The sequence below is a fragment of the Acipenser ruthenus genome, chromosome 20 (assembly GCF_902713425.1).
Source record: "Acipenser ruthenus chromosome 20, fAciRut3.2 maternal haplotype, whole genome shotgun sequence".
NCBI lineage: Eukaryota > Metazoa > Chordata > Actinopteri > Acipenseriformes > Acipenseridae > Acipenser > Acipenser ruthenus.
Window position 1 is genome coordinate 30,413,396 of NC_081208.1, and position 72,089 is coordinate 30,485,484.

Genomic DNA, 72,089 nt, shown 5'->3' on the forward strand with positions numbered 1-72,089 from the left:
CAGGGAACAAGCAATAACCTCACATTGGTATATGGGTGAAAAATGACATGAGGTGAAGTGATAAGAAAAACAGACTCACAAAGTTTGAACTCATGAGTTATTCAAAAGTGTGTTTTCTTCAGTCTTGCTTGATGGATTAAGGGAAGCTTTGTATGCATGCCACTGACAGCAGTCTGGAACAGTTAAATAAATACAAAACCAAGCTCATTGGGTATAGTCTCCATGTTCATGAAGAGGAATGGGCTAAAAACAAATACCAGAAAGACCAACACACGTGTTGAGATGACTTAAGCGAACTTGAAACACAGAACTGAGCTGTATGCTTCTAGTTTTGTAAAATTAAAACGTGTTTTCATCTCTTTCAAAAAATAAGAGTTCATTAAATACTGGAGTAAACACTTTGAAAATATATGACTACGTCTCTTGCAGTAACAACCACTGTAGACAATACTGGATACAAGCTGATTCATTGTTTATTTATTATTTAGTTGAATGATTTGGATTCGGTTATACAGGAAGGCACATTGAGATTAGAGATTGCATTCACTAAAACAACCTGTAAGCAATTCTCCAGGGTAAAGTGGTCTGTTCTTTTAATATGTATTAAAAGAACAGCGCTTTTCCTCCAGGTATCGTGGGTTTCCTAGTTGATAGGTGAAGTGTCATGTTGGCTCCAGGGATCAGCCTATTTGCTGCCTCCCTGGCACATCAGCATCATTGAAGCAGGTATCCCTATTAAATATTAACAAAGCACAGTCCCTGTGAATGTGCTGCACCAGTGAATTGAGGGGGGCTGTTTTGGGTTGAGAACTCCACATCCATCATACCTGTAGGCATCCAATCATAGATACACACTATAGTTGTTGGTGCTAAAAAAACACATCATTTTTTCTACTTCGCTATTGGAGTAATATTTACATTTGTGCAATAACGACAACACCTTGACCTCTAATGATCCAACTCATGTATTTGTTGTTGTTAGTCAATGGCCAAACTTTTTGAATGTGAGAAAATACATGTTTCTGTTTGAATAAAAAAACAAAATCATGCATTTAGCAGAGTGAAATGTTTTCAATTCGACCTTTTCCAGCTTCCTGCAAGCACAAAGAAATACACCACGTAAGGTATAACATCAGACTCCAAAAGAGGAAAATACATGCACTGGAAATCGAAAAAAAACAGCTGTAGCTTTGCTGTAGGTAAGCGATCTGTAGTTAAACCATTAACACTAAAATCTCAGTTTTAATGAAGGAGATATTTTTACTACCAAACAGCCTCTCAGTTTATTTCAATCAATAGTTCCCTGAGTGAGATCAGATATTTCATTCATTTCATGTGGACCCATGTATATCAGCTGGTATCTAAAACATGTTGCATATTGAAGGGCTCTCAGGAGACGGATCCAAGTTAAAGGACGACTTGCAGATGATGGACTGTCTGGCCATATTTTGATGATGACGATGCAAACTAATGGAAACACGTCTGCAGCAGCTTCTGCTCTGCCTACATTGCTACATTGGGTGCTCTCCACAGTAAATGGGCACATTTTATTCTTCAGCTTCCAAAATCCTTTTAACATGAGATGGTTTTCCATTAGCACTCAGCAGTCAATATTGTAGGAACATCAAATGGAATTGATTCTCATATATATATATATATATAGTGCAGTCATTTTAACATTTGACCTTTGCAGATTATGCTGAGATGTCTGCTTCCAGTTCCCTTTGCATCTGGACCATTGGTTACAATTAAGAGATTAGCTTTCAGGCAGCAGGAGCAACGTTTCCATCTCGTGCATGTCTTATAAAAGTGTCTGTCACAGAGGAATGTGAACACTGGCTTATGGTAACAGCACAGTATTATGTTTGCAGGTGATTTATGGTCAAGGTTTGACTGTATTGGAGAGAGGCCTGCTGCTCATGAAGTTTTCTTAACATGGGTTTAGATTGTTAATACATCTGGTGATGTAGAAAGAAAGCCGGTGTGAGCAGTCAGAATCTGCTCCGTGTTTGCACATGGTAATGTTACAGCAGGTTTTATAGTACATTTAACAAGCCACTGGAGTGTCCTGCCCTGCCTTGTTTACTCTGTCATGTCTTAGAATCTAGACAAGCTGTAATCTAACTAGCTGAGAAATACCTCCAGTTAGCAGCGAACTGTAAAAACTTCTTTGGAGATTCACACCCGTTGGGAGCTTATTCATTTTACACTCAGTGCTGTATTGCATTTCTTTTTTAGCCTTCAGCTTCTCAGGTTTCTTCAGCTCGGTTCTTCTTCTGGAAGCACAGGTGGGTGTGATGCATATGGAAGCACCAGCAGTTCTGTGGCTCACAGATGGATACAGGATGCACGGTTAGAGATGAAGAAAGGTGGGTGGTGGGGTGGAGTTTCTTCATTAACAATGTACAACAGGACCATCTGGCAAATTGAGTAATAACTTGGAGGAGGGATGTAGTGCAGTCAGGAACATAGGATTAAGTGGTTGACAGTAGAGTAATTCTAGCCTGCAGTACTTTTTCAACACAGCAGATTGGTAAGGTCCATTGTATCGAGCACCACTGTTCCTTAAAGTTTACACTGGCCCCGGCGACTTGCAATGCTGCATCTTTCTATTCTGCTTGTTGACAGGCGTTTCAAAGGTCATCAATAATGAATGAAAAAGAGAATGTGCTCGGGAACTATTTGTATATGATGAATAGCAATCAATGAAATCCGGTGTAAGATATTGATTTGACACTGATGCAGGCACAGTTGTCATGATCCGTGTTTACTTATCCCCCCTCCATCCAATAATATATGCCTGTAGCATCCAAATACTCTGTTCTTGTTGGCAGGTTAATTAGAAATACATATTGAGCATCTGTGCTTGTTGTCAGACTTGTGATGCTCTTCCAGCGTTCTCAATATGAGCCAGAGCTGCAGTAAGTCAGGCTGTGTTCACGGTGCTGGCTTCTTCATGCTCTGAATGCCATTAGCACAGTTATTATTTAGAGCTTCTCAATAAAGCTTTTCCATGAGAATGAGAATACATCATCCCTTCTATAAACACATCGAATGCAGGCCCTGTATCTTGAGTGGGGGGAACTTTTCTAAAAGGTCCTTATAAAAAAAAAAAAAGGCACTTTATCAAGACCGAATTAGTGCTGTCATGATTTTTTTAAACCCAATGTGGTCCGAAAGGGAAGCCAGAGCATGTTAGCATTACACTGACCCTTTTATGATACAATTGTGTACTTATTACATATAGGCCTATCGTGCAAACAGATGTACACGTTAAGTACATTGTAAATATGCATAATAGCATTGTAATGATGTGTTTACACTTGCTCCACATCTTACCAAAGTGTCAGCTAGAAAGTAATAGCATGGGCAAAAATCAAGCTAAAGCAGAAGGAAAAATGAAAAAGTGTGCTTTATTGAAAAATTCCACTCTTTAAAAAGCACGTGCAGTACAAGCAAACGCACGCACGCAAACACACACACACACACACACATAAAAAAATGAACAATTAAACCATTAATAAAAAATACAGAATGTGATAAAACAGAAATTTAAAAAAGAGATTAAAACTGTGGTAAGAGTTTTTAGAAATGGAATAATTAAAAGAGCCTAAAACAGATTTGTTAAAAAATTGGAATTGCAAAAAAAAAGTGCGGGAACACACGTGTACTTTTGTTGTAATGCCTCTGCAATAAAGTGGACATTGGACAACAGAAAACATAACAGAAAGGTCACCAGTGTGGAGTAGCGGTCAGGGCTCTGGACTCTTGACCGGAGGGTCGTAGGTTCAATCCCGGGTGGGGGCACTGCTGCTGTACCCTTAAGCAAGGTACTTTACCTAGATTGCTCCAGTAAAAACCCAACTGTATGAATGGGTAATTGTATGTAAAAAATAATGCGATATCTGTATAATGTGATATCTTGTAACAATTGTAAGTCGCCCTGGATAAGGGCGTCTGCTAAGAAATAAATAATAATACAGAGGGATGCATATTAAAATGTAACACCCTCTTTAATTAATATGTATCAATTGCGATATTAAAGTACAGTATACACCTGTACATGACTTATCAGCTGTAAATGTTTCTTTACTGTTTACTTTATATCAAAGACCATATGAACAGATAATTAAGTCATATTTTATCAGGGTGTAAATTAACTTGTCAAGGGCTGTCCGTATGACTTTTCAGTTTTCTCAGCCTGATATTGTACCAGCTACACTTACAAACTCAAAGTACGTTCTCAACAGTTATGTCAACTAATAAAACGCTAATATATTGGGCAGCAACAGTGGGTCAGTAAATCAGCTAATAAGCTCTTAAAATGGTTGTAAACATCCCTAACTGCATATGAGGTCCTTTTCACAACTTTATTCTGACGTTCTGTCTGGCCTCCTCCAGGTTATTATACCAATAGGTGCTCCCTATTCCTATCATTCCTGAGCAGCCAAGCTCATTATAGGTGTATGGATATGACCCCAATTTGACACAAAGGCACTGCACTGCATTGCTGATCAGCCAAGCTCATTATAGGTGTATGGATATGACCCCAATTTGACACAAAGGCACTGCACTGCATTGCTGATCAGCCAAGCTCATTATAGGTGTATGGATATGACCCCAATTTGACACAAAGGCACTGCACTGCATTGCTGATCAGCCAAGCTCATTATAGGTGTATGGATATGACCCCAATTTGACACAAAGGCACTGCACTGCATTGCTGACCAGCCAAGCTAATTATAGGTGTATGGATATGACCCCAATTTGACACAAAGGCACTGCACTGCATTGCTGATCAGCCAAGCTCATTATAGGTGTATGGATATGACCCCAATTTGACACAAAGGCACTGCACTGCATTGCTGACCAGCCAAGCTCATTATAGGTGTATGGATAGGACCCCACGTTGACACAAAGGCACTGCACTGCATTGTTGTTTAATCTGGTCTGGACGCACCCTGTCAGATTAACGTAGCGGGCGGTCTGGAGGCTTTTAAAAAAGATCCATTAGATGCCCTGCTATAGAAGCGCTGTGTGTAGGTGGTGTTTGACATGTTTTCCAACCACATGATGCTCTCATTTTAGCACCAGAGATGGAACAAAATGATTAAAGTGCTTCTTGTGTTTTTTGTTTTTTAATACCCCATTACAAAGAACATTGTTGAACTACTAATGCATTTCTTTTGAAAAAGATTCCTAATAAGCCATAAAAAACTGAACTCAGGTATCTCAAAATAACTGAATAAAATCCAGCATGCGTTCTAATATTTCATCTTTGTCTTTCACTTCAAAATAATGTTTTATCATTTTTATCTTCAGCTGTTGTGCCAGTACACTATTTCCATTACCTGTACTGCACCCGTGTGCATAGACCATGCTTTATAGCTGAGATACGTCCTACCCTCTCACCACAAGACCATCAGACATTTCTGAGCAAACAGATTTAGAGAAAGACCAGTCATACTGGGTTTGAACAATAATAATCATAATCATCATAATAATAACTGTAATAAAGGTTACATTTGTTACTTTGAATTTTAATTAAGTAATGCAATTCTATATTCCTTTTTACATCTGCCATAAAATAATCCCTCTGATGTGGAGCAGCATGGCGTGCTCTTCTTTAGTTATAGTATGAATGTTCACTTCCTTGCATAGTATTTCAGCAATCAGAGTTAATGTGCTCGAATCAAGGACTTATAAGTAGAAATGGAGAGGTTGTAGAAATGTAATCTGACCTTGATTAAATCATGGACTGATCATTCTGTCGTGCTTTTCACTGCGGAGGACTGATTCTTTGAGCTGTCTGAATGAAGAAAATAAATGTGACAAAGTCTGGAATATGAAACTGCTACCTGGTGAATTCTATAGTCATGTGGTGGTTCATCCATGACTACATTCGAACTGCAACATTGACAATAATAATACTTACATTTAATACATTAATAAATTCATTGCACGTTCAGTGAGAACTGGCTGAATCATTTTCTTGCACTACTGTTGCAAGGTCTTTGTTTATTTATAATTGTCTAATCCCTATTTAATTGGTGTGGAATTATGGGCGATAGATAGATAGATAGATAGATAGATAGATAGATAGATAGATAGATAGATAGATAGATATTCCTGTTGACGGTGGTGTAGAAGACCAGCCCTCCATGACCAGAGTTGCCAATCCTCTCTGCTTCTAGGTAAACTTCAGTTTAATTTACCGGGAAAAATACTGTCTAGAGTAGCCCAGCATAAAAGTCAATAGCCTCTAATTTGAACTCAAGGCAAAGGAACATTTTCAGAGGCAAAACATCATTTTAACGAAATAAAAACAGATAGAAACTACCCAGAACAAGGTAACAAGGTACATGACGTGTCTTTAACTCTACTGTAAACACACAGTAATTGCATTACATAGTAATGTGTAAATATGGTGGAATTACAAAAGACGCTAGCAACTACCAACATGTTGACTATATGTGTATTTACTGTGTCATTACAGTGTGATTAGAGACCAGTGTAGTTACCCAGCACAGTAATGGAACTGCTCCTTTCTGGGACTGCAGTAACTTGCTAGTTTTATGCAGTTACAGGGATTTTATTTAGCTGTGGGTATAGGACCCTCAGAGGTTTGAACATTAGACAGACCCTTTTAAAAATCCCCTGGCTGCAGTATCTCATGAGGTTTACATTATCTCAGACAAGCCTGCTGTAAACATGTGGAAGCTGTGAAGTGTACATAATGTATCTACACAGCAACACTGCTTGAGAATATTTTCATTAAAATGTTTGCGCAGTACTGAACTGCAAAATAAACCCAAACGAGACAACTGAAGCACCACTATAAACTAACTGAGACAGCCAGAGCCATAAAACCAAAACATGTCCTTATAGAAATATCCAGACAGCGTTGTTTTAGACAGGCTCTATTATTCACAAAGATCCTGCTCTGTGAACGTCTTCAACAATCAGTGAAGAGGAAATCAGTACAAACCTGTGGAAGTCAATATTAACCTCCAAAAGAAGTGGAGAAAAATCAGAATTGAAACTGAAGTCAGCACTGACCCCGACAGCGTGGAGGTGCATTTGTTATTCTCAGTGTTTCAATGCTGTCAGGTGGGCACATGCTTCAAGGATTTAAAAGGGAAAGTCCAAGCAGGATTTTCTGCACATGTCTGCTCTAAGAAAAGGATTAAAAGCTCCATGGGCTGTATTCATAAAGCAGTAGTGGGTCAGTTAATGCAGAGTGACTGCAGTGCCATTATTGGTGTGTCAGTGCATTATGAACGTGTCTGTTCTGCTCTGAGCCCATAGCCTGAGAGACACAGTAACACTCCTTTCCTGCAGACTGGAGATAAAGAGCACTCTACTCTGAGTTTCGTGGCGCAATCAGTCTTGCCAATTTTAATTAATTAGCCGCTCTTGAGTCCCCTGTGTCAGCCTGTTCATAAACTCGTGCAGACGCCTCTGCTCTGTGCAGGGAATTAGCAATGCAATCTTAGCAGGCATAATTAAGAGTTACTTTCAATGGGGGTTTAGTGTGCCCGTTCGGACCGGCCTCTTCACTGTGTTCAGAATTTGAAGATGCGTCAGTCAACTGCAGCAGTGAGATACTTGATGAACAAGAAGGAGAGCCCCCAGTAGACAATAGTCATGAATAGGTGATTCTGTATAGAGTGTGTTCTTGTAGATATAAGCATTTCTTTGAAGCAAAGAATTCCTGATGCCCAGACAGATGATGTCACAAGGCAGGTGAGGCATCTACCTGTGTGTCGGAGTCAGCTGAGTGGATAGTAGCTTGCCATTCCTGCCATAGCAAACACGACACAATTCATAAGTTATTGGAAATGTCCATCTTCATCATTACCTTGATACTGGAGAACTGAATTAATAACAGCTTCATCTTCCAGGCGATCACAAGAACATTATACCATTACCAATTATAAAAGATGTGATCCTACAAAAAAACAACCACAATAGAACCAAAGAAGTGTGCATGTTATTTTTGTTGTTTAAAAAGAAAGAAAGAAAGAAAGAAAGAAAGAAAGAAAGAAAGAAAGAAAGAAAGAAAGAAAGAAAGTTACCGTGAGTTTGATTGCCATCAATTTTCTGCAGAGTAGGTTTCTGTGGATGATTTCCATTGAATGAATTCAAACAAAAAAGGATAAAGAAAAATGTATTAACTGACAATCCCAAGAGACGGAGCTGAGTGCTCTGTTTGCCACAAGATGGAGTATTAGCAGTAAATAAATGGTCTTGAAAATGGCTATGCTGACTTGAATTGGTTTTCTCTTCCACTGGTTCCTCATCCTCCATTGCCTCTCCCTAATACATTACTTGATTCATTTCCACTTCCTCCATGAAAAGATCGATATGAGGTCTTGAAAGCAGGTACTGTGTGTGTATCTGTTCTACCCTATTCACATCGCAGGCGTGATCAACACAATGAAAAGGTGACCGGGAATGACGTGAGTTACAATTACGTTTTCAACACCTAATGATCCTGTATTATTTAGGTAGTGTCAATGGAGAAGCAGTCTAATCAGCTTTTGAACATCTTAATTGCTACAGAATGACAATGCTTTTCACACCTAATTCAGATGGTCAGCCCTAATACTAGAGCTGCATGTATAATTGCACGGGTACCGTGTTGAGTTTCCTATCCTTGCTACCCGTTATAATGCATACTGTATATGCAGGACAGCTTCTCATGCTCCATGGAGTTAGCATACACTGCTTCTGCATTTTACATCTCTAGAGCTCTCCGCAGAGTTACAGTGGCATGGCTTTCATAAAATGCTGTTAAATCTATTCAATAAATCCCATCATTTTGACCATTTATTCACTTGACGAAAACAATCAAACTCAACAACTCGAAATGTACTTTGTTGTTTTTTTAATAACATTGCAGTACCTTGGATTTAGTTGAAATGCTAAAATAGCACAGTGTGTTAAACAGTGTTGAGAGCAGGCCCCACAGGACTAAACAGTGTGGGCAGCAGTGTGGAGTAGTGGTTAGGGCTCTGGACTCTTGACCGGAGGGTCGTGGGTTCAATCCCTGGTAGGGGACACTGCTGCTGTACCCTTGAGCAAGGTACTTTACCTAGATTGCTCCAGTAAAAACCCAACTGTATAAATGGGTAATTGTATGTAAAAGATAATGCGATATAAGCCTGTCTTGTAACAATTGTAAGTCGCCCTGGATAAGGGCGTCTGCTAAGAAATAAATAATAATAATAATAATAATAATAATAATAATAATAATAATAATAATAATAAACAGGTTGACCAGGGGAAGGGATCTAATGCTGCACTGTCTGAGAGAGGCCATGGCACTTGTGTTCAATTGGACCCGGGAAAGAGTGGTGGCTCCTATGCTATTAGTGACCACATTCGATTAATTAGCGAGAGATGAAAGGAAATTAAACCTGTGCCATGTTTGTCAAGAATGGATTCTCTGGGGCGTCTTGCTGCTAATTATATTGCAGGACTGGGGTTTGAGTTGCAATTTGTATTTATTACAGTAGGCAAAATAAGAACTGGAGAATGAATAGTTTGCTCATTAGAGGGTTTTTTTAAAAACACTTTTAGAACATTTTGAGACAAAGCTATCTCTTTTCAAAAAGTCCCAAATGACAGCAAGGAAGGGCTCTTTAAATCAACATGTGGAATAGACATAGCATACAAACTAATGCCAATTACGCTGAGAGAGATAAGTATTTACAGAAAAACAGTATTCCATGTGCAAGGCTTTCCTAGAATCCAGCTATCCGGTAACTTATTCACTGCTGGTTTTCATAGAAATCAATAACTCTTTTGGTGTTCCAATTTGTATTATTGTAACTTCAGATGAACCAGACTGTGTTTTTTCCCTGTGTTAATTTAAACTGCCAGCACGACCTTCCGATGTCTCCTTTCTTTTTGTTATTTCTGTCAGTCTTGTTAGTGTCCTGTTTGTGTCCCAGTCTCACAGACATGCAGCTGCTGTCTTTCTACAGCACAAATACAAGCAGAGGTTCATCTGAGGACAAGGGTTATTAGAAATGCATTCCTGCTTTTCAAAACTCTTCATACATGAAGGCAAGATTTTCAGACATGGCGGTCCAGGTATATACCTTTGTGAATGTTGTTTACTAATGAACTCTATATTGACAGTGTCTTCCATTTTAAAATTCACATAGAACATTTTTATCTGAAAATGTGAAACTCTCTCCCTACCCTTCACAAAGCGAATGGGGGGATATATACCCAAACCGGTCTGTAATTGGTGATATTACCCAATGTGGAGTTAACTATTCCATACTGTTAGACAATAAAGAGGCAGCTTTAATCAGACACACTTTGTAGAAATCCTGTTGTGTCTTTTGCAGCAGCTCGTTTTAAAACACAAGGCATGCATGCACTTTCAGGATAAATGCTAGCAGCATACATGACAACAGCAACCTATTTTTAAAATGAAGCAGTGCTGCTCTTGATAAACTGCAAATGATCAAAGTTCAGGAAAGAAAGAAAATAAAAAGGTTACTGTTGGAAATGCAATATTCAGACCTCTTATAATTTAATTAATTAATTAATTTATAATGTATTGTGAAATAGACGGGAGAGCTGTGAGGTGCATACCTACTGTACTGCTGACAGTGATCACCTAGCAACAAGGACAGGCTCAAAAGCGACTCCCATGCACACACTGTTCACAAAGCACACAGAGCCAGTTTAAATCAGCATTAGTATTAGAAGAGGCAGCTCTCATAGTGCTAGGTTTTGTTATGCTTTTCTCAATTTGTGTTACTGTGAATTTCCATGCATGTCAGTGGCTACAGTCAGCTGCAGTGCTGACTGGCTAATGAGACTTTCTCTACAATTAATCTGCTAGAGCAGGAGGATATTAGGTGTGTCTTCAGAGCTTCAATCAGGTACTTTTTAAAAAAAATTTGCATTGTGTCTGCCATGGCCAACACAATTCCATCTCAATAGTGAAAGAGACATGGTTGGAAAACACACAAACAAGAACAGATGAAGAAAGCTAGTTGACACATATGGCTCAGGTTACTGGGTACTAATAATCTATGGCAATCCACCAATAGCACCTTTTCATTTTATTATTAATTTGACATACTGTATGTGTGTCTGTGGCCTGTGTGTGTGAGTATTCAGCTATAAAATGAACAGTCTTTGAAATCACTCGATATTGGGTCCAGTCTGGCTGTGAAAGAATATCAACTTTTATCATTAAACTTCTTTAAGATGATTATGGAAAACTTACTGTTTCACTAATTGACAGAAGCAGTCATTTTCTTTGCCAGTCACACTCTGTTAAATAAACACATCAACTCTAAAATCAGCTGTTTTCATGCTGCTTCATATTATACAGTTCCCTCCTTTTAAACTCAGCAAGTTTTAAATGTGGAATACAAGTGAACAGTGCATACTGTGCATGAGCAGAATGACATAGCAAAGTGCCTGCTGGAAGACATGTGTTGCAGCTTAGCAACTCTGCAAACAAAACGCCATGGAGTGTAAAAGAGTAATAAAGAATGATAAGAAATCACGGTCACTTTTCTTAGGGTATAACTGTCCTGTTTTCTTCAAAAAGCTCTTCTTTACCTGTACAGCCACCTGCTCTGCTGTTTCTTTTGGATTCGAATCTATTGTTCTAAAAGATAATTCTTTGGGATATTTCTTAAGTCAGTGATTTTAAGGCACTGTATTTGAATCACCAAATCCCAGTCAAAACTGCAGCCGCATGCTTACCCAGAATGCTTTCCAGTACAGGGTCATTTCAAATTGAGTAAACGCAGTGAGCACACTTCTGTAGGGCACAGATTATTAGATTTTGTGTGCAACATGATCTCGAACGAAAGCAATTCAGTTGATATTAATAATAAGTCAAATGGCTTAAGAGCAATTTGATTTTTTGGCATCTTTTTGTAATAGTTGTTTCAGACCAGTATATGCATATTTTTTTTTTAACCCTTTCAGTCTAGAATTAGTTTTGTTGAAATTAACTTACATACATTTCTACACTACCTCAGACTGGGATCTAGGAGTCCCAAGTGGTTCCCAAGTGATTTCTGATGGCATATGATAACATACAGCGTTAAGATAAGGTGGGTCCTCGAGGTCCTGCCAGAACTGAATGGGTTAAACAATGGGACATCAGTGCTGAAGAAGTTTTATTTGCCTGAATAATTAAATCATTTCTTACCTATAGGATCTGATCTTGGGCCAAAGAATATTCTTAGACCAGTGGTATGTCATTTTAATGAATTGCTTTAGACATTGCACTAAGATGCCCTTGTTCTTTTGGAGTGCTTGTGGTCAGGGTTTCACCATTGTGGACGCTTCTTGAATCTCTTTGTGATTTGACAGCGCTATGGACCTATTCCTAATTGGTGGTGTTATCTTGAAGGTGTGTTTCGGCTCTCGCTGTGTGTGAATGTGGAGAGCTTTTTCTTTCCTCAATTGTTAAACCTCAGGAGAGAGTGTCCCTGTTATATAACCCCCCCCCCCCACACACACACACACACACACCTTGTGTCAGCATCTCCATCAGCTGTCTAATGAGGCTGGCTCTCAGAGCTGCCTACTGCAGTCTCTGATCTACTCCACCTATTTTATGAAAGGAGATAAATGACTGTTAATGTTCTAAAATGGTCTGCAAACAAACAAAGAGTTCTTAAGAGACAGTAATTTAAACCATTCAGCTCCATAGTGCTGCTGTGTTTTTGTCTCCTTATTTCGAAATGAAGTAAAAACACTGTTATCAGACTGAAGTATACAAAGATATTCATCTGTAATATCGGACTAAGCCGTTTTGCATTAGTAGTGGCTACAGCAGCAGTATAGGTAGTCATAATAGTTGTATTACAGTAGCTGTCATAGTTACAATATTTAAGACTGTAATTTTGTTTTTCCCAAATCCTTAGATGAAACCCTGCTATGAAGGCAGTCAAGGGACCAACACAAATGTAGCCTTAATAGTGGGGTGTTCTTAATAGTGAAGGTCTGTTACCACTGAAGCTAATGGAATTAGCACAGTATAAATGGGCCTAATTGCAGGGTGACCTTTACACTGAGCTTAAGCAGGGTTTCCCTGTACAAGTTTCCAGGGTGCAGTATTGTTACACTGAAAGCCATTTTACAGAAATGTAAAGCAGTTTCAGCTACTAGCACATGATAACACATGTGATAACAAGGTGCTCCACTGCTCATCTCGGTAGAGATGGTGAAGGGGCTGGTGCAACGGGCAGTGATGTGTGATGCACTGCTCATCTCGGTAGAGATGGTGAAGGGGCTGGTGTAACGGGCAGTGTTGTGTGATGCACTGCCGAGGGATTCGGTCCCCTGCCGATGAGACAAGGTCAAGTTAAAAGCTCTATAACCACATAGGCAGATGAGCCTGGCTCTTTTGCACAGAGGTTAAGATGCTTGCTCGTGGTGCGCGGGGTCGCTGGTTTGCTAACGATTGAAAGCCTGTTTTGAACCATATTGAGAATGTCTTTAATTACTACCACTGTGTTTTTAATTACATATCTTAATATGTTAATGGCTTCTGCCAGAGATAAAACTGAGATTGTTCAAATAAACTACAGAACTGATAGTATTGATACAAAGACCAGTAAACTGAAAATGAACTGCAGCCTTAAAAACAAGTTAAAAACAACTTGACTACTTTCAATAATTTCCTCCAAGGGAGCGAGGCTTTCTTTTAATTTCCCTGCAGCTCGGCTTGCTAATTTCCAGTGGAGTAATCGATCCATTACTCCCACAGCAACAAGATACTCCCCCTTGCTGTATAATAATGAAACAATTAGCCTCCAGCAGACTCTGAGAAAAAGAGATGAGACCAATTGCTTTGATGTATCTTTGCTATTAAATAATTGAGATAATTAAAGGCAATAGGATGACTAACAGAGAGCCTGGGGGGTTTATTGGGATCCTTTATCCATGTTGCATTGATGCAATTTTCTAATTTGTCGTTGCTGTGCGTCTCGCTGCCCCAAAGGGAACTGAATTCATTCATTTCATTCACCGGTGTTCCGGACACCTCTGTTGTCAATATTTACAATGACATCATTATCAGTGCCCCCTCCCTCCACTGAAACCCCACTCTTAATAAGACCAGTCAAAGTACTAGACTGGGTTTTATTGTTCCCTTATCCACATTCTTCAAGCTCTCTATTATTGTATTTTCCACTTTCACATGTTTGCAATCGCAAAATAACATGTTGTAGTCGCCTCTTTTAACGGTTATCCAAAGATCCCTCTCTAAATTAGCTGTAATGTTCTGTCTGTCGGAGTGGTTCCGCCCCCCGGTTATCTGTTTATTTGAATGGGTCGTGACACCTTACCATGACACTTTGGAGATTCACGAGACAGTCACACAACTCTAGAATGTTACTTAACCTCTATATTCTTTCTGTTTTGTTTTCTTTTATTCTAAATTCAAATACACTTGTACCTTTGTTGATGGATCTAAGCCGGTAGTGCAGGTTTAGGGGGAAAGCTTTGTGATGATAATCTACTCTGCCTGTTTTGCTCCCTCACCGTTATGAAGCCGCATACCAATTTTCACATAGATCCAACAAGGCATGTCATAGAAACAAATATTCAAACAAGAAAGCGTATAAAGACAGAGTGAGCCACATTTTCAAAGAGATTACTCCAGTCTTTGATGAACTCCTGAAAGGAGAAAACCTTTACACAACTCGCATCAAACATCTAAGTCATGTGAGTGATGGTCTCTTTAGCGTTCTCGAGCTTGTTTCTCAGTTCTGTACATTACTGTTTCATTTTCATCTTTCAAAAGGTAGAATTTTGAAAGTAGAAAAGCTTTGAAAATATGGCCCTGTGTCCGCAGTGTATACACTGACACACACACATGCACCTGCGCTGGTATCTCAGCAAGCTTTGAAAGGGCATGGATTGAGTTTCCTGACACTACCCCCTCTCACCTCAGCCCAGGAAAGAGAAGCCACTGTGATTGGGTTGATCACACTGGCTCCACGTTGTATCTGTATTTAGTTACGTGTAGTTAGTTAATTTAACAGTGCCCCAGCTGCCTGTCTGTTCCACTATCCTTCACAGCGTTGAATATTTTCAATTTTAGCACAGACAAGGCTACATAATGAAATTTGGATGTCGTCGCTAATTCCACCTTCACCACTGCATGATCCAATGTAGATGCCACCCAAGGGAGACATACAATTAGGTGAGCAATGGCTAACCGAGCCTAATCGCTAACATCATTAGATGTCTGACCTTTATTCTGCATGAGACGAATTGCAGTAAAGTAAATGCTCCATGGGGTTTACAGACAGAAGTCTAGCTTTTGAGAAATGCTCTAAATGAATGACTTGATACAGCATGTTTTATCTGTATTCCAGGACAAACAGTTTGAGAGGCTTTATCCCATTCCATTAGTATCCCAGCAGCAACACACACATCATTTACAGCCCAGGCATTAATCAGCATTGGTGCTAATGGACACATCATCACGCTGCATACTGTATCAGATACTGTAGTGAATCAGTCTTGTGATTAAATAAGAAGGACAAACAAAAATGATGGAAAAAAAGAAATGCAATTAGTGATTTTAATTTGGAAAATCCAGATAGATGTGGGGTGGGGGGGGGGGGGGGTGGGGGGGGGGGGAAGAGGGATGAACAGCACAAAGCAGAATGCATGGAGAAGGAGGTTTTTTACTAGTTGCTAACACATGATTAGCATAATGGTTGACATTTGACCTGTCTGGTCTAATCTTTTCCTTAACGTTTGTTAACAGGCTCGTGGGAGTAACCTGCCTGTCAAGTCTGATTGTATTCATTGAGATGTACTGTATTGAGTGATCGCCCTGCATTCTGTTCATTAGTATCAGTACATACTGTAGGTAGATTTCTATCAGACTTGTTGTGCAAATGTCTACCAATCCCTCTATGCTATACCTCAGCTTTTATGTGAATTCTGGTGGATTCCTTTAGGATCAAAACAGATTATTTTACAAGCATTTGTTGAGCAGAATAATTTTCATTCATTTTTTTCTTCTTTCTCGGTAAGCCATAACAGAATTACTAGTTTGCATTATAACAGCTGCACAGTATTCATTTTGAATCTAGTGAAAATGCTTTTTGAATCAAAAGAAAGTATTTGGTGTGATAAATATTGAGGTGCAGGGATTGAATAAACTTGCAACGACTGTGACTTCAAATCACAGTGTATTGTATAAAACATCTAACAATAAACTAGTACAGGCTGCAGTTGTTGAATAATTTCACCCCTTTGCTGTCTGCTGCATCGTGTGCAGTTTTCATGTTAATTTTACACACAACAAGACAAAGGCGCATAACTCTAATGTCAAAGTGACTTATCTCTTCCCTGAGGAGTTTATTTTGTAATTGATAGAGTAATAAAAAAACAAAGCATTTTTACAAGTGGATCATTAGTTTTGTTTACATGTTCAGAATTTTTTTTTTTTTGTTCCCTTATTAAATCGCCAACCATCTTATTCAGAAAGAACAAACTTAACAAGGACCTTCTGGTTCTCCTTGGTTATCCGTTACTGTATCGTTGCCACAGGGATCCATTGACATACCCTAGCAACCTCATTATTCAGGTAATAGCGAGCAGAACACCCTTTACTCATTATGAAAACCGCTGCTTCCAGAGTGTGTTCCAGCTCCAGCTTGTTCTCATCAATGCAGACTCTCAGAGCTTATCACATCACTGCATCTCTGCCCATTGCTGACCTCCTTATTCCTCAATCCCTCGCTGGCTGGTTCAGCTCCTCTTGCAGATTTGGGTTATTTTCTTCGCTCAGCTGTTTCTTTCTCTTGTATTGTTTATATTTTAGTGTCTTCCTTTAAGGAAGTACACTCCGTTCTCTGGGGTCGGGCTGGTGGCTAATAAAACAAAATAAAAAGTAACCCACTGCTCTGAGTCCTTCATAGAAACCTTTTTTTTAATACTGTCTTTTCCTTGCATTTTAATTCAAGTATACAGGAAATACTATAGTGCAGTCCTCTTTCAACTCAATAGAAGCCTATTTCAGGTGGATTTTATTGCTGTAAATAGTATGGAAGTGTTAATGCACTGTTGGCCACATTGTTTTATGTTTTTATCCCTTTGTAACGTGGTATTTACTATTCTAAAAATGAAAAAAATATGGGTTGTAAAAACTGAGATTTAATATGGGTCGGGAAGATTGGGGTTATTGAAACATCTTTCCAGGAAAGAATCAAATTCCCATTACCGTGGAGACTGGTGACAGATTGTCATTGTGATCCATTTGGGATTTCTCCTGCTCTTAAACACCTTGTTGTCTTGTCAACAGAACCGATAAATGTCATCTTCCTTTCACTCTCACGGCTTTGAAACACTTTCAGAAAAACAATTAAATCTTTTCCCTTTCTAAATCCTGAAAAATATAAACATAAATGCGGTATAGGGTGGTATAGTGCATGAAGGCTCTAGCCTGTCTTGTTTGGTCTAGTCTCCAATTATTGTAAAATGGTCAACAATTGGCAAGCTGTGTTGATGGGCATGGAGATTGGACTGCTCCCTCCCTCACTAACACAAAGGTGCTCCTTTCATTCCAGGTCAGGGCAGGCTTGAGGCATGGAGACTGAACTGCTCCCTCACCCCCTATGAGAAAGGGTTATCCCTCCAGTTCAGGGCAGGCTTGAGGCGAGGAGACTGAACTGCTCCCTCACCCCCTCAGAAAGGGTTATCCCTCCGGTTCAGGGCAGGCTTGAGGCATGGTGACTGAACTGCTCCCTCACTCCCTAAGAAGAAGGTGTGAAACATGGTAGCAAGGGGATTTAAGGGAGCTCACATTGCCACTGCATGTGCTTTGCCTACACTGCGGAGGACAAATACAGATAAATCCAGTTCCCTATACTGTCAAACCAGCACCTGTTATAAACACTAAAATGCAGGGCTGGTCAGATGGACCTACATTTAACACACTTAGTGTAAAAAAGGCAGATCTGTTCAATGCTGTACATAGAAACAGATTATACTGGAACACTGTTGGGTCTACCTCTGCATTTTCACAATACTGTACAATATACAAATGTGAGTGGCCTCTGTTCATACCAATGTCAAGTTATTGAAGCTCAAAACGTTCTGGCTGCTCTTTGCAGTCGGGTAGGCAAGGTAGGATGGATAAATAGCTGATATTTCTGTTATGAACAGTTTATGATGATCCAGGAGTGAATGGTGTATTGTGTTTGACAAAATGTTATGCAAAAGAAGCAAAACAGAATATAGCACCTTATTTCATAATGTGTAAAAGTCCCCGTGCGTTGTGTCTGAGGTGCTGTGTTATTGCTTCAGGTAACGGTACTGCCCCTTTAAGGCAAACAGATTATTAAGCTGTGAAAGGCTCCGTTGTTGGCTGACGCTCAGTGCTCAGCGCGCACTTGCCTCTCCAACTTAGAACAGACCTGATGCACAATTCTCAGAGCTAGCCAGGTAGAAGCGCAGGGGACACAAGCCCTGCAATGGAACACAGATTGACCTGTTGCTTCGGGAAGCGCACCCACGTGGAATGTCTCCCTGCTTTCTGGTAAGCTTTCTCTGGTGTCCCCACATTCCAACAGCAGCAATGGACGAAGGCAGGGTATTTTTCAGAAATGACAGCTACGTCTGTAATGACAGTACAGGGGTGGACCTGGGAAACGAAAAGGAAGGGGGCCCCGAGGTGATCATTGTGCCCGTGATTTTTGGATTCATATTTCTGCTGGGCATCATTGGGAACACTTTGGTCATGATAGTCATTGGAAGAATCAAGTCCAGGAGGTCGAGGAGCATAACCAACATTTTTATCGTCAATTTGAGTATAGCGGACTTGTCCTTTCTGCTCTTCTGCGTCCCGTTCCAAGCCACGATTTATTCCTTGCCGGAGTGGGTATTTGGGGCTTTCTTCTGCAAGTTCGTGCATTACTTTGTGATGGTGAGCATGCTGGTGAGCATCTTCACCCTGGTCGCCATGTCCATTGACAGGTACATCGCTGTGGTGCATTCCAAGAGGTCCCCCTGCATCCGCAACAAGAAGAACGCCTTTATTGGGGTCACCACTATCTGGGTGCTGTCGTTTGTATTCGCCATCCCAGTCGCCCAACACCAGACTCTTACTAGCCACCGAGAAGCCCCCAACAGCTCGTTCTGCTGGGAGGAATGGGCTGACACGACAACCAAACAAGCCTACAAAGTGACCATCTTGATAATCGGATACCTGCTGCCTTTGGTGTTAATAACGTGGTGCTATGCCAAGGTAAGATGTTCCTTTGTGAAGACACGAACAAACAGACTATTCCATGGCTAATAATGCAGTACTCCTGTCATTTATATTATTTATTTTTAAAATTCAATTTGTGGAAAGGCTTACAAGATGAGGTAACATGAAAAAGATTATTTTAGAATAAGAGCATAACTGTATTTGATAGTGTATTTTTGATTAGTACAGTACCTACTAACTGTAAAATAACCTTACCCTATATATATATATATATATATATATATATATATATATACACATATCCTCAATAGGATGGCAAACAACAATACAATTAAAAACAAGAAAATAATAATAATAATAATAATAATAATAATAATAATAATAATAATTAAAGTATCTAAGCATTTTGTATTCAATTTCAAAACATATTCCTGCTATCCCAGGCTGAAAGCATGTAGAAATAAACTCGTTCTGGAGGAGAGAAAAATGAAATAAGGCATTAATGCAAAAACGCTAGTTATTTTATTTATTTATTTATTCATTTTTGCTTTCAATGTTCCTTGTGAAGGTGCAAGAGCAGTTAAAGCGCAAAGCGCATACAGGTGGCGACGTTTCAGTCACAACCGTGGCTATCATCAGTGAACCATCCATCACAATTTCAATAAATATTCAAGGCAATTAATGCACATGTAGCGTCTCACCTAAACATTGTTATAATTTTTAATTAGTCATTTAGCTGACGATTTGATCCAAAGCGACTACGGTGAACTGTGCAGCACACCTGCTGTTGCAGAGTCACTTACAATAGTACCTCGGCTTTACGTCTCATCTGAAGTGATTAGGTTCAGACAATTTAATGCTCCTGAAATAAGATCACATAATTAATACATGAATTAACTTATATTTAAAGTATTTAAGACACTGAAAATACTGGAATAGTCAGAACTGACAGGGGAAGGGTATATACAGACAGTGTATTCAAGTAATGCTAAACAAAACGTAAAGCACCGTTATCAATGTCTCAGTGTGGAAATGATGTCACTGCTTTAGCCAGGTCAAAAACTGTACTTAAGTCCCTTGTGGGATGCTGGAGATTAGGCAACATTTGCTCTGTCTGCTGCAGTACTGAAGCTTGTGCTGTGAAGCACCAGGGCACTACTGCTCTGCTTTTACTGCCCCAGAAAATGGATGCGGATATACCCTCTGAACAAACAAGTGCTATTAGTGCTGTTATAAATGGCTGTCTGAGGAAATGTGTCTTTTATTTTAATCAAATATTTACAGCAGGGATATCTGCACTTAATAACCCAAGGGAACTTTTTTATATTACAAAGCAAAACTGCGGACTGGAGTTTGACACTCTGCCTGAAATGCACAGTTTAAATACATTATTTATTTATTTATTTATTTATTTATTTATGTGTTTATTTGTTAAATTACATTTAAGGCTCTTAAATCTAAAATCCTGTTTGCAGTTCCGCTCTTCTTTTTGAAGGATCAGTGTCCAGGAAATATGTTTGTGCATTGCTTTCTATCTACTTTCCTTCATAACATGACTTTAACTCAGGGGTGGCCAAAGTTCCAGTCCTGGTCTTTGTTCCAACCCTGTTCTAAATTGTTTAATTGATCCAATTAAACCTCCATCCAGACACTAAAGTAGTTAATTATATAATTTTATCTGCTAAACCTGAAGTGGAATGGCCCTCCAAGACCGTGATTGAACACCCCTGCTTTAACGGATTTGATGCATGTTTCAGCGCTGGAGCAGTCGTACTGAGCTGGAAAGATAAGCGAATGACGTTCATACAGTAGGGAGCTGACGGCTGGAGACTCATATCAAATGCAGCGGCCATTAATATCAAGGCTGAGAAGGAGGCAGGTGCACCCCATCACCTGACAAAAAGTTAACGTATGCTTTCTTTGAATCATACACCCGTTTTCTAATGATTTAACCCTTATACAACAGATACAACTTGCACCTCTGTAGCCTAGACACCATTGCAATTGGGCCCTTTGGGTAACAAGGCTTAGGAAAAGAATTCAAGGTGCTTGTGAGATGTATTTGTGCTCCTCAGCAGGGCAGGTAGCTGTTCTGTGTAGGGTTTGGCAAATCTGACATGTCCCAGATGCAAAAGACCTTTACGATGCTGGCAGTGGAAAACGAAACACATTTTATAAAAGCTGCCTGTTGCTGTGACATTAACTTTCATTGGTTGACTTGTGCATGCTTATGCAAGCATTTTCTGATGTTGGTTAAGTCGAACAGTAAATAACTGAAATACCACCAGTCATGTGCTTTAATTTGTGTTTTTTTTTTCTTGTAGGTTTTGTATCACCTTCATAAAAAAGTGAAAAATATGTCCAGGAAATCAAAGAGATCTAAGAGAAAGGTAAGTTTTCAATGTCACCAGATGAAACGGGCACTCGTTTTCTTCAATGTCACCAGATGAAACGGGCACTTGTTTTCTTCAATGTCACCAGATGAAACGGGCACTCGTTTTCTTCAATGTCACCAGATGAAACGGGCACTTGTTTTTTCAATGTCACCAGATGAAACGGGCACTCGTTTTCTTCAATGTCACCAGATGAAACGGGCACTCGTTTTGTTCGAGACTTTCCTGTGACCGCCGATCCTCTGTGTACTCAGCACAGACGATGCCATCTTTTTAAAAACCAAAAATTGAAATCAGTATATTCTGTGATGCCAATGAGCATTATTGTATTGTAAGAAGGTGCTGTCTCACAATAGAACTAGTTTAAAAAAGCCTTTGTATTGCAGGGTAATTAATTTTGAATGGCATTTCACTCATTTTTTCACATTTCCTTGCCTTTTTTGAAGTTAACAATCACTCTTGAGCTGTTTGAATCATCTTTCTCTGTATCGGAACCCACCCGGCACTATCTGTGCCTGTAGAATCCTAGTTGTCGGCTCCTTTTAGTGCTTCCTGATCCCAAAGAAATTAACAGGATACAGTGGCTAGCAACTGTAGTCAAAATTACTCTTACGAAGGTACAGGAAAGGTGAATAAAATAAATAATGGTACTTGAAGCTGTGAACCCTTTAAACACTGCGATTAGTGAAGTATGAAGGTCTGGTGCTTGTCTGGTATTGATGGAAAAAAAAACACTCACTCTCCCTTAACAGGATGTCACTCAAGGGATAAGATTCTTTCCATGCTAATGCAGGTTTGCATTATAATGAAAGCAAGCCCTGTGTACTGTCCCCTAACACCTGGTGCATGTCTGAACTCTGTACAGGAGTGCTCTCCAACAGGGGAGGAAGGTACTTGATCCCAAAAAGTGTTAGGCTTTGAAGCAAATCAATTGAATTACTCCATTCCACTGTACAGTACTTGAAGATATGCACTCTAATATGGAATTGTAATTAATGTATGCAAAAGAATAACACTGCACCAATCCTGTGCATACTTTGTACAGCAGTTGAGGTTCATTGGGGTTGAGATTCTTAAGATCTTTTATCAGTCCAAATACAGCAGGCCTGCATTGCACTTGTAGGCATTGGATGAAAGGTCAATTACTGCAGTGCGCTACTTGGAGCGTTGAGCCAGCACCTGTAAAGCTGTGCAGAGTTTTAGGCAGGCAACTCTAAATACGCTTGCAGATGTTATCATTTGATTGACAGGAAAATCCTTGTAACCATCACCAAAAGCCAAGCAACCGTCAATCAGTGGCACCTACCAATAGTATTGAAGCCTGATACATTGAACCCTCCCTCGAGATGTGTCATGCAATACAGAAACGTGTGCTCTGATTGGCTGAAAGATCCTGAGCAGTCTATAATAATTGAAACATGAACTAATAGATCTCAAGCTGTAGATTTTGAGATCTCTTTAATTGATCACCAAAGTCCTGCATATTGCATGCAAAACCATTATATTCTATGAACCTGCTGCAATAAAAGCACTGTCTACCACAGAACCCTTGACTGAAGAGGTGTAATTGTGAACCTAAACAGCCCATAGACAGTCAACACACACTTGACCAGGCCGTTTACAGTTTCATCGACCATCGTCTGAAAATATATTTCAATAGAAAATCAATATCTGCTGTCCAGTTCGCCATCGTAGACATTTTAAATTCTCTAAAACACCCTTTTCAGGTGAAGCTGCTCCTTCATTCAAAATTGATTTGCATTAAAGGGTATCGTTAACCTTTCCCTCTTTGATTGTATTTTTTTTAAAAAGATCTCATTCAGTAGAAGTGAAGGGTCGGATAATCAGTGCTAACCTGTGATTAGGGTTAGAGGAGAGATGCCTGATGTGGGCATATCCTTTACTAAACCTCTTTGTGTAGGAGAACAATACACTTTTATGTAAAGCAGCCTATTCAAGTAATTAACAGTACTTGCTAAATAACAGTTCATTACCAAATTCAATTCAGTTCTTTTTCAGGTTATATGAAAATGATAAATCTATTGATTAACTGCAGATATATTGTCAGCAGTGGCATATTTCAAATCTCCATGTGATGTTGTTTTTAAGGACCTCGTCCACAAAATGGGGACTTTTATGGGCTGGACGTATCTTGATTTTGCACCAATCATCACCAAAAAATTCTTATACACCCCTAGCCTCCTGTATCAATCAACAGATCAAAACCTTTATTCATACACGAGTCAATTGAGAGCCGATTTGTATTACCATGACGACCTGGAGGCTCTCAATACCACAGCAAACAACAAAAACCACAAAATCAAGTCTAGGACTAGATTTGTTTTTATTACAGGGCATTCAGTTGCAATTGACCTTGAAGCAGGATACATACAATTGCAAGGCGGTAGGCTGAATGAATACACAGTGGTACTGTGCTCTTGAAAGTTAAAGCAAGGGAGCAAGTACATGAAAGAATTGGAAATGTATTTTTGAAAGGAGTTATTTCTCTAGTCAGTGTTAAAAGTTGTTGGAGCCAGATACTTTGTTTCAATCTCTTTTTTCTCTCCAAACAATATCTTAAGAATCAGAATTGCAATAGACCCAAGGTCATTATAGAAAAGTATAGACATAATTGCTCCATCTTCTTTTTCTTTTCTTTAGTTATTTTAAAATAGTTTTTGAAGTGACATAATCATTTGTAGTTTTTGAAGGTTGGGTGAAAGGTTAATTAAGTCATTATTCGTATGACACTCAGCATTCATATCTCTGACTGTTCCTCCAGAGCCACATTCATGTTTGAAGCCATTAAAATGCTTTTCATGTGCTTGTTTTGTAATTAAGATGGCGTTTTTAGTATTATGGCTTGTAGATATTGAAAGATGTAGTTTTAGCATTCATATTTTTTAACGCACAAAAACACAAAACAAAAACAATGGTTTTCGTTGAGAATTTGTTGTTTTTGTTTTAATATTTGGAAATATGTGTTTTAAAAGAGGTGACATTTGGAAATAAATTGCAATTCATCTGTGCACGTTCTCCTGCCTTAAACCTACATGAAAAGTGTCATATAATAGGCAGTGACACAATATGAATCCGTTCAAAGCTCGTGCCACTTGTTCAAAGGTGACAAGATGTCTATTTTCTTTTCTTTAAAGGTCAAGTCTCTTCTCTAAATGAACCCTTTGTATTATTTTTCCCCTGGAGGTAAGGATGTAGAAAGATGTCTGATGCAGTTCATAGGTTAATCATTTCAATACAGTGTTAGAAAACAGTTCTGTGTATAAAAACAATGTGTTCTGTTTCACAGAACTTCAACATCAGAGGGAATGGTATGGGTTGTTGATGAGAGATCGATGTAGGTAAAATGAAGTGTCTTTCCAGATTAAACGGCTTGAATCAGATGACTAGAGCTGAAAGGTAGTGTTGTTTCAGGCATTACAAACTATTCTCCTGGGTGCATAATGTATTGAAGGCCCACGTAATGTATTATATTGCGATGGTAGAAGCATGCTACCAAGTGGAACAGTCTTCATTTTAATGAGATTTCTGAAGCACTGTATTATTTTTTTTCTAACACCAACGCCAACACAGCGTATGGTGATGCCAAGTGAGAGAATGCATCACAGAGTGGGCACAGCGTGGGAAGAGCAGTAATGGCTACTGTGAAGCTCAAAAGCACTCGGGGAGCTGAAACGGCATACTGCAGTTAGCAATATGCTTACAAAAGGTCTTCTACAGCAAATATCCAAAAATCATAACACAGAGGCGTTCCTAATGGCAGATTATCCAACCAAAAAATGAAGTATGCATCATTGTGATTTTATTTAGCCTGGTTAATTTCGTGACTGGGCTGTCTTGCAAGATTATGGACTAACATTTAATAGTGCACCCCATCCCAATGCTTTACACAGAGAGCCAAACAGTACAGCAACTGACAGACTAGCATGTTTTGTAGATTGGTGAAAGCTACTTTGCAAAAAGCCCCTCTGGTTATCTAGAAGCTCTTTGGCAAAAAGAGGATGTTAAAAAGATTAAGTATCCTGAACTAACATAATATAAGAAATGATACAGACACGATATTGCATTGGCCGCTGCCATTTTGCATTTTTCACGATGTTTACATTCAAATGTAAATTTACTTTTGAGAGCCTGTGGAACAGTAAAAGCAGAAAAAAAGGTTTTACAAAAAATGGAAATGAGACTGAACGGATTGTCTCTCATCAAAACATTATCATGAAAACGTATTCATCAGTTGCTAAAGAGTTAGTCGAGTGGTATAATTTAATATGTATTTATTGTGTTCTGATCTGATTACAAGGCTTTGTAATGCAAATGGACTGGCCTCCATCCATGTCCTTCCTCCCTAACTATAGTAGTATAGTATCTGCACACGTTCTCCTACCATACTACACTAACCCTTTGAAAACACATTGTCCCCCTAAAATAGACAATGAAACATGCCTTCACTTTGCAGACCTCCTGAACACCACGTAAAGAACACCTTAATATACAGATCTCATAGATGAGAGGTTGGTACTGTAAAAGCAGATGTGTACAAGAAAGGGAATATCAGGACTAAAGCCTGTAAAGAAAGATAAAGAAAAAGCTGCAATGATTGCTGGCAGTGCTTCAATGCAGTAGTTTGCACACATGGTCTCAAAGGAATTGTCCGGTGGGATTTGTACAGAATGTGCTCTGAATGTTCTGAGTGGAGTGGATCTGGATTTCAAGGGAAGGATCTGGATGAGGGGATTCCCATCGGAAGACCTCAGTATGACGATGATGACAACAACCATGGGAATTGCCAGTTCAGATCGCAGATTCAGTACAAAAGTTAAAGTGAAAAGACAGATTGGTTTGGCACAGGAGACCTCCAGAAGGTCAGCTTGTTATTTTGCAGATGTGCCCACTGTTTCTGCAAAGTATCAGTCATGCCAGCCTCTGCAGACATCTTCATTGTCAAGGGCTTCCAGCGTCAGACACCAGGAGCCTGGCTCTTTTGCATTGTGGTTTAGATGCTCGCTTGTGCTGCGCAGGGTCACCGGTTTACACCCAGCCCCAGCCCCTGTTATACCCGCAATATTTCTGTGAGTTTCAGGAGCATTGTTATTCTGCAAAGGTAGAAACTTGGTGATCCCATTTTAATCTCAGTGCTCTGCTCTGAAAAGCTTTCAGGCTTGCCATATTATTCCTGTCACTGATTGCCAAGCCTGTATTGTATGCAGTGTGCAGTCTCTCAGGTGCAGTTACATATGCACTCTGTCAGTCAGCATGCCTGCTGAGAACTATCACTCAGGAAGGGCAGTGCAGTATTAAGCCACAGATGCGTGTAAGTCATTTACAGCTGCAGCTTCGGAGGATCGACTTGTTTAGTGGTAACACTGCATAGTAATTGGACATTTCACAATCACTGGGTAATGGGGTTGAGCGATAAATCAATACCGAGCACACAATAGTTGGCATTGCATTTTGTTTTGTCTTCAGGCAACAGTTCTTTATTGCGCTTGTCTCGTTCAGTGTCTTTTGGACAGACAAAAAAAAAGGTAATTACATGCTCTTTAGTCAGAATTGTTTAGGTCAGGGTTTTGTTTCTATGGCTTATTCAGAAAATGTGCCATAGGACTTTGAAGTTCTTCATGTTTAGTGTACATACTGAACCTCTGTAGTGCCTCTGAAGGATTTAGGGAGCGATTCAGTCTTCATGCTCATCAAATCTGTAGAGACTAAAGCAAAGGTGGCCAGTGCCCAAGTTTAAGGTAATTTATGATGCAGAATGCTGTCCACTATGGGCTAAGAGGAGAACACTAAGCTGCTTGAATATTCTAAGTACTTTAGTGCATGGACAGATAAGGATCTTCCTCAATAATGAAGCAATGCCTTAAGGCTCCTTCAACAAAAAGAGCATAGCACAATTATTTTTTAGCAGTGTGGAGCAGCAGTGTGGAGTAGTGGTTAGGGCTCTGGACTCTTGACTGGAGGGTTGTGGGTTCAATCCCAGGTGGAGGACATTGCTGCTGTACCCTTGAGCAAGGTTGCTCCAGTAAAAACCCAACTATATAAATGGGTAATTGTATGTACAAATAACGTGATATCTTATAAGTCACCCTGGATAAGGGCGTCTGCTAAGAAATAAAATAATAATAAATGAAGGACTGTCATGTTTTACCCTGAGGCTTCCAATCCTGAATACAAGCTGCTCACACTTGATAAACAGAAATCGCTTGCTGGCTCACATCTGTGTTTGGGATGTGTAAGTCTCTGGATAGCTGTGATCAATAACTCATCTGAGAAAAAAAAAATAAAACTATACAGATCTCACTGCACTGCTAACACCGTATTAAGCACGACTTTATCGACATCCCAGGGTTCACAAACTGAAACCAATGAAAGATGAAAAACAGCGAGTAAAACACACGTCAACTTGAAATGCATCGACTCCTTACCCAAGCACATCCAAGCTGTTTAAATGCTTCAAATAACAGGAGACGCATTAAAGAGCGCCCAACTTCACATGTCATTTTAATCGCTTCTCCCTTCCTATTTAATGGTTCTGCTTACTCTTTACTTTAGTAGATTAAGGCTACAGTTTAAATGTACTATAGAGAATTCAATGAAACAGCTTACTGCCTTGTACAGTGTGAGTGACAATGGTGGCCCTGGGAATAGACTAAGAGCAGCAGAACATGTCATTGTGTGTGTGGTAACAGAAGATAAAAATAGAGCCTGAAACACTGAGAGGCTGAGCGTGTTTCTCTTATTCCCCGTTTATCTAAGAACAACGTAAGCAAACAAGCAAAGGGAAAAACAGACCAGCTTGTTTCAACAGCACATCAATGGGATTCTGTTGAAATACATGCGGTTTTTGTCTAAAAAAAAAAAAACTAAAAAAAACCCACAAAAAGAACCTTGCCTATTATGCTATACTTTGTTTTACTGGGTCCCTCTTGAAAACAAAGGGTTAATAGATTAAAGCCACAGGGTCCATTCAATTGATATAAAGATCGATGGTTTTAAACACCAATTTTGTTTCAGTCATTGAATAGGACTACTAAAGAGGTTTGTGTCCTGCACTCTAAGGTGCTTGATTTGCATAACCTTGGCCCAAAAATTGCATTATTTCCTCCACCGTTGTTTAAATCAATTGAAAAGACAACTCTGTCATGAACTAATAAAACCAAAGCAGCTTGGGTCTGCCCAGCAGGCACACCACACTGTACACAGAGCTTGCACATGCCTTGCTTGGATTAATGTTGTACTCTGTGTACAATCCAATTCTCATTACAGTGCCAAGGGCAATATGAGTAATACATGTAGTCTTTGAATCACAGAAATGGCAGAATTCACATTTTTTTAATTTAAAAACAAATGGCTGCTCTAACGTCTATCTAACGGGTTGCTAGTTGGTTCCACTTCAGTTCACAGACGTGACATTTCAAATGTCATTTTCTTACTCCATAAACCCCCTCTCAGTCTTTTAGAAGACCCATTGCAGCGGCAGAACTGTGCTGCTGGCCACACAGGAGTGAAGGAGTGGTATATAAAAAGCAAGGGGATCGGCGCTTTCTGGTTTACCTTCAGACACCTCAGAACATGTAAGCAGGTTAAGTGACTGCATTGTAGTGTAGTGAATGTGTCTGTATTTGAAATCTGGTTGGCTAAAATTCATGGAGATTTTTTTGAGCAAAGAAAAGCGGCGGGTCCATTCATTTTCCTCATTTACATTAAATTATGTAAGCAAAAACTCCTTTGATGAGATATACCACCTGGAGCAATTGTATTGACATGCATAACAATTAGTAAACAGAACAAAAAAGACATTGAAATGTCTTATTAATTGAAATCCTTGCCAGAAATCACATAAGGTTGAGCCCTTTTTGCCAGTTTTATTTACCAGAAATAATTTAGCAAAAGCTAAAAAAAAAAAGTTGCCTATACAAAGGCTTCTAAACAAAAAAAAACCTGAACTCTTCATAGCAGAACCTTCAAACTCTTTGAGCATTGAGCAGCCTTCGCTGGCAGCTGTGCTCTCCTGCAGCTGTATCCAGCCTGTACGTGTGGCCAGGTTAAAGTGGCAATCAGTTAATCAATTTAACCTGACCACATTCCACACCTGGATTTCTTAAGAGATGGGATTATTACGATTATTAATATGCAGGTTCTTCCCCGTCACAGCAGCCTGTGTGTTGTACTCAGCGTGTGTTCTGTTTCTTTTCCTCCAGACCGCACAGACGGTGCTGCTGGTGGTGGCCGTGTTCCTGATCTGCTGGATGCCACACCACATCATCGCCATGTGGGCCGAGTTCGGGGCGTTCCCCCTCAACGACGCCTCCTTCGCTTTCCGCATCATCTCCCACTGCCTGGCCTACGGCAACTCCTGCATCAACCCTATCCTCTACGCCTTCCTCTCGGAGAACTTCCGCAAGGCCTGTCAGCAGGTCTTCACCTGCAAGTTCCTCTTTCCCCCACCGCCCGAGGAGAAAGTGGTGAGGATCCGAATGGAGAACTTCTCCGCCACGCACTCCACAACCAATGTTTAAACCAAAATACAAAACAAAACCAGCAGACTGTAAATAGACTCAACGAAAGTCCTTGAAAGTGAACTTTTCTTACGAATGTATTTATTAAGGAGAGCACGGATAGCACTGCTCTCTTTTTACTCTTTGAGGGCCTGCGTGTGAGCACGTTGGACGAGACTGCAGACAGGCAACATGACTGTGTCAGCTCCCAGGGTTCAGACATTAAGCCATAGGATGTGGAAAAACAAGACGTCTTGCCTTCTGGTTTTGATTTTTGAACTCAACCCGCTAGACTGTATTCCTTCGTTCCAGCCGTTCTTATCTGTGCCAGACTAAGAGGCAACGGAAACACAAACGCAGCTACAACAGCCTGCAATTGGAAGAATGGTACAGTGCTCCCCCTGTAGTCAGGAGCCGTAGTTGCATGACCTTTTTATTTGTGTTCCGCCTTATAGCAAGAATGAAAGTTGCCAGTGGAATGACATTATGGTTCAAATGGACAAAGCCATAGCCAAGCCACTTTAAAACTGGTTTTGAGGTATAAAGGACCTCCTTATAAAGGAGGAGCATTGTACAACTGTGGTAACATCGTCAGAATTTGACACACCCATGCTATTGCAGGGGTACAACCCACCCGCACACACTGGTAGCCCATCTGCTAGGCATACCACGGTAAACTTTATAAGAGAAAAAGTTTGGTAAATAGCACCGATTCTAGGCATAGTGAACAAGCTTGAGTGTACATGGAGAACGTTCAGTACAATAGTAATTGCTTCATCATAACATGCTCCAGATCATATTCAATTATGCCTATTATTTTTGCAGATGCCTGTGTGTGGTCGACAGATTTGACACACTGGTGGTAAAATCTGAAAAAAAATATATATATAACAATCCACAGAGAGAGGAAAAAAACCTGCAGCACTCATCCAATTTGTTTTTTGTTCCATTGCCAGAACAGAACAGTGAAGATGGAATTAGTGTGTTGAGTGAGACACACATCCCTCAGAACAGATCTGACATACTGATAGAGAAAAACCAGGCTGCTGTCCTTGGAGGTTGGCTATGTGAAAGGCTCAAGGCAGATTGTCTTTTTTGTCTTTATGTAGCAAACCCAACAAAGATTTGTGCATTTCTAGTGTGCAGTGCCATTGAAATGCAACTTTCTAATTACAATGTCCAGGACCCTTAGTGCTTAAAACCATGAACCCTTTGTTGGCTTTGTATTGTAGTCTATGGGTGTTCACAGAGCTGCATGGCAATGTTTTAGTGCTATAATTCTCGTTTACCATGCCATTAAAAAGCACACCTACTGTATTACCACAGGTCTGTTATGCTTTGTTTTTCCTATTAAATTGTATCGCTCAGTCTGCATCTTGAAGTGTAAATGTTTGTATCGCAATATTTTAAGTGATTTTGTAATAAACAATAAAAATTGAACTAATATATATATATATATTGCTGTTCTCTATGATCTAATAATATAACCCCCTCCCCCAAAGAATCTGATAGGTGCTTGGGGTTGTATTGAACTATGAACTATTATTACTTTCCAAAGCACTAACAGTGTGTACCAAAACGATTGTATGAAGTACACAATGTCACACTTCCATGGATTCACTGGGTGTGGATCCTCAGCCAGGATACCTTCATAATGTTATGGGGGGCGGCTTGAGCCAAGAGCGTTTGGGAGTGAAGCAGGGTAACTGACTGTATCAAATGCTACCAGATGCTAAAAAGCCTGGCTTTCCACAGCTGAAGACCCGGCCACCAGACAGACAGTGGTAACACACAGAATGAAAATGAACGCTGGGATGTGAACAGCAGCGAACATCACACTTGATCTGTCTCGTCAGCAGCAGCCACAGCCAGCCATTCCCAATCACTGCCTCCTTGTGTGTGTGTGTGTGTGTGTGTGGTGGGGGGGAGGGGGTGTGTGAATGCAGACCTGTCCTCCCAGCATGCTACAGGGCTCCCCCGTTCAGATCAGGGCCTCAGAGGGTGTGCAAGCCCATCAAAGGAAATCCCTCTGACTGAGCGGAGATGGATTCATCTTCTTGTGTTGCCAGAACCTGTCCCATTACTTTTATTGTACATGCACTTAGAGAAACATCAAAACTGACCTGAAAAAGAGGGAGGGAGATAACAGACGTGTCCTGCATACATAAAAATTCATTTAGAGTTCATGCAAATTGTTCATATTAGTGGCTTACAGTACTTTAAAACTTGGAACATCATGTCTGAAATTTAACAGTTACAGTACTGAGGTTGGTAGGATCTAATGACAGTGTGAATAGATTAGTGCAGTAGGCAACAGGTAGCTAATCAGGCTCTGTGAAAACCAGCCAAAATACATTTGTGGATTAGTCCTTCTTACACAGGCCTGCTGTGAATGCTCTCTACTCAGCTGAGGTTAGGAGTAACAGCAACAGCTATCATGGCCTGTAGTAAATAATGGGGTTCTCAACCTCCTCCAGAACAGCGAAATAAATCACATTTCCTTTAAATCACCTCATGACTGCAATTTAATTAAATTGTAAGAGTGCAATGGAACAATTACTTTACTGGTACTATCAATCAGCCTTTGTTTGCTGTAACCATGCAATAAAAAACTATTTCGGTCCAAAGTGGCGACATGCTGCAATGCACATTGCCTTTTCAATGCATTACCCTTTATTTTGACTTTAGCTGCGGTACACATGCTCCCCTGACTCTTCTGAACAACAGCCAGGCTGAGAGACTCCACTGGCTATGAAGGCAGTTGTTTACTCCATTAATAATCAATTATAGTTTACTTCCACCACACAAGACTGCCTGGAAGAATCAGAAAGACAGAGAGGCTAACACTGAGGGCATCGAAGCTGCGCCAGTTTATTTTTTTATTCTATTTATTTGACAGGGACATTGTACAATTTTTAACATAAACGAACATGTCATGATGCATTGTACCCAAATGTACCTAAAAGCTAATTTTCCTTGGTAGTCCCTGGGCAGGTGAGAACAACGATCAGCAAATCAACAATCAATTGAATATACAACAATACAACCCTCCCAATCAATGAATGCATGTTTGTTTTGATTTTAACCATATTTTAAGTTTGTAAGCAAAATCCCGACGTTCATGAAAATGTTTCATATCATCTGTTAATGAATTCCAGAATATTACACCTTTAATTGAGAATGCAGTTTACAATTACCATTGATGGCTGCTCTGGTGATTCTGTTGCTAAATTCAGAACAGAGTGTAATTCATTCTTTTAATGGTGGAGGAGCAAGTCCATGCAGAGACTTAAAAATCAGAACTCCATATAAATAATGTGTAAAACTTAACAAAATGTATTTTGTAAGAATTTCACAATGGTGAAATCCCATTGGTTTTTTGTCTACTTTTTAGGCTTTGTTTATAGAGTGGATTGGCTGAACAACAGATTTCCCTGTTTGTGACCAGATGTTCACCCGACTGGACTAAGCTGTGAACACCTGCTACCAGTTCAGCAGTTTGTGCTTTCTTGAGCCTTGTACAAAATGTACCCCTCCTATCACCAAAGCCACATTACAATCCCTGAGTAATTCATATTCATGACTGATTTCAAAGACTCTTTCAGCACTATACACACCAATACGCTAAGGTAACTTATCAATAGCTTCAAATGGGGACAGATATAGATATTATTAGGTTAGATTAGTTTGCTATTTTGAGTTATAGTTCCTATACTCCGAGGTCTGTGGTTACTTTTTAATGTGTTTTGTAGTTGAAGCTTATTCTAGTTTTTCAAACCAAAACATTCTCTATCATTAGAAAGCAGTGTTAAAATAAAGTATGAGTGCAAGTTGAACAAACATGACCTTGCGATACAAACAAACACAAACACGATTAGAAAAAATCTTGCACAAAGTTTATTCCGTTTTAACATCAGAATCAAACTGTGTTAAATGTGCTTTGGGAGAAGGCTGGTGGATTGCAGACTCCATGCCGGGGAGACTGGCTCTCCTCCGAGCCGCAGTTTCGATCTTCTGCACCAGCTCCACGTCCCAGGGGTGGGTGACGAAACTAACCACGCTGCCCGGGGACTTGCTCCCCATGCGGCCCACCCGCCCAGCCCGGTGGAGGTAGTCTGTGTGAGAAGGAGGAAAGTCATAGTTGATCACCGTCTTCACCCTCTGTGTATCCAGCCCCCTGGATGCGATGTCTGTGCAGACTAAAACGTCAACCAGGCCCTTCTGAAAAGTATTAAAAATGCCTGCCCTCATTACAGCGGGCATCTGTCCTTGCAACCGTGCGTGCTTCACACCGTGGTCGTCCAGGAGGTACCCAAGCCAATTGACTGTGGAGGCACTGTTGCAGAAGACAAGCACACCTGCACCATCCCTGTCTGCAGCTGCTGGGGTTCGTATGATCTGCAGCAGCTCCACCAGCTTGTCAGCTCCTCTCACCTTCAGGAAGGCCTGCTTCACGTGTGGCATGAGGTGGTGCAGCCTCTTACTTTTCACTGTCACGATGCTCCCCAAATCGGTGACTTGCTTTAGCAGTTCTCCAACGCCTCCAGGGAAGGTGGCGCCAATCACAACCAGCTGGGCTTTCCTGCCCAGGCCAACGGTTTCCGACGGGTCTGATGCCACCTGCGTTTGGAGCAGGATGCTTTCCACCAGCTCTGCAAAGCTTTCGTCAAACAAGGTGTCCGCCTCGTCCATGACAAAGCAGCTCAGGTCGCTCAAATCAACGTAGTTCCTCCGGAGTGCTTTCCACAAGGCGCCAGGGGTGGCGATCAAAATGTCCGGGGCACCGCCGGAGAACGCCAGCTTGACGTTGCCAATCCCCCTGCCCCCCCCAACGTTTCTCACCACCAGTCCTGAAGGTGCGCCCAAAGACTTGGCGACGGCTTTGACCTGGTCGGCAAGCTCCCTGGACGGTACAAGCACAACACTCTGGGGTGCCTGGCTGTTTGATTCCCTTTCGTAGCGGTTGAGACTCAGCTTGTGGATAAGGGGCAGCAAGTAGCACAACGTTTTTCCGCTCCCGGTTTCAGCAGCACACAGGACATTCTTTCCTTTCAACAGCTTGGGTATGGTCTGCAGCTGGACTGTGGTCGGGTAAACAATACCCATAGCCTGCAATGCTTCTGTTAATTCCTGGCAGAGCCCCAAGGATTTAAAAGTTACAGCTTTTTCGACCCCCTTCTCTTCTCCTTCCTTGCCTCCTGATACTGTGACGAAAGGGAGGTCCTTCTGAGTGCTGTTGATGGTGAAAAAGTCCCCAAATGATTTATTGTGCTTCCATCCTTCAGAAGCAAGGTGCGGTCGATCGAATTTCCCCAGAGTGTAACTCGCAGGTTGGTTCAGTTTGGAATGTTTGCTAACAATAAGCAGTTTCCCGGCTTTGGTGGTGCTGACTTTCTCCAGCCTTTTGCCTTTAATCTGTTTGACGTTGTCAATGCGCGCCTGCATCTGTCGTGGTATCCTTATAACCGTTTCCTGCTTGCCATCACCAGCGCTGGTCACTCCTCGTTTGGTAGCAAAAAACCTGCAGCCCGCTGTGCTTGCTGTGTGACTTCTCAGTAGTTTTAAAGCGGACATCAAATTTAGTACACACTTTCTAGCACCCGAACAAAACATCTTAAAACCGGGCACAGATGTACAGTTAACTTAAAGCAGAATTAATATCGGTGTCACACTGATTTCCATATGCGTGATGGGACGGTAACTAGACGCAATACAAAGCTATAAGTGCGTTTATTTTATATATAAAATTCCGTTCTGTTTATAAAAATCTGTAACTCACTGTGTGTTTCTGTCCCCATCACGTCTCAAATGGTCTTCAAAAAAACATCTCGAGTACCTATTTTAGGACAGCAAGGCTGTCAAGTAGAAGATTGATTATTTAGGGTCGCTTCAAATTTTTATCATAACAAAGTCCGAGTCTGCTTTGTTTTTTTTGTGAATGAAACTTGTCTCACATGTGCATCTTTCACTGTTGTCAGATAACCTTGTCGATGGGCGATGACGTTAATTCAGTGTGTCGCCAGGAAAAAAACGTCAATTCGAGCACACGTGTTTCTCCAGCTGGTTGGTTGGAGTTGCTGTGGAATTAAATTTATAAAAGTAGTTCTTAAAGGGAGGTGAGACCCCTTCTATTAAGCAATTCAGAAATGATTCAGCTGTACAGGCTTTGTTGATATCGTAGTAATGTTAAATGTGAGTGTCATTTCAGCGCGAGTGTCCATTTCGCTTTGCGGTTTAATGTAATCATAGAGTAACTGACAGGCTACTGTGTTTAGTTATATTAATACAGTCCAGTGTTATATTTAACCTAGCAGACATGTTTACACTGCAGTTCATTTGCAATGAATGACCACAAGCCAGACTTAAGATATTTTTTTACTATAAGGTCTGGTTATATTCGTGTACACTCTTTATATTGCAGGTGACAACCAACAGTAGCAAGTAGCATCTTCTGCTTGTTACACAGGGTATACAGTATTTAAAAATTTAACTTGGTCCAATTCATTATTGTTATTTATTTAATAAAACCTACCGCCGTGCATTCTGCTACCTGTAGTTCACCAAAAAGTTTCTCTTTTTTTCTCAGTTTTTTTTCCATGTAGGAACTAATTGATATCAAAATGCAGCAGTACAGGAGGGTCGTCAACGGTACCGTATCGTTACAAAAAAATGAAGACCTCCAGCCGTGAGCATGTCTAGCTAAAAAAATCCAGTATCTTCACCAATGCAAGCCATAAGCAAACTCCTTTTATTGCCAAGTAACAGCATTTAGATTGTTCTCTGTTGCTGGGACATCGATATATATTAACAGATTTATAGAGGGCATTAATAAGTGGTCTGGTTTGCTGGTTTCATACAGTACCAGTTACCTTTTCTGAGCTGTGCAGGAATATGAAGACTGCCTCTGTCCTTTCCCTATCGTTCTGCTCATAGAGGTGCTTGAGACGGTTTCGTAGTTTCGTAATGTTCCGTACCTGTGAAAGAGAAAAGGATCATGTGGTCTTCCACATGGTAAGGACTGGACATTAGGATAAATACCATGAGGAGGGATCGGGGATATATTTTATGATATAAAAAATCGAGAGAGAGAGAGAAAAATTAAAAAAACAAACACCTACAGCTCTATATCCAAGGAGGTTCAGGATCCAACGGGATACTCAGCAATCACTAGAACTACTTAATAAAGAAGAAAAGTAACTGATAAATTGATAAATTTAATAGCTACAACGTTTCGGCTTCTGCCTTCAGCTAGAATGGTAGAAATAGCTAGACAGCCTGATGTTGTTTAAGTTTATATATACTGTGTGTGTATGTGTGTGTGTATATATATATATATATATATATATATATATATATATATATATATATATAGTGTGTGTGTATGTATATATATATATATGCTGATTGTGTCATTCTTGGTCCTTAAGGTCCACAAATGGCCTTAATTTATTCACTCTGTTTTTAAAAGCATCACCTTGGTGTCAGAATACCAGTTGCCATGGTGTCAGAAACCGTGGCAACTGACTCCTTTTGAACCTTTTAAGAGCAGCTTGTTTGGCCTGTTTAGATCTATGTAGAGCGTGGCCTCCCTTGCAAGCAGCGCCAGCGTGCTGAGCAGCTCATACAGTGCTGTACATCCAACTGAAATGGGAACTGAATGCAGCAGCTGGGATTGCTGCTGCCCAGATTCTTCATTTCTCAAAACTGTAAATGTGTTTTGCTGGGGATTTTCAGATGGAGGCAAAACCAATACTGTAGGTTCAGATGGTGCAATTAAAAACACAAAACAAACATTAGGTTTGCAAATGCCAGTGGGATTGGCGGTTGCATTGTTGCATTCACTGTGTGTTGTATTTGAATTCTTTGCTAGCGAGGTTTGTGGGCTACAGTTCTGCTGACTGTGCTGCTCGTGGCTTTGTACCCCTGTGTGTGCCTCGATGTGTTTAAGATCACAGTGATCTCTGCTGTTCTGTTTCTTGCAGGCCACTGCTGACCCAGAGAGAGCCTTGGTAGTTGTAAAGCGTGTGTGAGTATGACATCCTTCTTTCATAAAGGCATTGCTGTTACATTAAAACCTACACACTACACCGGCTGCTGGTCAAGTACCGGGAAAGGGTTAAATAGACTAAAGGTAATGTAGCGGAGTTAATCAATACAATACAATTGCTGTTATATAGCGCTCTTCATGCAGAGCACTTTCCAATGAAAACTCTTCTTTTTATTTTTCCAAAAATACATAACCTACAGTCCTGTACTTGTCTGGACGCTTATTGTTGTCCGTCAATTTTCTCACTCTCTCGCTCCAGACTGACATTCCCTACCTAGGGATGGTAGTGAAATACAACTCTTTCCACTGGCTTATACAATATGTTGTAGCAGAATATAGCTGATTCTTTATTAAAAACGTACGTGTGTGTGTTGGCACTATGCTGCTGTCAAGTGCCTTTTGGATTTAAAAAGCTGAGGATTTTGCTCACGGTTTTCATGTGAAACAGTGTATCTCTTATTATTTGTATAAATATTTATTTAGATAAATATGAAACATGGGAGAAGTACCAGACCATGAAGCATATTTCTACTTAAGGGTATAAGTAGATAAGGGTGACTCTATAAACACACATCCAGTCATTGTCTCATTGTCAGCGTTTTCCAGCAGATAACCCCTCCATCTGGTGCAGGAGAGCAGTAAGTGGATATTTGTATGCATTAGTCATCAAATTAGGCTTTTTCTTCTTTAAATTGTAAACAGGAGCAAGTCTTATTTTCTGTAGACAGTAGATCAACAGTTGTGTGTTGTGCAGTATCTGTCTGTCAGTCTGGCTATGCAAAACGAGGCAGAGAAAGTGAAAGGCTAGATTATGAATGCGGGATTCAGTAGAGCTTTACATGGATAGGGATTCAATTAAGAAATACAGAGCTGCTTTGTGACCTCTACTGCAGCATTCCCGTAGCGCTATTCAATCAAACATCCAGACATGCCCAGGCACAAACTCATGGTAACATTCAGTGTCCCTTGGTTTACCATAGAATTAGGGAATAACTTGAATGCCACCTTTTTGGATTTAATCCTGAATTCAATCATGATGGCGCTGCCAATGCTCTTACTATTCAATTGTTATGGATAAGCCGTACTCCAGGACTTCTTGTTCTTCTGGTGTATTTATCGTAAGATTAAAACAAGACTTGAAATGTTTTTTTGAAACAGTAATGTCTGCGTTTTGCAATGAAGAAGTATTCCGAAGCCAACATTAGTTTCCTGCGCAGACACATGACAGAAACATCCGTGCGGCTCCAGCTGTGCCCGGCTGATTTAATTTCACAGCAATCTCTGTAATTGGACACTTCTGTCATAGAACCCTTATTAAATGTTAAGCCACTGTCCAGCATTTGTGATTAATTAGAGTGAAATTGATACTGCACCAGATTCATGCCATTTAAAGGGTTCTTGTGTTTCCTGTAGGGTGGCATGGGAGCGGCACTGTTATCAGACCCCGACAGGATTGAGAGGGTAAGAACCTGCGCTGCTGTTCTGTTCAGTATTTCAGGTGCCTTCCTACAGTTTTATTAACATGCTGCCTTTTGTTTTTAAAAAGAAATTACGGAACCTGAATGGCAAAAGACTTCTTTCAAAGCGTTCCTGTCGAATCAAATTTTGCATTCCTTTTCTAGAATGTTGGGCCGCTGTTTTTTGTTCTTTTTTGAGAAGCCTGCGTCCCGTGATAGACTTTGCTTTTGGGAGGAATTTCTTTTTTTTTTTTTTTTTAATTCTGTTAGTCCAATTTTATTCATAAGTCTTTTTAAAAATGTTATGTGCTTTACATAAAAATCACTTTTGTTTATTATTATTATTATTATTATTATTATTATTATTATTATTATTATTATTATTATTTCAACACCATGACCTGAAGCACCCCATGTATTATCTAACCCACAATTCACTGGACCAAATAAACTGTCAGGATCGCCCCGGTACTTTCAAATACTAATGAACCAGCTGAGTGATTTCTGTATACCATGCGTCCCTGTTTGTCCTTTTTAATTTTTTAAGTGTTTTGTGCACACAAAAAGACAAAGAAGATGATACTGGAACCTTCAAATGGAAATCTGCTGTTTGTGACTGAAAGGGTTCTGTTTAAATCTCTGAGATGCATTATCAGATGTTTGAACCAGGTGACCCTGCCTTTTAAACTGCAGAATGGCTACAAAAACACAGCTAACACCAAACCTGGCCACTCAGTCATTGCTGCCTTCAAGCTGTGCAACGGAGGTCACTTGCATGTCCCCCCCTAACTGTGCTTGATTTGCACTTATGGAGTTGTATTTGTAAGTGATAGAGTCTGTTAAGCGAGAGGAGAGAAGGTGGGGGTGCACGTAGCTGGCACCCCTGGGGAAAGCACTTGAGATCAGGGGATTGCTGGGAGCCTGCAGCCATGAGCACTAAGAAATGAGGTTCAGCTTTTTTATTCCCAGCACCATAGGGAACCAAAGTGATGAACCTACTCTGTGTTCTAATTTCCATCAGTACAGATCTGAAGCACAGGGCGTCTCTCGGGAGTCTTTCAAAGTGGATGTTTGTTTGCATTCCCCTAAGGTACAGTGCTTTGACATGCAGGGACACAAGCTCCCTTACCTCTTGGAACCGTCCTAGAAGCCAAAACGGTTGCATTTCCGCTGCTGCTGAAAAATAATGTCTTTAATCTGCAGTCTGCTATAGTTTAACAAGCAAGGCTGTGTTTGTGTTATACTGATTTTACAGGAAACAGCCTACAGCTATCATATTTCTCACTGTTGGCTCTTTGGAAATACATATGGGTTAGGATCACAATTGCAAACCCTCACCCTTTGCTGAAAGGGTCAGTAAACCAATTCATGAACTAGATGGGCAAAAAAAATATAATAATAATAATTGAAAGTAAGTAGATAACTGTATTCTGTAATTAATACAATTGCATCTCTTCTCCAACCTTGTGTGTAAACATGTGAGTCACTTACTGTTTCTGTAAATATCTCTTGTAAAACAATCATTTTGCTTTAACTGGTAGAGGAGAAAAGCATAGCACTCAGCAAGAGGGTCGGATTGATTGAGCACAAATGGTTGAAGCAACATGTGGTTATTTTCAAACTTGCGTGTGTGAATCACACACTGCACGAGGTAATGACTTTCCCGTAAGACAAACAGAACTAATTTGCCCTATTTCCCAGAAATCACTGCTCTACAAAAACACAAACATTTTTTTTTTCCTAAACCAATGGAACAAACAAATGAATATCTACCACATTTCCAGTCCACATTTCTCATTTCATAAAGGTAACTGCGTCATGGCTTTGCGTGTAGCCCTGTGCAATATGTCACTATGAGGCTGGGGTTTCACAGAGGTAACTGCGTCATGGCTTTGCGTGTAGCCCTGTGCAATACCTCACTATGAGGCTGGGATTTCACAGAGGTAACTGTGTCATGGCTTTGCGAGTAGCCCTGTGCAATACATCACTATGAGGCTTGGATTTCACAGAGGTAACTGCGTCATGGCTTTGCGAGTAGCCCTGTGCAATACATCACTATGAGGCTTTGATTTCACAGAGGTAACTGCGTCATGGCTTTGCGTGTAGCCATGTGCAATACATCACTATGAGGCTGGGATTTCTGAGTGTGGCTGCAGGTTAAGGCGAGGCAAAATTTGGGGAAATGACGCCTGCGTTTCTGTCCTGTTTTTGTCGTTTGCGTCTTTGAACTTTGCGAGTCGTGATATGGAAACTCTACCTTCACTTTATTGTGTTTTCCCCTCTTGTTTCTTCAGTTCTCACCCCTGTATATTACATACATTAAAACCTCACACTTAACTCTGCAAAACAAGGCCCTCATGCTGAACAGCCCACAGCCCCAGCTGGATAATGATTAGTTTCCACCTGGAGAAATAAAATTACCTTTATAATTAATAAAAGATTAGATCATCTTTGCTTTGTGAGTTAGTTTGGTTGTTTTTGCCTTAATCGTATTTCTTTAACAACGGGCTGTAAATGACTTCTTTCAGCATGAACTCCCTCTGCACTCTCTTTAGCTGCCTCTTGGCAGAATAGACCGGAAGTTTGGGTTCCTCACTCCAGTACTGGGCTCCTCTGTGAGCTTACTCTGCTGTTGGTATTGCAGACTAACCCCTGAGTTCCTATGGTCCCTGCCAGGTTCAATTACCTGCTTTCCCCGACCACTCGTGATCGGACCGTTGAAAGAGGTTTTTATAAGCAGGTGGTCTGCCATGGAGATATTGCACTAGAACTGCCTGAAGCCTCCCATAAAGGGTCCTCTTTGGACTATCCTTGCAATCCAGTTGACAGGTATTGGAGAGATATGATTTGCACCAAATGGCTTTGTAAATAGAACTGAGCCTTGTTTTTGTAGCTTTATACACAAAACATTGTATTCAGTTCATGGTGTTCTGTTTACTTTCTGCTTTGATTTAAAAAAAAAACATAATAACCTGATGCTAGGGTGATAGAAATGATACTTCACTGTTAAGGATTGAATGCGCAGGCTTTCATTAAAGAAGAAAAAAAAAAACTGCTGCTAGATAACAAGATCTTTATCTAATCGCTAGAACCAGGGTCAGGTTCCATTAACAGCAAGCTGCAAATGAAGATTGCTGAATTCTGTAGCCTCTGGTCTGAGAGAGGGGCCCAGGACTGAAGGCAGGCAGGGGGTGTTCAGGTCAGGATATTGAGTTCTTTCGAAATCTACCTGGCCTTGCACTGCCTTTTGAGTTTGCCTGCAGTATGCTAAAAAAAATAAAAAAATTAAATTACTTTTAAATCTGCTTAAAGTGTGCATGTCTCAATTTGATGGATTAATGCACTGAATGATAGTGGACAGAAGGCTTTTAATGATGAGCAGAGCCTGCTTGCTTTCCCCCTGGAGAGAGTCCAGTGTTTCATCATTACACAGTGAAATTGAGCTTCAGAAACCTATACAGGAAAGAACACGGGTCCGATAATGAGCAGATTGTCCCCGACTCGGTGCTGAAGAGCTTTCAGGGGACCCACAGGCTCAATAATGAGGTCTTGTTATCCAGGTGGATTGTCACACTTCTGTAATGGTTGTGGTAATGGTGTTCTGGAATGTGACAGACTGTTATCCATTAACACATTCCAAACATTGTTCAATCATTATGAGCGTGCATGCAAGCAGAGCTTTAAACATTCTTTTTTTTCTTAACCTTTGTACAGTGTTGGAGTATCACAAATCCCATTGTTATTTTTTTTATTGTCTATTGTTTTTGGAGTTCTGTTGCTTTCTTATTATGCATACAGTATACATCTGCTTTGATGTATTGGTTTCCAGTTTGATAACCACATCTATGATTCTTTGAGTCAATTACAAAAAAAAAACGTTACCCATAGACATTAATTATGTGATAAAACCACCGATTTCAGCACCTTATATCTCAGAAGCAATTTGAGATGTAGACTTCATATTTGCAGGACTGTATGAACACCTCGAGCGATGGGATAACCTTGATCTGTGACTCTTTGACAAGCATATTCTTGAATTCACATCCTGCTGTGCCGAGGGGGTACTTTTTCCATGAGTGAAGCCTGCGAAGAAGCTTTAATGATGTGCCTCGTTAATTGAATTACCTGAATGCGTTCAGCTGTGACCTCTCAGCATGTTCTTACTATTGTGCTCCACTGCGGTGTTTCTGGCACTGTATATGCTTTTTCCCATGTTCGATGGTTATCTATTCAGTTACTGGATGGTCGGTAAGCCTGCATTGCTTGAAGAGTCTTTCCATACGTGACCCAGAAGTAATTTTTTTGTGGTCTCAAACACAAAACAGCAGCACCTTCTCCGTTCAATTCTTTAATGAGAGGAACAACTGAAATCTGGAGGTTTGGATACAAGACACAGACATTCATGATCTTAGTTCTTCTCTTTTACTGTCTGTGATCTACTGTAGTTTTGTATTACTCCAAAGTTGCCCTGCTTTGATTTGATAACAGTCACAGCACTGGAGGGTGTGCATTCACCCGTGACTGCACAGTGATTGTGTGCAGACGGGCTCTTCTGGGTTAATCGCCTGTTGTACAATGAAAGGCTCAGTAGGATTCAGATTGTTTTCCCTTTACAACCATCGGTCTGTAAAAAGTCATTTTCATGTGTGGTGCATGTGGACCTCCTTTGCTACCATCAGCAAAGCCCCCGACAGTGTTTTCTTTTTTCTAAACTGTCAAAGATTGTGCCATTTTAATAATTTTGTACAGGCTGCTGTGCACGATTGCTCTGGCACATAAAGCAAAAATGATTTTTCAATCCTCAGTTACATTAATAAGAAATATGGTTAACAGTATGGACAAGGGTTCAGATGGAGTGAGTCTTGGATTAAAATGTTATTTCCTGTAGCATTAAATAGTCATTCATAGTAAATGACACACTTGTTTGTTATATAACGTTTATCCAAGGCAAGGGTGTCTTTGATTGAAGCAATCTCTGTTCTTCTTCAGCACATTATTGCTTTTTTGTCCCCCTCTTAGATTCTGAGAACCCTTGTCAAAGGAGTTTCAAAGCCAGTAACCTGTAAAATTCGAATCCTGCCTTCGGTAAGTGCATTTCAGATTTCATTCTCAATTTCAGTCTTTCAGGGTGATGACTCTCCAGGGAACGGCAGTTAGTTAGCACAGAAAAATGACCTGATTTGAAGGGAAAAAAGGAAATGTTTTTATTCAGCCTTTGCTTTGTCAAGCGGCCTGTGTTTAATGCCAGCCTGTGCCAGTACTCTCGGATTTTGAAAATCTACCCCTACGTTGTGAGTGTTTTTATATTAAAGGTTTAAAGTTTGCTTGGGTAACTCCTGAGCTGTAGCTAACTCATGAATAGCATCTGAGCCCACGGAAGTGCATTTTATTAAATCATCTAAAGTCCCAGGGAGTTGGCACCACAATGCCTCTCTTCAAGTCCTGGCTCACATTCATAAAGCGTTAGTGAGCCACCAAACACTGGAGACTGCAATCATCTTTTGCTTTCTGAATAAGACCCCAGAGCGTAACAGATTAACAAACTTCTACGAATTACATATTGCTTCGGTTGACATTTTGTCGGCCGCAAGATTAATGTTTTTCAAATAAAAGCATCCGACACAAAGACCTGCTCCCATAAGGTGCCTGCATGTGGCGGTTCTGCATTAACAAAGGGCTGCTGTGCTGAATTTCAGATGTATGTAACCTCAATTCAAACCCAGGGAAATGAATGAGGCGCAGCGACCCCGCAGGTGACTCTCAGTGCAGTGATTGAATGCAGGCGGTCAATTAGTGACCTCTGTGGGACACGGCTACCGGCCGGGTTCAACAACAGGAACTCGGTATGAGATGGCCGACCACTCCGTCCAGCGAGCTCCAGCTGATAATCAATCCAAACTTCAGACAGGTGGTGATGATCGAACACCTCTCCACAGTACAAGCATGTCATCATTTCAAACAGACTGCTCCTAAATCCAGTGAGGGTGTTAACTGTATGCCTAACAGAGGTACAGTAATCAGTATTTCAATGCATTGACGAGTGGGGGCATTTCCTGCAGTCCGCTCAATCTCAGTGCTGATTTCAAGGGTTAATGAACTTCACAGTTACACTATGAAGAAACACACATGAAGATCTCGCGTCAGAATTACTTACCAAGAATACCGACTCATTATGGGTGAAATAATTGTAACATCTTAGTAAATCAGAAGTATTTGAAGCCGTAAGTGTGCAGTTAGCAACACCAAAATATTAATCTTTGCATTCAGATCTATCCTATTCGGAACATCATATTATATTACGTCATATATTACTTTATTTATTCATTTATGTATTTATTATCTTTCAGCTTGATACTATAAGACTTGTCCAGCGGGTTGAACGGACTGGAGTGGCAGCGATTGCAGTTCATGGAAGGTGAGCTGAGAGGCTGCATGCTTTATTAGTATACTTTATCTAAACACAGCATTCTCCTCACAACATGGACCATTGCAGACGGGGGTGCACGTTGCTGAATCGATACACATTCTCCTCACAACATGGACCGTTGCAGACGGGGGTGCACGTTGCTGAATCGATACACATTCTCCTCACAACATGGACCGTTGCAGACGGGGGTGCACGTTGCTGAATCGATACACAGCATTCTCCTCACAACATGGACCGTTGCAGACGGGGGTGCACGTTGCTGAATCGATACACAGCATTCTCCTCACAACATGGACCGTTGCAGACGGGGGTGCACGTTGCTGAATCGATACACAGCATTCTCCTCACAACATGGACCGTTGCAGACGGTGGTGCACGTTGCTGAATCGATACACATTCTCCTCACAACATGGACCGTTGCAGACGGGGGTGCACGTTGCTGAATCGATACACATTCTCCTCACAACATGGACCGTTGCAGACGGGGGTGCACGTTGCTGAATCGATACACATTCTCCTCACAACATGGACCGTTGCAGACGGGGGTGCACGTTGCTGAATCGATACACATTCTCCTCACAACATGGACCGTTGCAGACGGGGGTGCACGTTGCTGAATCGATACACATTCTCCTCACAACATGGACCGTTGCAGACGGGGGTGCACGTTGCTGAATCGATACACATTCTCCTCACAACATGGACCGTTGCAGACGGGGGTGCACGTTGCTGAATCGATACACATTCTCCTCACAACATGGACCGTTGCAGACGGGGGTGCACGTTGCTGAATCGATACACATTCTCCTCACAACATGGACCGTTGCAGACGGGGGTGCACGTTGCTGAATCGATCTCGTATTCTGGTACCATGTGTTCTAAGTACTGATGTTGCTTATTTCCACACAGGCGAAAGGAGGAGAGACCCCAGCATCCTGTCCACTGTGATGTCATTAAAGCGGTTGCTGAGGCAGTTTCCATTACTGTTATAGCAAAGTAAGTTGAATATGTAATACGGCACCCGCACTTTGATAAATGCTATACCCATGCCCTTCCTGGTTTGGAAGGCCGCTCCTATACACTGATCAGAAAAGAAAGCCATGCAGTGAAATGGGTTCATCTGCAGTTGCATTTGAATTCCCAGCGCACCGTAGGCTGTAAATCAATGCATTGAGGTGTCAGAAGAATTGTATGCTGTTGCTGCTTTTGCCTTTCAAGACAGAGGTGAGGATCTGCCTTCACAAAGTTAACACCATTTAATGGAGCTGTTTAAATAGGACACCGGGATCAATTTCGTTCCCCTCAGTCTTAATCAATAAAAGCACTCCGTGCTTCATAGAAACAACCAAATAGAGATTTATTTTTCTAAGTTTGTTGTAGTTTTACAGATACAGTTTTTATTAACATATACTTTTGTAGCATAAACGTAAAAATAAATAAATAATTTCACTAAAAGTTAAGGTGGTGCTGGACAGTCTTGGGAAAGGCTGGCAATCACAACTTTGAAGGCAAGGCTCAGTCACAACATCCTGTTACTGTGTGTGTTACAATGTGTGTGTGTGTGTGTGTTGTGGAGCTTTGGTAAGCAGAGAGCACTGATGGGTGCTGCATTCTGTTCTCAGCGGGGGATCTCAAGACTGCATTAAAGTGCATTCAGATATCGAAGCCTTCCGAGCCGCTACGGGCGCGTCCTCGGTGATGCTGGCTCGAGCGGCCATGTGGAACCCCTCCATCTTCAGGAGAGACGGCCCCCTGCCTCTGGAGCAGGTCATCGGAGAATACATCCGATACATGAGTCTCTCGCAGTGCTGTTCCTCTGCATGCTGCCGGAGCAATGGCACAATGAAAGAAGTGTGGCGTCTTGTGTGATTGCAGGTTGTCCGCTACGAATCACACCTTCAACACCAAGTACTGCCTCTGCCAGAGGCTGAGGGAGAAGCTGGAATCGCCACCGGGCAAGAAGCTGCACTCTGCACAGTCCCACAGAGAAATCTGGTAAGGGGGTTATTCATTTCTATGAACCTGCATTTTCAAGGATGCCCTGCTAAATACTGTATTTAAAGAACTCGGCTGACAGCTGATAAACACACTTTGTCAGTTTAACTGATTTTCAGCAGGTCTGGGCTTAAAACACAAGAACAGCAATCGCTAGAAGCCGCTAGCCAGTGTAGAATAAAACTTGCTCATGGACCCACTACCAATTGAGTTATAAAGGAGGGAAGTGTGACTGTTATACCTTCAATTTAGGGTTGCGTTAAATCCTGCACAGAAAGACTTGCTTCGTGATGTTTCAGTTATTTGGTGCTATGAAGCTGCTGTTGCTGACTATTGAAAGGAAAGAATAATGCTGCAACCTAGTGGCGAATCTGCAGAAGTACACGTGTGTGTGTGTGCTTATCTGAAGTGAATTGCATACAAAGAGCTCATAACAAAAATAAGATGAATATATACTGTATGTATATATATATATATATATATATATATATATATATATATAATATATATATATATATATATATGCTATATGTAGCTGGAGTACAGAAACAACTGTAAGATCTCCAAACTGAAGACCAACTCTTTCTCTGCATTAACCTCACTATGGCTGAGATGCCTGATGCTGTTTCCATCACCTATTCAACCTTGTTTGGGCAACCCTATATAAATACATTGAAATCAGTATAATGCTAATTGAGCTGTGTCCTTCTAAAAGACGAGCGAGTGCCAGTGATCTTTCTTCCGTTGTCCCCAGCGAGGCCTTTGATTCAGTAGTGTACTACAAGGAAACCACCGCCATGCTGGAGGCTCGGTCGGCAGCCGAAGCCAGGAGGCACCACACAGACGACCAGTTCGAGGATACAGATGTGACCACAATGACAGTCCGCTTTGACAGGCAAGTCCAAGAAACTTCTGTACTTCAGTTTAAATTGTGCTGTGCTTTCACATTCATGTTGCCCGAAAGCAGCTTCACTAGACACACTCCAAGACCAGAGGAGAGGGAGAGAGAGAGGGAGGGAGGGAGGGAGGGAGGGAGGGCACACTTGCTGTGTAAAAGCATGCTGTACTCAAAGCAAATTTGCCATTTTCTGGGTTTGTTTCAGACGAGACTACCCTCCTCAAATCACACCCAAAATGTTTTTACTGGAGTGGAGCCAGAGTGAGCAGCTCCCGCAGCCTGTCTATGAAACTATGAGTAGATTTGACCTGAGAAAGGATCGGCTGACTGCAAATTCTGTTTATTTTATTATCAAATACAAAGACCTCTGGACAGATTTTTTCGTTCCACGGTAACAGCTGCAAACAAGAAATACAGATCCACAACCTGGTGAGTGCAAACTGATTTATTTATTTTTGTATTGCGGAAAAAAGGTGGATAGATAGTATCCTATAACCTGGGGTGGGGACAACACTCCTATTGCATAGCAGTTTTACCCATTCCAGGTTTTATTACAAGCTTGATTAGCCACAGCCTATAGGTAACAAGCTCAGGTGTGCCTTATTGAACTCATAGTAAAACCAGGAACGGATCAAACTGCTAGTCACTCCTGTGTCTCGTTCATCTTGTGTTTTCAGGGATAAATCGAAGAAGCTGGCTGAGCAAACCGCAGCTGTAGTCGGTCTCAGGACCCTGGGGCTTCCAGAGGGGAGGATGGGCGAGGAGGAGAGCAACCTAGTGAAGAAGCGCAAGAGAGAGGAAAAAACAGTGCAGCGGATCTGCTGAGAGTGCAGAAGAGTCTGGGCATGCCCCGATAGGAGACTGCCTGGCTCTCTACAGTATATACAGTACAGAGGGGACTGCCTGGATCAGCCTGGACTCTACAGTGTATCGACAGAGGGCACTGCTTCCTGGATGAGTTAACTCACACTTTTAATGTTGAGGGTTTTATCTGCAGTCTGCAGAATATATAATTTATTTGTAGTATTATTGTTTAAAACTCTGCAGGCGGTGGTCTGAGGAAGTCCACTTACTGACTGTATTGCATTATTAAATGTTGACACTAGGTGGCAGTTTAGTTCCAAACAGCAATGCAAACCAACAGCAGGGTATTCCCATAGGAAAGCCACACACACACACACACACACACACACACACACACACACACACACACACACACACACACAGCCTACTCCTCCATCAATGTGGTTCCCTCATCTCAGCAGGCATGCATGAGCCTCATATCTATAGTAGATCACAGCCTAATATTCATATTACAGTATCTGTGTCTTCTAAAAGATAAGTGTGTTTCCCGGCTATCTGATTTGCATAACCAAATCAGGACATGCCAGTCCACACATGCATCAAATTCTGTGCGGTACCCCCAAGCATGACACGCCTTCTGTGAGCCGTTCACAATGAGTTTTAACATCACAGTCTGGTTCACAGGTAACCATCATTAGTTTTTTTCTTTCTAAGATTTACTGCATACACAGTAGTGGGAAAGCAGAATTAAAATGCCATACATTCCATTGTTGTGCATCTTAAACATTTGCCTACTTCACTTAGTTTCTTGAATTATACTTTTCATTATAGTGCACCGCAATGAAGAAAATAGGGGGGAAAAGCAGTACAAATGATGCAAAAAGCTTCTAAACAGAATCAGAAAACAAAGTTGTTTAAAATGTGACAGTGATTGCTTCCTCTATTGGTCTTGGTCAGCTCTATCTTGTGGCTAATTAGACTTGGATATTCTTGGATAGACACTGTCCTTGCTAAGTGGCTTCACAGTTCAGTCAGTTGATTAAACATGTGAATAGTTTGTTGAAACCCAAATATGTTAAGAATGATGATTCAACCGTCACTGTGGGATCACAGTCATAAAAACGAATGTACATTTCGTATTGTTTGCTTTTTCAATAATTTCATTTCCAGCAGTTGTCACCATGTGTCTTGCTCTGTTTGCATTGAGAGCGCAAGTTGCCTCTTGTTTTGTGGTATTTGTGTTTTTTACTCACCAGAGCTCCTCAAAGCTAACAAACTAGCCTGTTTGAAATTGAATTAAACCCTATGTTGCATACCTCAAAACTAAAACAGCAAGCTTGATCAAGCGTGATCGACCCCCCACCCCCATCCAGGAGAAAGATACAATGAGAGGATTAGCATGAAAAGTATCTGAGCATATCTGACTGTCAAAACTGGCTCTGAAATAACAGAAATCTGTCTCGAAAACTTCATTAAAAAAATACAATCTTTAATTTTTAATCAATTATTGTTTTTTGCATGGCACTTAAAAAAAAAAAATGTTTCCAATAACTAAATTGGTGTTATGAATTATGGAATCCCTAATACTTCAATGTAAAATAATTTAGGACTCCTAACACACACATATACTGCACAGTAAAATCCATTGCTCTCCATATTAGAATATTATAGTAGATTTTTTTTTTTTAATAGAACCTGATAAAGCCAAATGTGTTCTATATAGAATGTCTGCAGGTAACCTTACTATATATATATATATATATATATATATATATATATATATATATATATATATATATATATATATATATATATATATTATTTATTTAATGAAATATATTTTATTATTATAGTAAATTCAATTCTAACATAACCACATCTTTTCATTCTTTTTTCCCCCCTCACTGACGAGAACTAATTATCTTAAACCACATCTTCACACTCCTACACCATTAGCGGATACCGTGCTCTTTATCTTGTGCTTGTAAAGGTCATCAAACGAGATCAGGAACAAAGGTATTGAATGTAAACAAAATAAGAGTGTCGAAGATGCTGTTGCCGCTATATTAGAATAAAGAATAAAACGTTCAGTACTATGTGGAAGTCCCACAGTCTGGAAATGTCCTGGTTTTTATTATTCTTTAAGCATTGCTGTGAAGATAAGCTCTCAGAACAAGGCTCAAGGCAGCATTCTATTTTGGGGTGTTTTTGACAGAATGTGTTATAAACAATGCATTCTTTTTAGTAACTCCCCCCCCCCTCCTTCCTGTAAGTGTGTATTAGCAACTTGCTATGTTTTATCAAGTTTGTAACAAAAATAAATGGCAGCAAGTTTCTAAAATCCTACAAATCTCTTTCCATTTAAACAGTAATAATAATCCTGTAGGCACAAGAGACCTATCAGTTCTGGATGGACTGGCTAGATACAAGGGCTCAGACACTTAGGGCCATATTTTCAAAGCATTTCCTCCGTTCTTTAATTAACTAAAAAAAATCATGTTACACAATGAAAATCAAAACAACTTGAAAGGGCTTAAGAGGACTTTAAATACTGCACTCCATTGTTTGATTCTATTTTGTTTTAATTAAGCTGTTTTTACCTCTTTTTTCAATACAGTATGGCCTATACTTTCATATGCCACAAATGTAATTTGATTATTATTATTATTATTATTATTTTTATTTCTTAGCAGACGCCCTTATCCAGGGTGACTTACAGTCATAAACAAAAATACATTTCAAGAATCACAGTACAAGTATTATCCATCCGAACGAAGTCACTGAAACTAAAAGGAAGTTGCTATGGTTTCTGAATGTGTTGTGATACTCTTCCAATGTGTTACAGCAAAAAAACAGCAATGAATGATACAGGGACAGTTGTAAATGTTTTTGTACAGGTTCTGTCAGTGTGTCATTATGAATGCATGGTTCAGACAAGCAGGGTTTGGATAAGCAAGAGTCTACTTGTACCAATGATAGTCTGTTGCAGAAATATTGTATCTTGGTTTATCTGATTAGGCAGCAAAGCCCTTGCAGTGGTGTGCTATGCGTTAACAGAAGAATAAGGATAAAAGCTTGGTCTCATTTGTGTACCGTCGCAGGAAGGCGTGGTGCAATCTACCCCAAAACCAGGACGAGCCAAGAACAACAATGACAGCTGGGAACCGCAGTTACTGCACACCTTGCTGCATTCAAGTCTCCAGCTCTGCCAAATAGCACCCCGAATCCCAAACAGAGAGTCGAGATTTATAATCGTAATGCTTCCTGCAGAACCCTCTCATGACTGAACCCTAAAAGCTCAGCAAAGATGGTCCTTGGGTTGTTTCATTTCTTTGCAGCTTAGAGCTAGCCTGCTAGGCCTATACACCAGGTGGAGGGGTGCTGGCTTCACTCACATTAAAATCAATAAACGATGGCATGTTCAGCAAACCCAACACCAGGTTAGGGATGCAGCCCGTGGCATCACTGGTTTTATTTGCTGGATGTAGAGTGTAACATATCCAGCAGGTGGATATGATTTAGGTGTATATGTTAATAATATATGTGTTACTGTAACAATCTGCTCAGTCATCAAATCCTTCAAAAAGACGTGCTTGCAGAAGTGCATGAAAAGAACCCTTGTATCAGCAGTATAGTCTGCAATAAAACGAGCAGTGCTGAAGGATTTACAAATACCTGTCAAACTATGATCACAAATAAACCAGAATAATGTAATCTTGCATGATAAAAAAAAAAAAAAAAGTTAAACCTTAATCTTGCTATTCAAACGTTTCTGAACAGGAAATGAATGCGCATGTAGGCGTATGTGGCACCGCCTGGCTGCACAGACTGCACCCCCAGTTTGTATATTCTGAGTGTAATATATTATCTTGTTGCAACACAGCATTTAGCGATAAGGACTTTGCTAAATTTGCAATTTCACTTATGCTGTATTAAATTAGGTGCAGAAAGGAAATCTCAATATTTGCCGGTATTCTGATCGAAGCCTGTAATCTGGTCCTATTTTTTAAAGGAAATAAATTCATACTAATGTTATAAAACAGGAACTAACAACTTGTGAGTGTCTGTAGCTACATTTGTTTGGTTAACAGGGTTTTTGTTTCCCATTTAAAAGAAGAGCAAATTAGTGACTGGACCAAACACTTTGTAATATATAAAGTATTTACTATAGTCAGCAATTTACTCCTTTATACATACATATATATAGTAATCACATGGATTTTTGGAGTGAATTACAGAATGGAGTTAACAGCTTATTCATACAAGTTGGTGCTGTTTTATCAATTTGTTTTTTGCAATTGTGGGGGCCTATTTAATATTTTAATAACGTGCTATGTCTTAGCAAAATCGAGTTACTGAAATTATTGTAAAATGTTTTTCTATTTTACTCAGTCACTAAAGAAATAGACAGTTGCAATAATATTTATTTAAGAATACAGAAGGTAACACACACAATGACACAAGAACCACATCCTTAACTGTATGGGAACGACGCCTTCTGTTCAGTACAGTTTATCTAATTTCTTCCCATCTCCAATCTAAGCCAGTCAGCTGATGAAACATCTCACGGACAACAATCTGCTTGAATCTCTACAGTCTGGTTTCCAGCTGCATCACAGTACTGAAACTGCACTGCTCCGTTCTGTGAATGACCTCCTGCTCAATGCTGATGCTGCTGCTCCCTCTGTGCTTGTCCTCCTTGACCTAACAGGTAACTTTTGACACCATAGATCATGGTATTCTTCTTGACTGCCTTCAGAAGTATGCTGGGATCTCTGGAACCTGCGTCTCCTGGATGTCTTCATACCTGTCCGGACGCATTCAGTTTGTTTTCTATGTTGGACACAGTGGTGTTGCAAACCCAGTCACTTGTGGTGTCCCTCAAGGACCTGTTGTTGGGCCCCTTCTCTTCAATATCTACATGCTTCCCTTGGGTCACCTCATCCGTCAACACAGTCTCATGTTTCACTCCTATGATGATGACACCCAGCTCTACTTAAAACTCGACCCTGGAAGCCCCTCTGCCATGGTCCGGCCCTCGGCTTGCATTCAAGACATCGAGGCCTGGATGTCTGCCAATTTTTTTCAGCTGAACACTAGCAAATCTGAACTCCTTCTAGCAGGATCTAAAACTCAACTTAAGAATCTAAATATAGCTTCCCTGAACCACGGAAACGGTCTGCTGCTGCCTTCCCCCACAGTATGAAGCCTTGGTGTAGTTCTTGACAGCAACCTCTCCTTTGATGCCCACATCTCCTCCGTGGTCAAATCTTCCTTCTACCATCTTCGAAACATCTCCAAAGTCCATCCTTACCTCTCCTTCCCAGATGTGGAGATGCATTTGTCTCTTCTCGACTCGACTACTACAACTCTATATGGTGGTCTCCCAGCACGCACCATAAACCGACTGTCCAGAATGCCGCTGCCAGAATCCTTACCAGATGTAAAAAATATGATCACATCACCCCCTGTCTTGCCCAGCTGCACTGGCTACCTGTAAAGTTCAGGATTATTTTCAAAACTCCTGCTCACCTACAATGCCCTTCATCACACAGGTCCCGAGTACCTCCTCAACCTGCTGACCCGCTATGTTCCTGCCCGCAAGCTGAGGTCCTCCGACTCTGGCCTGCTTGTTATCCCCAAGCAAAAATGCACCACACTTGGAGAACGCTCGTTTAGCTTCATGGCTCCGACTCTCTGGAACTCTCTCCCAGCTTTGGTGCGTGATGCTCTCACCGTCGCTCACTTTAAATCAGCTCTCAAGACCCACCTGTTCTCTCTTGCTTTCCATGCTCTTTAAGCCTGATATCTGCTATTAGCTGCTGTGTTGCTGCTACTATTTCACGCATTATGCACTTTCCACTGTATTTAATTTATTATACATTTTTTTTACTGTATAGCATGTATTATGCATTTCTCTGTATTTAAAGTATTATCGATTTTCTTGTTGTTACTGCATCTTGTAAAGCACTTTGTGTTGGTGGTCCACTATGAAAGACGCTATATAAAATAAAGATTGATTGATTGATTGAACATTGTTACTGAATAAGATGCATTGTGTTAACCTGTGTACAGAATCCCAAGCGAGCTGAATGTTTCAGTCAATTCATACACCTAGTAACCTGCAGGGGGTGCTCATGCCAGTCTAATTATTAAACTTGCACAATTGGAATTCTAGTTGTATCACATAATTTCCAACAATCTAAAATAGTTTAAAATTCTAATTCTATTTATGGATTGTTTTAAACAAGCATATGTATTGAAGTAATTACAGTAGTGTGCACATTTATTAGGATCAGTTGTTTGCCTTTTTAATGAAAATAATAATACAAAAATTATATATATTTTTTTAAAATCAGGGATAAGCAACAAAGGGACACTAACCCCATGTTTCGAAATCCTGATAGAAATCGAGATTCGAGCAGAATTTCAAAACCCATGTGATTCCTCATCTCTATGGCATTGTGGGGTCACTTTGCAGTAGAATTTGGAACGGTGGGTATCTCAACTTTCGGTCAACTTTTTCTGGTAATTTATGAAGCAACCTGTTGCAGGTGACATTCTGAAGCAGCTTCTACCATTTGAACAGTTCAATCTTGATTTGAGCAACTTAAACAAGGCAGCAGATTCCCTGGTGCTGCAGTATATGAGAGGCTGTCTTCCAATAGGGCAGCTGGGAAGGAATTCCACCTGTAATAGACTACAAAACACTTGCAGGTTTAGAGGTAAGAGATGTTGGGAACAGTTTAAAACAGCTGCAGTATATTCATCTGAATTCCAAGAACGCAGACCAGCCAAGTGACCCGCATTTCTCAGGTCAGACCTGCAAAATCAAACTGATATGTGAGATCACGGCTTGGGTGATATAAAAAACAGAAGTTTGTCATTGTCAACATATGATTGTATGTACACTTCACTCATTTAATGGATTCTTAATTCAAGTTGCAAATAATATCATTTTAAATTAACCAACATTGTTGTTTTCTATTATTATTTTGTTGATGTTAAATGTCATTTTGAATCATTTAGGTCAGATGAATCATTGTCCAAACTGTTTTGTTCTATAATTCTAAGGCATAGTTTCTAATGGGTGGTGTTTGTAAATTGAAAAAGATTATATAACATTCAATATTCGGTTTTACCACAGGTCTCTCTAGAATTTGAAGAGTGATTCTTTATTATTTTGGTCTACAAGCAAATCATTCATTAACCTGAAGCCTTGGGTTTTCTATTCATGCAGCGTTCCAAGCCATTAAGCTGACAGCCTCTTCTAAGCTAGTTTACACATTGGCAAAGCCAATCTCACACCTCCAGTCTGCCCCTGCATTGGGCAGGCTTTCTGAGTGGTGTGCTGTTCCAGGGAATCCAGGGTCAGGCGCGCTGTGGCACAATACGCAGCGCAGGGCTGGCATGAAGTGACCTGGGGGTACATCCACTCATGTTGTGTTTTTCTTAGCTGTCAAACAGGCCACGGGGAACACAATTTACAATCTGCCCCTCTTCCATTTCAACAACGTGTTTCAACAAGCGGCCCAGCGGCACATCTGCTGTGACTGACTGCCCTCTCAATCCTTCCGGAACAATTGCAACATTCCACATCTTTAGATTGTTATCTTGGTGCTGAACTGCGGGTCGGGTTCATCCCCAGTAGTAAACCATTATAGTGTTCTGAATTAAACCCAAGTCTAGAGTTCCAAACACTACAGCCAGTTAACTGGTTTAACAAGACCTACAGATATTTGAGACCCATTTCAAAGCAGTCCCATGAAGACATACAGTATTGACACATTGCCTTTACTTTAGTGGGTGTATTTGTCTAACATGTTGAACACTCTAACTTTGTAATAAAGCTTATGTAAAGTATACACTTTTTTTTATACAGAATATATATTTTTTACATTTTAGTAGCACACTGTGGAAAAGTTCACACGTGTTTCTACGGTTGTTTAGATTTAGGAGCGCCCCCTACAGGGAATTGCTTTATTGCAGCACTGTCTCAAAATGTCAACCCTACATTGGCTAGATACCACAGCATGTGTGCCTGAACCCCACTAGCCCTGTATATTCAGTGACTGATTGCACAGTAATTACTAATGACTGCGTGTTGTGCTCAGTGTCGCTGCATGGTTTTACTATAAAGACACAGCAGGAGGCTGGTTAAAGGTGAACTGAGGTTTTGAATTCTTACAGATTACTTCATTAAAATACAACAGCAGTCTGATCTTCAGGAATAGGGATGACAACTGAATAATAAATGAATATATGCAATGGAAATTGAGAGAACGCCTGCACGTTAAATAACTGTGTCTTGTGCAGTTTCTAATAGCTGCATAGCAAGAAAGAACACTGCATTATTAGTGATTTGAAGATAAAAAATGAACAGATGAAGGACCCTACGTGCCCTCGGGCTGCGATAACAATGCACACCCGAATGAATGTTCCTAAGGGCTTGTATAACGATAAAACCGTATTACACGTGTAAGCTTTTGAATTGCGCCTGTTTGCCTGGAAGCAAAGGAAGACAAAAGCTCCGATATGGAACATTAAGAGCGGTCGTATTTCGTTGCAGTTTACTGAAGGTTTGCAGCCTAATCTGTTTTTGGTGTGTGTACGGTACAGTAATTGGCTGTGGATGTATTGCTTTTGTACCGTAGAGAATGGCTGTCTCGTAAACAATACTGTGAAAGTATACTAATGGACATGATCCAATTCACAGTGATCTCCCTGCATTAGCGTGCTGAATGCGACTCAAACAAACACAAGCATTGCATTCTATACAATTACAACAAGCCGGCACCAGGGTTTTCAAAAAGGACCAAAAAGTGATCTGTTTTTCTGCACTAACCCCTGAGGTTTTTAAAGTAAAGTACGATATTAAACAGCTTGTCCGATTTTGATGAAACTCCTCTTAAATATAAGGAAAAGTCACTTTCAATTTTAGGCAAAAATTATGTTGATAAAATCTCAGAATGTAGTCTTACTACATCACACCAATTATATTTTGAGTAGTCTACCATACAATATGTATTTATTCATTATTGTTCAAGAAAACACGCTTAAGGACAACGACAGCCTACGGTACCGTAGCAATACAGTATACTGCAGTCTTTTAAACTGATGTGTGACTCTCAATGTATAGCACAAAAATAAAATAGAAATTGTGTCAGCACTTCAAATCCCACAACGCCCTGCTCTCCTCTCGCACATCGTGTCTGTGTATTTTTGCGGAGTGTCTGCCCAGTTTGCTGACGTCGCCGCTGGAGCTGCCCTGTCACGCGCTGTTAGTAAAAGTTGGGATTGAAGCTCGAGACGGAGAAAGAGAGGCGATACCCTAATCACCCTGTCATCGTCATCATCGAAGAAACACACCATCAAAAAGAACTGAGAAAAAAAAACAACAACAGCATTACCACAAGTAAAAACCGACACAGAAAAAGAAAAACTACAGACCGGCATTCATTACATTAATATTAATAATAATAATTAAAAAGAAAAAAAGTCTTGGAACAGAAGCACTCCCGGGATCAAGATATATATATATATTAGAGTAGACTGGCTTCGCGTCCACGAAACTACATGTACTAAGAGAAATTTACAGCCACAACTGTCTGTTTAAATGTTGTGAGGCGAGGACTGGTTTAAAAAAAGCCGGCGTTGACAGTGAGTCGCTTAACCGATGAGTACTGCAAATTGCAGCGGCAATGACGAGCTTGACTTCAGACTAATGTTCGGGGAGGCTGGGCAGCAGCCACCGCTAGGCCCCGCAGGTTAGTGCTTATGTGTCTCTCGTTATTGTGTCTTGTCTTGTCTTGTCTTGTCTGTTCCTGTGTTTTACGACTTTACAGTACTTTACTAAACACGTTATTATGACTACTGTTTTTTGTTTTGTTTTTAATGGAGGGCTTGGTCAAGCAGGGATTTTAAAAATGAAATGTAGCGCCTAGGTTTAAAGAACTGTCAGGGGTCAACCCGCATAGAAGTTTGAACACGTTCACTTTCGTTGCCTGCTGTGTTTGCCCTGTATTGTAATACAAAACGCAGCATCTAGGGTTAATATACTTAAATGTAAGACCTCTGTCTAGTAGCGCGGTAAGGTAACCCCATTTTATACTATGACAGTCTAGCAGCTAACTAGACAACGTGAACAGAGAAGTACTGTACATTTTCTGTTATGCAAAAGGAAGTACATCTTACAAACTGCGCTTTTTTAAAATGTATTTTTTTAACGGGAATTGTACTAACACATGAAAGAATAATGATTATACAAGTTATTGGTAATGTTCTCCCAGTTCTTCACAATTTGGCTGTAACTTTTGGTAGACTTTTAAAACTCAGTAAAATTGTTCAACATTTGGTTTTGTTGTGTTTTTAGTTAATACTGACTAGTGCTTAGTTAAGCAGAGTTGGATTTTTGTAGAAAATCGAGATCAAATGTTTTTCAGTATTTAAGTTTTATGTGTGCTTTGACGTTTTATTCTATACAGAGCTGTGCCATCCTGTTCCAAAGGTAACCTAGAGAGATGAGCATCTTTTTTTAATTTTAATTTTTTAAAATTTTACTGTAATTGAAATATACACAACCAATGCACAATGTGTATTTGAGCTCTGTTATTGTGGGAATAGTTGGAAGTACTTTATCATTGGAAGGACAGTGCTGTTACAAAACAAACATTTTAAAGGATACAGGTGCCTTTCTTTAAAGATTTGTTTAACTTGCATGTTTTGGATTGAAACAAAGTACAGAAATTACACAGCTGTGTGTTAAAAAGTGCATGACGTTTTCCCAACCTGCTATCTGTAAATATAATTGTTATGTAAAGGTATAGTGATCTTTTTAATTTTTTTATCTATATATCTATCTATCTGTCTATCTATATATCTATAAATATATATATATATTTGTAGTTGAGTTTTTGCCATTTTGCCCACATTGATCTGTGCTTACAGTTTCTATTATCACTGCAGTAATGTTTTTAGTTAGAGACAGACAGGCAGACACCCTCTTTTTAATTTACTGTATGTTATGAGCTATAACAGACCTTGAAGGTCTGAAGTAATTTCACATTGCCAGAATGTAAAACAGGATTGTTGAGAAACATGGTGGTGATGAACTGGTTTTTGTGAAATGTGACTATGCTTTATGGTGAGTAAGAAATAGTCCCATCTGGGCTCATAATAACTTTTTGCCTTTATGCCTTAATAGCATAGATAATTAAGTAGCTTGTAATTAACTATTTTATAATAATGTTACAGAATGGTAACAAACAATATGTACTTTGTGATTTTTTAATACATACATAGAAGTATTTACAGTGAAACCTTACAAAACATTTAACTGTATATGCCGTAGGATTTCAGTTGGAAACTTTTACAAATTAGTGTAAAATGGACTGTGAAAAAAATGCAGAATATTTGAGTCACTTGAATACCCATCTTATTCATGTAATAAAAAAAATAAATATAACTTTGCTTTGTCTGGGCAAAAAACTTTAATTAGTTTAATTTCTTAAAAAATTAAAAAGGAGCTAGGAGTGAATTATATATGCCATAAAATGTCATTAAGATCATGAACTATACAACTTTGTCATTTGTGTTTCCTGGATTTAAAGTCAAGTGTATGATTGCAATGTGTGTACTTTCCCTGGTTCACTCTGTTTAGTGACCATGCATTGTGTTAATGGCATTACAAGTTAAATATGAGCTTGAATAATAGAAGTCTTTAATCCAGTATTTAACAAGGAAACCGGTCAGGTGTGCATTTTTGTACAATCCTCAAGAGTTTGAATTTGTCTCTGTGTAAAATAGTTAAGCAGGTATCTACTGTAAGCCAGTAGCTCATGTTACTGTGATGGATTGATCCTGGTGACAGAATCACTTCTTATTCTTATTTGATATTTAAGCAGGGTAGATTATAACGCTGGTAATGATGAATGTTCGTTGCTGGCCAAGAGACTGTCTCTTCCAACTTAACAATTTTCTGCCAAACACCAGCAATGAAGAAATTACTTCCTGTAATTCTTTAGATGAGCGTCTTAAGAATCAATAAGGGAGACAATTTAATGATTGTGTTGATAGGAAGTCAAACTTAAATGTAAAAGCCATGGCTTTAAAATCAGACTTCTTCCCAAGACAAATATCTGCTTCGCCTTGGCATGAGAGATCCCTACAGTACATATACAGCATCCCATCCATCTAAAATGTTTTTCTAAAGTGGCTGGTCTGATTTTAAATGTTTTATTGTAGCTGCAGACAGCTTGTTTCTTTTATTTTTAATTGGAGTTCTTCTGCATAGGGAGAGCAGCTCCAATATAAAGTTAAATAGAATTGTAAAATGATGTTGGCTTTCCGTCATTGCAATTAAGTTTTCCTAAAAAAATAATTAGATTGATAAAGAAGAAAAATCTTTGTTTGGAATTAACACTGGAAGAATAATATATATTTCTATTGGCCTCCTCTTTACATGTAAGGCTTAGTTAGTTCCAATCTTTGCAAATAGCACCTTTTTATAGAGTTTCATTGAAGCTTTCAAGTTTGATTGTATTTCAGTTGTACTGTATGAAAGCCTTGTAATAGATCTTTGATAAAAGCATATTATCAAAGTTGCCACAAGTCTTTTCATTGTGGTTTGTTTATGGTATTTGTGCTGTACAAGTCAAGTTAGCTGTGAGAGGAGCAAAAATCAGCTTGCTTAAGAATAAAAAAAGAAATACAAAGAAAGAAACTTCTTCGGATTGATCATACAGAACACTGTCAACATCTGTTCGGTCTAGGTATCTCAGAAAAAACATTAATTAAAACATTTTTCACTAAATGGAACTACTTTGGACCCCATGAGGATTTATAATGTTAATTGTATTTTACTCAATTATCATCTGTTACAGTGTGAGGAGAATAGCTAAGTAGGACATTGTGTTGAAAGTCTTTCTTTGCATCCATAAACAGTAAACTATATGAATTTGCATGCAACATGTAAGGTTCTCTATGCATTTTTGTTTTAATTCTCAAATGCTACTTAGCCATTATTCCTTGTGTCATCAACCAATGAAAGATCGGTATTGCAAGCAGTTGATAGTGGTTTGTTCTTCTGCACCGACAATTTAAACTGTATTTGCAGCTTTTATTAAATACTGTCTGTATAATAGATGCCTCTACTCAACTGTTTAAATAGGAAACAACAGGGCAGGTGCTTTCAGCAAAAGCATAAGAGAGGTGTTGTCTAAAACTGCCCTCTTTGGGTCAAAGAGGAGGAGACAGATTGACTTGGCAACAGGCCCAACCTCTAAAACAACATCCAAGTCTTCAAATTTGCCCAGGCACGCCATGTGCAGTTCAGATGGCAGTGGAATTTAAGAAGAGCGGAATGATCAGCTTGTTACACTCGCTGCAACAAGACAGTTTGTTTTCTTCCTTCATCAATATGTATGCCATGTTGTTTCCACCTGTCTGACTTTTTTTCTTTGAAATCCGTCAGCTATTGGCCTGGTTTGGCAAGCTGACCTGAGCAATTTTAAAATTGAAAAGCAAAGAAAACAGTACCAGAATACATAGCTAAGGCTGTCAGTCCATTTTATCTCTTGCCAGTCGTGGGAAGGACTGAAATTTCATCGCTCTTATGGTGAATTATTTTAGGCGCAGATTTTGACGGCCAGTTTAAGGCAGGAGTGTATTTGAATTCTATTTTAAAAAGAAAGTGAAATACTCTTCTTCAAAGTGGTTTTTGAGCAGGAACGGGAATATAAGAAGCGGAAGTATGCTTTGTGCCACATCAGCAGGTGAGAGGTTTTGTAAACGTAACTTTTGCTTATGCTTAAGGTTTTTTGGTGCATGAAGTTTGGGGTTTAGCATGACATTTAAAATGAAAACAAAAGTAGATGATGCAGTGTTAGCTGCTAAGTTCTGTTTTTGTGTGTGTGTACTGGGTACTGTATATTCACTGTTAGTTGCTATGTATTTTTGCATTTGGACAGAAAAATAACGTAAACCTTAGCAAGATACAACAAAACTTAATTAACCTTTAGTGTAAATGATTTTGTCAGTAGAAACCCTTATTAATAAATGATTTCAGGTTATTTTGAGTACTCATAAATGATTGTGGATTTCATAAGGATTTGCTTGTTTTTAAACAATTACGGTATATTCTGCTGCTGCTGCACTTGTCAAATGAGAGAAGCATTTGCTCCTATAGCGCTTGAGCAGCTATGAGTGGTATTTCTCTGGTTTAAATTTAGTGTAACAGAACCCGCTATAACAAGACAGATCAGAGTTACACTGTTGAACAAGTCATCAGATGCTGAGTTGGTTTTATTTTACTTAATTAGGGGGTGGTTTCACAGATCCAAATAGCACTAATCTTGGACAACTTTACCTTAGGTAGCATAGGGGTGTGCAATTTCTGAAAAAAAACCTCATGTCCAAGGGACAGAATGCTAGAAAAATCTACTTGTCCTTGTAGCTTGACTGGTTCACAAAATTCTTCAAGATACACAAAAGGTTCCCTTTGGGGTCACCAAATGGCTCACCTCGTAAAAGCACTGCAATGCGGCGTGCAGGGTGAGTCCTACAACCAAAGATCGCAGGTTCCAATCCTGGTTGTGTGATGCAGCAGGTCTTCGATGGGGAGTCCGTGGGGGCATCGCATTGGCTTTGGTGCTCCCGGGGTTGGGGAGGTGGGATCCGGCTTAGACTGTTTCTCTTCACCGCTCAGCGGTGACACCTACAGGACAGGCGCCGAGTGAGCTTACAGGTGGAGGTTTGCTGGGCTGGTCTTTGTCCTCCAGAGGCCAGCAGCCTGCAGACATCCGCTCTCGAGTTTCTGGGTGTAAAAAGACACCGATTAGCCCATGGGATCGGAGGATGCCAACTGAACCTCGGGTCCCTGAGCTGTATGGGGAATTGCTGCGATGAAGGAGAAATAATAATAATAATAATAATAATAATTGGGCATTCGAAATTGGGAGAAAATCAGGGGTAAAATAATCGGAGATTCTAAATTTGTAAAAAAAAAAAAAAAAAAGGTTCCCTGTGACCCCACCTCACCTCACCACAAATTTATAACATATTTTAAGAAAATGTTCCTTTCAGTGCAGTTTGGAACACATTTACTTGTAAACTACAGTGTAACATACTAAGAGTGCAAGTATAATAAGCAATACTTGGAGTTATTAAAATATAAAAATAACTTCTGCCTGTTTTTTTTTCCACTCTTTCTCTATATAAGCTGAATTACAGGTGTTTTAGTTAGTTGCATCACAGATACAAAATCATAGCCAACTATTACTGCTGCTTTGTGGAATTCAGATTTTTCTTGACGTTCTTACAGTTTTGTAACTACTGAACCCTTATAACCTGTCATGTTTCTCTGCATTCTTTTACTGTTTTTACTGTTTTTCCTTAAGTTTAAAAGATTAGTCTCTGCCCTGCCAGAGGCTTGCTTGGCAGCCATTTCTTTGTAACCAAGTAGATCAGCTCACCAATCAGAAGTGATATGGGTGGGACACTTTTTAAAAGTGTCTCCAGTCTGTAGTCTACATACTACTATATAAAGAAATTATGACATAAAATATGTACAATAATATATACATCCTGTGTATAATGGACATGACTTGAGCAGTCTTGGGGTACATCCCTTGTGTAATGCACAGCTTATATTCTAACGATCAACCCGTTTAAAACATGCAGGGTGCACAGTATGCTTTGTTAATTATGGTTATTGTGTTTTTATTTGACAGAACTTCCCAAAAGGAGAAGTTATTTTTCTAAAGTAGCAAATGTTAGCTGCTAAATGCAAGTATTGTAATCCTGGATGTGTTTGCAACACAGTTCAAGAGTGAAGGCAAGACAGGTTTATATATTTGGCCCACCTCACTTCTTTAGGGTTAGATTCCTGAGTTTTCCATTGTAATGGAAGTTCTACTGACTATGTTTGACATCCTGTAATCTGTTTTTAATGTCTTCAATATTTACAGTCAACAAATGCATTTGAGTGTGTTTTAATATACTGTTATGACACTGTCTGTTTTTTTTTTTGTTTTATTACTTTGGCTATTGGTTAACCTCATACTCTAGACACACATCTCATGAAGAATTGAGGCGTGTAGTGGCACTCTGTTGAAACATGGCATGTATTAGCAGACTTCACTCAACAGCAAATTACTGTTGAGACAGTCACAGACTTGATGGCTACATGGTTACTGTCAGTAAGCTTAGCTGATCAGTTGTGTTAAAAAGGAGACAGCTAACAAGTACAAGGATTCTATTGCTACCGGTATGAAGTCTATATACTGTGTCTTTAAAAGTTGGGGTTCTCTAACCTGAGTATATGGGTTCTTCTGGATTAATTTGTTGCTTTTAATTAAAGCTTAACAGAACAACTGTATGATAGTATTTGTAAAAATGCTGGTTTGGGGTTGACTGACAGATTGTTACCGTTAACTGACTGTACAGTAATTGTTGCCCCAGGAGATCTTGGTTGGAACTAAATGCGTCAAATAGCAGGCATGTATGGTGATGTCGAGTTTTCTGAGTGACTCCCCATCACTGCCTTTGCTGTTGGGATCAGTGTATATATATATATAGTTTACCTCTTTTAAGATAATACAATATAGTTAAGAACTGTCTGCAGTTCTGCCAAACAGAAGAATATGATTGTGTGCTGGATTTCACAAGATATGACTTGTTTGAAGAATGGAACTAGTATAAAGCATAAAGCACTGTAGCGGGTGACACTGGCATTGCTCAGTATTTAAAAGGGCTGTACACTCTGTCTAAATCAGCTGAATTTTTTGACCTATACAGGGTTTTCCAGTTGACATTTTGTCTAAAGCATTTGAGATCGAGCACCATCTAAACAGGCCTTTTATTGTGAGAATACCAGTCTGTCAACAAATATTCCAGTGAGTCGTCATGCAGAGCCTTTGCAGTGCACTGTGAAATTCCTCATAGTTTATTTATAAATAATGCAGTGTCAGAAGACTACACAGTGTTTGTTTTTCTTTTGTTTTGGTTGAAATCAGAAATTGTTTTAAAGCAACAGAAAGCATGCTGGTCGTTGGTTTAGGAAAAAAAGAGATGTTATTGAAGGCATCTGTCAGGTTAATAACTATTGGGAGAATCTAGTGGGCGAGGAGACCATCAAGTTTCCATGGCAGTGCCATCCTTTTAGTTTTTAGTTTTAAATGTTTTAAATCCATTGGATTTATATGGGTCATGATGACAGTAGAATTTGGAGGGATCAAAAAGCACTGTCTATTAAGAGCTATACTGAAGACCTTGTATTCTGGGAGATGTAGGCCAAGTTGTTAGTGGAAGTTTTAGGGGAGGCAGGAGGGGAGGCATACAAGCTGTACAGCAAAATTGCTATGTGTATTTTTACGCATTCAATTTAAATGTAGTGTGTATTTTATTTTATTTTTTTTATTTTTTTTTTTTAATGCAGAAAAACGGCAGGTATGCAGCTTATCTGGACCACTGCTTGGGGGTATTCACAAGAAAGATGAGTCCTTATCTCTAAATTATCTGGTGATTGTAGACTACTAAGTAGACTCTGAACACAGTATGCAGTTTAAAACAAACTAATTTCTTAGAAATGGTCTTTCCTTCTCAATGAAAGTAACACAATAATTTGCTATACGTTCAACAGGCTTCTCTCTTATCCAATACAAATCTTCCTGCTTGCCTCTTACTGTATGGGTCCCCTTGCAATGAGTAATTAACCAAGGTCCACTGGTGTCCATAACATCTGCTCTAGTGTACACGGATCCTTAATGCTGGACTGAAGAAGATGGTTTGAGTTCAAAGGGTCATTGTCTGACTTCTTTATCCCTAAGGTTATCACAGCATGAAGTCACTAATTAAGCCATTTTTAGATTCTCAACACATGTTGATGACAGCTTAGCTAGTGCTTTACTCCTACAGGTAACTGTTTGAATTGTGAGCTTCAGCTGCTTTTGTCTCATTTTATAATAAAAAAAATATATTTAATTTGTACTACAGTAGGTTGCCGAAATAATTAAAAACAAAACCTGTAAAAAACAAAAAAAAAAAACAAAACAGATTCCCTTTGATGCCGTTACTAGAAATGTATTATACTTGTATCACATTGTGGGAAATTGAATTGCAGTATACAAAGGCAGTGGGGTCTATTTAATTGAAACGGTGGTTGATCTAAATAGAGTTGTCATTTTATTTATTTTTTTCTTCATATGTTTACAATCTGGAATAAACTAAACATCCAATGCACTGTTGGATGTTTGATTTCCAGAACCTTGGAACCTTTACGTTATTTAAACAGTATTTAAATCTGACTTCTTGGTCTTGGACTAATTGAGGATTAAAAAAAAAAAAAAAACAGAAACTTGCATCCTGCATGACCGGGGCCACTTAATCACTATAGTCTTATCTGTCATCCCAATCCAGGCATGAGTGAGTGTGGCTTCCCCATTAAACAGAAAAGGGAAACTGCCTGTTCACAAAGGCCATTTCACAAGACCTGTAAAATGAGCTGCTATAATCTTCAAGCCTTTAAGAAAAGTTGGGTAAGGTTGCAGTGCCTTGGCTTTCTTGAAAGCGAAATTTTAATTGTTGCATCATTCCTCACTTCTTGGTAAAATAGATCTATTGTAGAATAAATGCTGGTCACTTTCTGATTATTTGGGGGCAGATTTGTTAAATGGGATGTTATACGTAACATGGACACCCAGTCTGTCACAAATCTGCCTAAATAATTAGACTCTCTTGTGCACCAAAAATGAGTTAAGTAAGTGGGATTTCAGATGTAACATGAAAACCACAACGTCTCAAATTGGTCCTAGTAATCAGATGGCCCATTTAAGAAATGTTTCCTGACTCAGAAGTTACTCATCTGTTTGGAAACCGTTTTAGGCTAAAGCAATACTAATCTTGAGCCATTTCTGTACTTTTAAGCGGGGTTTATACAAACTATCTAAAAACAATGAAGAGGTTGGGTATACAGCACGCTGTTTCTCTTTAAACTATGGCTTAGTCATTGGGACAAATTCACAAAGTATTAACTCCAGGACAAAACACCAGTTTCTTCTTAAAAGAGAAAAAAGCTAGTAGTGCTGTAAAACTAGTATGCACCCTCCAAAGTGAGTGTTGTAAAAAATGAAAATCAACCTAAAAACCAACTTTGCACTGGAGCAAATACTTAGTGAATGTTATCCAGATGGTGTTCTGTTTTTAAATAGAGTAGGCTTTATGTTAATTAGTTGTTGGGCTGACCCTGTTTTGCAGATGTAGTACAGTAGCTGAAGTAAGTAGCTCCTTATGACTTTAAAGTTAGAAACACTTCATGTAAAGCCTGTGTCATCAGGCCAAGAAGCATTACTTTACAACTAGAATCTGCTTAAAGAGCCCTTTGCTTATATTCAAACCAGTATGCCAGGTCTTAGGTATTGCATATGGCTACCCATTTAATTATTTCAAACTGTTATTAGCTTAAGAACAGCAAATCCTATTAAAGTTCTTCATTTTAAATGAATATGTTGTCAGCTGTGTGGATACTTAAGTCATTAATGACACCTCTGATTAAGTCTTCAAACAGTGATGGGTATATTGACTTTTCTTTTGAGCTCATGTGTGGTTTTGATCCCAGAAAGTGTATCAGTCAAGATTATTATCATATTTAATAAATACAGAATGTTAAACATTATTTCTAAGTATGGATTTGAACTTCAGATATACCTTGCTGACCAGACCTGGGCTGTGATAGCCAGCTGAGTTACATTCTCAGCATGTGGGGTGACATATACTCTCCACGGAGCAGGTGTCCACTTTGGTCTTTGCCAGGGTGTTTTCCCACTTGGCCGTAGAGTTGAAACTCAAAGCTGGTTTTAAATATCAGGCTAAACTGGTTGAGGAGGTCGGGGGATGGGTTAGAGGTGAAATCACAGACTTAAGACTTCCGATGACATCAACCTTAACTTTGCAAAACAACCTTGTCTTTAAAAGAATGGTTGATGACATTGGAAATGTGATTGCTGGTACAGTAGTTAAAGGATGTTTTTATATAAAAGGGCGTTCTCAGTGTATTCTGTTGCATGCTCTGATTCAGCTGGTCCTGTCCTCACTTTGTAATTTGCTAAATTGAGCAAATAATTTATAAGGGTGTTTGTTGGGAAACTGTGGAGCATGTCTGGAAAAATAATACTATTTAAACCTTTTGAGAAACAATGGGAAATTGTTCTGTTCGTAAGGTTTAATTAAAGTGGCTTGTTAATGCAGGCAGTATATATTGGATCATTGGCAAGCAGTACAGTAATTCATTAAACTGTAATTTACAAATAGTGAAATGGACAGAGCTCATGGGATAGATAAGTGTTTCTGTTGTTGAGACCAAATGTATCCATTTAAAGAGCTTTTTAAATCGGCCTAGATTTTTGGCTTCAGATTTGCATCGGTAAGTGTTTCTGGGAGCCACAGTGAAGTGTGTGATGCAGTCTTTTCACTTTTCAAACATGCATTTAAATAATAAATAGGTTGCAGATATGGGTGAATGAATCACTTAGCAACTCATTATTTTTTAAAAATTAGGGAATTGTTTCTAGTTTTTACATACAGTAACTGATCCTTTTGGACGTTGTTCTGTAAACTATATATGAGCCATGTAGGTTCCTCCAATTTACTTAAATAATAAGAACTGGACACTATCCAATGTTACTTAGCGTGTTGGCATTTAAGGATACATATTCAGAAATATAAATACATATCTTCCTTTAGATGTTAAATATTCTGAAATACTGTACCTGATTATACCATTTAATATGTTCAAATAATAAAGCAGTTACCTAATGTCCTGAGTAATGTATACAAGATTTTCAGTCAAATTGGAAGTGTCAATTCTTAGCTTACAGCAATGAAGAATGTATAGCATTCACTGCAGTTTAATATACAGAACAGCGTAAACTCAACAGAGATGGCTTACATGGTGCCCCAGGAAAGTCTTGTTTCGCCACAGACCCAGTGGCGTTGACACGGCATGTATTGTAACATCAGTTACTGTAGGATGCATTATTAGATAGGGACGAAAGCCCAGAGAGTACGTTTCAAGTATATCCGATTTAAAGTTAAAGAGTTTTTACTTGTTTAGTTTGTCTGAACAGTCCTGTAGTTTTTTTTTCCTCTGCATGGTAAACCCATTTCCCAAAGCAATCAAAAAAACTGTTCTACAATTCAAGTCTACTGAACCTTGTAGAGATTTTGCCGTAGAATTAATTGTGCAATTGAATGTTTACTATCTGCCTTCATTAAAATTGAAGTAATGTAACATTTTGAAATTTAGGAAATCTGACCAGCAGAAAACTTGTATTATTAACTCAAGTTTTTTTTTATTAAGCTTCTGAAAAGTTTGTACAATTGAAACTTCGATAAAATAATAAAACAGCATGTAAGTTTTTTTTTAAAAGAAAAGGTAACTACATTATTACTAAATATGCAATACTAAACAGAAAGAATGAATCAAAGAAAATAAAACATTTAATATTTTTTTTTCTTTGTTTGGTTTGCCAATAAATTGATGTTGGGTAACAAAGTTGAAAGTAATATTGTATAGCCTTTGTAACCGAGTCATGTATGTTTGTAAATTCAGTGCAGGGTGTTTACAGTTCATGTGTAGTTGTGTGTGTGTGCGTGTGTGTGTGTGTGCGTGCAAAGTTCAACCATTTTAAAGCAGTTTAGTTTGCGAACCTGATGATAGTGAAGAAATGTATCACCGACTCCATAATTTAACCTCTAAAAATGATGAATCCTGTTTGATTCTGGTCTCCTTTTTCACTCTTGTGCAGGCCACGTGCAGGATATTATGTGGGCGTCTTCCTTTTTAAGCCTCGTTATTTATAGCTCAGCACCAATGTGGTGTTGACAGTTACTAGCACACGCAGTTGTGTGAATTTGTTTCCTCACTACTGTTGTTCATCGGTTGTCCCAGACTTCTTCTATACCTTACTGTAACCATGTCTGAATAATATAATAGTAATATTTTACCATAATAAGACATTCATTGTGGTTACAGTTGAACAGACACACAGATAATTTTTACGGCCTGTTTGCTAATAGTGACCTTTATCCATGAAAGGCTTACTTAATACTTTACTAATGAATGAACAAGATAAATGTTGTATTTGCCTTCATTTTTCTTATCATTTTACTTGACGTTGGATTGCTACTTGGACTTTTGAAGTACAATAAAAACGAGCTGTAAGGTTTTTTTAATAAAAAAAAATATTGAGCTGTTTGCAGGTTAGTGAATATAGTCGCTGTTTTGACGAATAGAAGTTTGTTATGAAAGTGATTGTTACAGTACAGT

The 72,089-nt window shown here is 39.7% G+C and overlaps 4 protein-coding genes across 5 annotated transcripts in view; 3 read left to right on the forward strand and 1 right to left on the reverse strand.

Annotated features, from left to right (window-relative positions):
• Nucleotides 1-18,427: 18,427 nt before the first annotated feature.
• On the forward strand, nt 18,428-31,570 carry LOC117425551 (galanin receptor type 1-like). The gene is made up of 3 exons (XM_034042544.3): nt 18,428-19,267; nt 21,556-21,621; nt 29,844-31,570. Exons 1-3 carry the CDS (start codon nt 18,542-18,544, stop codon nt 30,159-30,161), a joined length of 1,110 nt encoding a protein of 369 aa, XP_033898435.1. The 5' UTR covers nt 18,428-18,541; the 3' UTR covers nt 30,162-31,570.
• A 2,451-nt stretch (nt 31,571-34,021) lies between these two features.
• LOC117425328 (probable ATP-dependent RNA helicase DDX28) lies at nt 34,022-36,396 on the reverse strand. Its single transcript, XM_034042180.3, has one exon. The coding sequence runs from the start codon at nt 35,751-35,753 to the stop codon at nt 34,038-34,040; it is 1,716 nt and encodes a 571-aa protein (XP_033898071.3). The 5' UTR covers nt 35,754-36,396; the 3' UTR covers nt 34,022-34,037.
• LOC117425329 (tRNA-dihydrouridine(20) synthase [NAD(P)+]-like) lies at nt 35,830-51,533 on the forward strand. The gene is made up of 11 exons (XM_058994100.1): nt 35,830-35,837; nt 38,139-38,166; nt 39,601-39,648; nt 44,664-44,729; nt 45,992-46,059; nt 46,981-47,067; nt 47,694-47,876; nt 47,947-48,066; nt 48,821-48,961; nt 49,170-49,393; nt 49,642-51,533. Exons 1-10 carry the CDS (start codon nt 35,830-35,832, stop codon nt 49,357-49,359), a joined length of 939 nt encoding a protein of 312 aa, XP_058850083.1. The 3' UTR covers nt 49,360-49,393; nt 49,642-51,533.
• Nucleotides 51,534-58,987: 7,454 nt separating this feature from the next.
• Nucleotides 58,988-72,089, forward strand: part of LOC117425595 (nuclear factor of activated T-cells, cytoplasmic 3-like) — a 53,745-nt gene continuing 40,643 nt past the window's right edge. Inside the window, exon 1 of one of the 2 annotated variants that reach the window (XM_034042648.3) lies at nt 58,988-59,535. In XM_034042648.3, coding sequence (XP_033898539.2) covers nt 59,445-59,535 — 91 coding nt within the window. In that variant the 5' untranslated portion in view covers nt 58,988-59,444. Of the gene's footprint in view, nt 59,536-63,117; nt 63,541-72,089 lie in introns of those variants that run through there. The other variant, XM_034042649.3, reaches the window with a different exon arrangement.

Coding starts and splice junctions, on each gene's coding strand:
- LOC117425551 (XM_034042544.3), top strand. CDS start 18,542: ATGTCTCCCTGCTTTCTGGTAAGCTTTCTCTGGTGTCCCCACATTCCA. Junction 19,268..21,555: donor TAACGTGGTGCTATGCCAAG/GTAAGATGTTCC, acceptor TTTTTCTTGTAG/GTTTTGTATCACCTTCATAA. Junction 21,622..29,843: donor CAAAGAGATCTAAGAGAAAG/GTAAGTTTTCAA, acceptor CTTTTCCTCCAG/ACCGCACAGACGGTGCTGCT.
- LOC117425328 (XM_034042180.3), bottom strand. CDS start 35,753: ATGTTTTGTTCGGGTGCTAGAAAGTGTGTACTAAATTTGATGTCCGCT.
- LOC117425329 (XM_058994100.1), top strand. Junction 46,060..46,980: donor GCGATTGCAGTTCATGGAAG/GTGAGCTGAGAG, acceptor ATTTCCACACAG/GCGAAAGGAGGAGAGACCCC. Junction 48,962..49,169: donor ATGACAGTCCGCTTTGACAG/GCAAGTCCAAGA, acceptor GGTTTGTTTCAG/ACGAGACTACCCTCCTCAAA.